Source organism: Molossus molossus, unplaced genomic scaffold, assembly GCF_014108415.1.
Source record: "Molossus molossus isolate mMolMol1 unplaced genomic scaffold, mMolMol1.p scaffold_m16_p_19, whole genome shotgun sequence".
Taxonomy (NCBI): Eukaryota; Metazoa; Chordata; class Mammalia; order Chiroptera; family Molossidae; genus Molossus; species Molossus molossus.
The window spans coordinates 19,810,323-19,882,241 of record NW_023425354.1 but is presented as its reverse complement, the minus strand read 5'-3'; the positions used below and the strand labels follow the sequence as shown (position 1 = coordinate 19,882,241).

Here is a 71,919-nt window from a genome sequence, read left to right as displayed (position 1 = left end):
GAGCCTTTTAGGTAATATAAATGAGCAAAATGATTATGTGAGAATTGTGACCACTGGAGAGCACAGTTGCTGCCCAGGACTGATCCTGCTTGCCTGCTGTTCCAGGGAAATAAGAATTTTTTACATTTTTTTCCAGAGACATCTAAAAATCAGAATTTTTATATGAAATTTGGGATTTTTAAATATGAGTAATGAATTTAAATTTTGAAGAAACCCTGCAGTCATAAATATGCTAAAACAAATCTGCACGACTTTAAGGATTATTTTCTTACCACAATCCCTCTCCCCAGGGATGTGAGGCAGTTTGCAGAGATACCATAAAACACTATTAAAACTGAATGAAGAAATCTGGAGGAAGGGAAAATAAAGAGGGCGGATTAACATAAAGTCATGGATAAGGTTAGTACACAAAATATCTGTAGTAATAGCCTGGTGAATTCCTAGAGATGGACTGTAAATTTGATTCTGGTCATCCCAGAAGTCACAGTAAAGAAGGGAACACAAGTATATTCAAAATCCAAAGTGCCTTTGGATTATATTGTCATAAAAATAGATTGTTTAGGAGAAGGACATTATTTTTCAGTCCTAAAAGTTTATTGAATGTATTTTACAAATGTTTGGTAGTCCTTGAACTCTCTGTGATGGTTTCCAAAATTATGTGTATATGTGCATGCACTTTCTTCTGCAAAGAGGATTTGAAATTTTAATCAGCTTCTTAAAGGGACCTGTAGATCCCAAAAGGGAAAAGAACCTCTGAAAATTTTAAAGGGAAGGACAGATGGTCTATTCTTCAATGATATTTTTTGAAACTGAGCTTTCAATTAAAAAAGACAAGAACCTGATAATTTTTTAAATAAGAAGCTGACCAAAAAGGGCACTATTTTAACAAATGTATTCAGTTTCTAATATTCAGTTAGTAGCAGAAGAGATGAGAAAAATTTTTTAAATTGTGGGCATTTCATGTAAGGTATTGATTATTTTCATTGAATAGCTGTTTACTGAGCACATTTACTTTCTGTTCAAACTTTCATCCATCAATTTAGATTTATTTACTTTCATCTTCTGTTGATTAATGTTAAGTCAGTGATAAGTGATTTAAACATAGGTGCTTTTATTTTCAGGACATTTTCTTTCCAGAAAAATAAGAAAACTGAATTTGCTTTGATTTATTCTTGTCTGTTTGAGTTAATGTAGTTATTTCTGATTTTGTTCAGTTCAGAGGAATACAAGGTAGACTTTAATATAGGGTGAATAGGACATTCTTGTTTCTCTATTGGCTCCCTTTATTGTATTTGAACAGAACCTATGTTCTGGGGCCCATGATAAAGCCAGGATGTAGTGGGAAAAGTCTAGATGGCTGTTTCAAGATCTCCCAGGTTGGCATTGGCCTGGTGATTATTACAGTTAAGGGTGTGATCTTAATACTATCAGTATACCCGAGTTTATTAACAGATTTTAATCCACAAAAAATAAATTAAACCAACTGTTCATTTGTTGGGTGGTAGGGGAGATACATTTTTTATGACCAGGATGCTCAAATTGTACATGCCAAGATAATTGTTTTGCTGGGTCTGGAAAGAATATCAAGCATTTGCTTAGTAAATGAATTAAAAGAAAATGAGGTGAGTCATTTTGAGAGATATTTCATTCAGATCATGAGACTTGATAAATAATCCCTGCCCCACAACAGAGTATACCTCTTCAATGACAGGAAAATTCATACCCCTTAAATTTTGTGTCTCTGTTCCTGGATAGAGTTGGGTAAAGTTTGGCAATTCTGTTTCCGTAGGCTAATCTTCACACAAACTTTCTCTAAATAGCCTCCTAGACAATTGATTAGATTTCTCCTGACTGAATTACAACCACTTGCCTCCTGGGATTACACCCATACCTTAATTAGGGGTTTAGAGTGTTTTTAAACTCATCAGTTACACATTCACAGGCAGTTTTATGGATTGCTGCCACAATTACCAGTTTAATTCTCAGAAGCTGCTTTATTTTCAACACTGTTGGTGTTTCTCAAAAAGAAACTTTCTAAATGCTTTTGATTCAATTCAGTGAGTGTACACTTGGAGAAATTAAAAAAGTTAATTACTGTTAGGGTTGAAATGAGAAGACAGTTTTTCAGTGATTTGCTGAACACTTAAAAATCTATACCTGTGATGGTAGTTGTACAGCTTTGTAAATAATACTAAAAACCATTGAATTGTGTATACTTATAGTGAGTGAATTGTATATTATGTAAATTATAACTCAAAAGTTTTTTTTTTACTGGAAAAAAATATCTCCACAATCAGCAAAATCACTCTGTAGTACCATTGCTCTAAAAGCATTACTGGGGATGGGGGTGTTCTAGAGCAATGTGCATTGAAATATGGCTTCTCTAATTTGGAAATACTGTTTTTAATATTCATGTGTCAATGCCTACTGTCTTCCCTGAGGATAACATTTACTAGGTAAAGAGACACTTACCAAAATTAGAAATATTTTATTGTACTATGTACAGGAATTATCTCCAGGAACAGTTGACTTGCATAATTCTCTATTCCAGCAATTTTCGACCGGTGTGCCACAAAAATTTTTAAAACATGCAATACCTAATTATTTAGTCAGGGGCACTGACCTCTTTTCCCTTAGATTGTCAAATAAAAAAATGACAACAACCAACACAACAATATTGTCCAGGATAGATGAATCAAAATTATACCTAATTTTTTTGGTCAGATTGGCAAAAAATACATTTTCTGGTATGCTGCAGAATATTAGTAATTAGTTTATGTATGCCATGAGATGAAAAAGGTTGAAAATCACTGCTTTATTCCATTGTTCCACTTGTTTTAGTTGTAGATATTCTCTGAAAAAGGAAGAAATAGTATATAATTTTTAACTTAATTTATATTTGTCTCATCTTCCCTAGTAAATTATGTTGAGGGCAGATTTCTGCTGTACCTCCCTTTATTACTAGTAAATTCTCTGTTCAAACAAATATTGACGATTTACTGACTGCTCTTTTAAAGAGGTGGGATGTTAAATGAGCAGAATGTTGTTTCTATGGAAACTTCATCATGTTGCTGTCAGTGGATAGACACAGTGGGTACAAGGATTGTTTTTTATTTCACAGTATAATGAGGATGCCACTTTTCAAGCCCAAAGATGTCATCTAATATATTCTTAGTAATCTTATTTTAGGCCTGGCCTCCCTCACTTTTGTTTTTGGCTAATGCTTCTCATCTTTATTGTTGTATTATTGATGACAATAGGATATTATTTTGCCAAGAAAACAGCTCTTAAAATGATCTATTACAAAGCGATATTTTTCCCATGTCTTCTTCTTTTTTAAATCCTCACCCGAGGATATTTTTCCATTGATCTTCAGATAGAGTGGGAAGGTGGGGCGGGGGGTGGGGAGGACACACATCAGTGAGAGAGACACATTGAGATATCGAGAGATGCAGGACCCCGACCAGGGCCGGGGACTGAACCACAGCTGAAGTACATGTCCTTGACCAGAATTAAACCTGAGACTCTTTGGTCCTTGGGCTGATGCTCCAACCACTGAGCCAAACCAGCCAGGGCAAGTGTTTTTCTCGTCTTAATTGTTATTTCCTCTTGCTGCTCAGTTCTTTCTCTTAAAAATTAAAACTTCACTTCATATTGTATATTTCTTATTGGAATGAGTAATGGCTCTTTAAGGAATTACATTAAATATATGGCAGATATATTTTATTTGCTAAAAATGCTACCTGTTTTGGCAATTTAATCTTATAGTCTGTGTACTTTATAAATATTAGTTATTTTATTATAAGTAGTAGTTAAATGTTAATACTGCTGCCAAGTGTGTTAGAAATAATTTCAATAAAATTGTTTAACTTGAAATTTTGAGTGTGATTTATTTTTTATCTTTATTGTTTTAGAAGATACCCCAGATTAGCTGAAAACTCTCAGAATTACTTTTCAAAATTTGCTTGCAGAGTTGCCACATAGACTAACACAAGCCTAAAATACAGGGTGTGGTAAAAGTAGGTTTATAGTTGTTCGTATGGAATACAATACAATAATTAATTAATAATACAAGAATGAACTCTATTTAGAAAATTAACCAAATTCTTTCCACTTTTCCGATTAAAATCACAAATATCAATCAAACCTTTCCAAACAGAAGCATACTTCTAGTAGACTTCTGGTTTTAAGGTGGTAGAATTTTTGTTCCATTCTCATCTAAAAAACACAGGAACAAAAATCAGAAATACAACCTCAATCTTTAATGAAACCAGAAAAGGCTTTAAATCATATGGGAAAGTAGAAAGTGGAAGTAGAACTAGATGGGTGACTTGGCAGATTAGTGGAGTCGCAGAAGGGCAAACCTATGTACCCTAAATAACAAGCTGAATTCTCACAAAACGCATGAAAGGATCAGAAATGGGTTGCAGGTACCTGGGTGGGTGACATAGGAGAAAGAATATCTGGAACAGTTCAATTTGACTAAAAGCAAAAGAATAGTAGCCAGATCTTTCTGCAGTGAAGTCCCCACTCATGTACATGGTTCTTTCAATCAACTTTTTAGTTCCTTACTCATAAATATGAATAGCTAGTCAAGGACTCCCAGATGTTTAAGGAAACTGTCCAACAAGAAAGAGACTAAAGCAAGTAAATAGGAACAAAAGAGATCAGATATGTGCACGTGGTGTACATGTTAAACAACCAGAAAAAAGAAAGAAGCAAATGGCCAGTGTGGCTTTGTTGGTTAAGCATCGTTTCATGCACCTAAATATTGCCAATTCCAGCCCTGGACAGTTGTTCAGTGGTTAGAGCTTCGGCCCACGGACCAACGAGTTGCAAGTTCGATTCCAGCCAGCAGCCAGCACCTTGGTTGCAGTTCATCCTCGGCCCTGGTTCGGGTCGCCAGGGAGGCAGCCAGTCAATGTGTCTCTCACGTTGATATTTCTCTTCCCCGCCCCCGACTCCATCCGAAGATAAAAGGAAAAAATATCCTTGGGTGAGGATTAAAAAATAATAATAATAAATAAATAAAGGTCGCCAGTTTCATTCCCAGTCAGGGCACATGCTCAGGTTGCGGGTTTGATCCCACGTCGGGGTGCGTGCAGGAGGCAACTGATTGATATTTCTCTTTCTCTCTCCCTTTCCCTTCTTCTCTCTCTAAAATCAATAAAAACATACTTTAAAAAAAGAAAATATCATGCTAAGTGAAAAGCCAGTCACAAAAGGCCACATGTTACATAATTCCATTTATATAAAATGTCCAGAATAGACAAAAGAGACAAAGTAGATTAGTGGTTGCCTAGGGTGAGGTTTGGGAGAAAATGGTGGTGGGGGTGTGTGACTACCAGTGGGAAGGAGTTTCTTTTTGGTGTAATGAAAATGTTCTGGAATTAGTGGTAATGGTTGCACAACTCTAATGTACTAAAAATCCTTGAATTGTACATTTTAAATGGGTGAATTGTATGGCATGTGAATTAAATCTCATTAAAATTGCTATTTTTTTTAAATGTTATTTATCACTGTGCCTAGTCCATGGTAAAGGCTGAAATAAAAGTTCTTATTCCTCTTTCCCAAACTTCCGTACTCAGGACACCCCTGAAGGACTTCCTGGATTTTTTTCATCTCTGACAGGATTTTTACCTACCACTGTCTTAGCAATCAGGGTTTTCTCTCTCCACACAAATACCTCACCCTTTAGCCCTTCCCCTCCCCTTTCCCTGCCTGCTGGTCACCCTCAAAGTAACTTCCTAAGACAGGACAGCCTTAACTAACACTCATTTGATTGCTGAGGGGGCAGCACCATAGGCTGGCTTGAAACAGCTTTATCACCCAGGCTCCAACAAGCTGTCTCTGTGGGCCCTGGTCCTCAGTGGTCCCTTCACAGCTTTCGCTGGTGCCTTCCATGACCTGTGCCTGCCTCACCTGGCCCCCTCTTCCTTCTCTGGTCCACGCCAGACCATTTCTCCCCCCAGCTCTCAGTGAAAACCAAAGTTCTTTCTGTCTGGGCATCAGATCTACTCTTTAGTAAAAACTTCCAATTAAAAACTAACAACCAAAAAACTAACAACAACCAGAAAATATTAGGTTCTTAACAACTCCCCAAAACTTGATTGAGCAATATTTCCTTCCCTGAGTCTCCAATTTACCAAAATCTCCCTGAATTAGTCCTACTGTTGGCTTGGTGTTACCCTTTGGGTAAAGAGAGAGTTCAAGGTGAATGAAGTCCAGAGTCTCTGGGGCTCCTCCAGCGCTTACATTTTGCTTTCACCTACTCGTAAGCCTTTTCTAATGGCCACTTATAATAACTGATCATACTGCTACCTGTATATTGCTTCTGATTTTTATAGCAGTGGTGCTGGAGGCAGGTCTTTGCAACTCGTGTTGAAAGCAAGGATATGAGAAAAAGGATTAGAACCTGTGCCTCTGTGTCCTCTCATTACCCAAATTCACTCTCCAGAGAATAGTCAGGTGACCCTGAACCTTTGGTAAAGTGAACCACTACAGCCAAACAGAGTGCTCAAAACTTCACATGCATAATTTTATATAATTCTCATGACAACCCCATTGTTACTTCCCATTTTATAAATAATAAACTTTTATAGGCACAGAGAGGTTAGGAATCCAGCTCAAGGTCAACCAGTTAGTAAAACAGCTATTTAGGGTTGGTACCCAGAGATGCCCAGTCCTTAATGCAAATGTTTGCATTTCTGAGGATTAATGTCTGCTCCGAGGAACCTATGTTCATCCAAATGGGTTTATGACTAGGAAGGAGGATAGGCACTGTGACCCTCGATACCAGAGTGGGACTATAGCTGTTGCCCAGTAGCCGATCAGCAGGTAATCCTTACAGCTCTTGGCCAAGTTCTTGGAATGCAGGAGTCTCCAGTCTTTCCTGAGTGATAAAATTTCAGTCTGATTTGCATTGTGAAAATATCATTGCAACTAACCCTTAGCCTCTACTCTCCTTTAGAAACGTGTTCCTTTGGCCCCAAATGAACGCAGAGTCTTTTGTATCCAGTTCAAGCTTGGACAGTAGCACCTTTAAAATACTCGAACCATTTGAAGCAGGGCCTTAAGTCAAGTTGTTGCCATAAAAACACAAATTCTGGGACTCAGAAGATACTAAGAGGGAAAAAAAAAAAAGGATAACATTTCTTTTGCTGGTAGAGATGCTCATAAAAGCCAAGCAATCCATCTCTGTCTAGGTCCAAAGGAGAGAAAATGTATATAAGGGTAACAGAAGAGATGTAGTAATATGTTATCAAATTTAGGTCACTTAGCCCTGGGAATTACCTGAGAGACAGAGGTTTTGCTTAAAAACAGAGCTAATGGGAGAATCACTGAACTTTGAACTAGAAAAAAAAAAATCAAAATAATTCAGTCTAATAACTTTATGACATAAGACAAGAGAGTGAGACAGCTTCCTGAAGGTCACTGGGCTGAAAAGTGGCCCGGCCTCAGTTTCACGCCACCGCTCACAGCTCTGCCCCACCTGGCTAAGACTGGGGGAAGCGTAAACAGGAAAGGAGGAAAGCGCAGAGCATCTTCAGGAGTGCCAGGAAACAGAGCAGCGTAGCTACAGAACAGAAAAAGGTTGTTGGAAGAAAGGCACCGCAGAAGTTTGGAGAGAGCCCAAAGGTAACCAAAGGGAGTCCAGTAGATCCGTGCTTGAGGAAGGGGTGAGGTGAACACAGGGATTGAGGGATATTAGCCTGGTGGTGGTGTGTAGGCTGCATTGGAAGAGGGATAGTTCAAGGCAGGGAGACCAGTTAGGACACTATTGGGGAAGGCATGTGCTAGAGTCCTAGGTTTTTATATTTTAGCTCCTAATGCTCTGTGTGTGTGAGAGAGAGAGAGAGAGAGAGAGAGAGAGATCTCAGCCTGTTGCTCAGTTAGAATTTAGCCTTGTTGGGACCTGTCTGATGAACAGGTTGGGCTGCCTTCCAGAAGCATGACCTCTAAACTTCTTGAGTAATTTCCAGAAGGTCCATTTCTATTTTCTCTTGCCCACCTGTGTGCCTCAGCTGAAATGGGCCAGCTTTACCCCAGGCGCTCTTGTATGAAGAAGCCTATAGATGGTAAACGGAACAAAGAAGCAAGTGGCACCAACTGCTCAACACCTCTTCCACCGAACCCAGAGTGGAATTCCTCCCATCTGGACAAATAAAGCAGATTCTGTGCCCATGGTTGCTCCAGCACCAAGGCCCAGCTGCATAGTTCTCCATCTCTCCTGTCCGAGGAGAGCTGGCACAGTCTGGAGACCCAGGGCCTCCTAAGAATAGGCTGGTGGCAATTCACCAGCTGCAGGCTGTGACCAGGGCTCCGCCCTGCAGAGGCAGGCCTGCTCCTGATTGGATGCTCTCCTTAAGCCCATCAAGGGAGAGTGAGGCCTATCTCTCATTGGCTTGTCTCTTCCCAATAGTCTAATACCAGTCTGAGGGGTGGGGTCTATTTATAATGGCGTAACTATTTCTAGCTATCTCAAGAAGCAATTTAGCAAATCAGTCCATTTTTTGAACAACTGTTTCATTAAGCAGCACAACTCATGGGATGTAATTGTAAAGAAACTTAAGTTTTCTCTGTCATTAACCCTTTAAATTCAATGGGGCTGCTGTGTCTGCTGTCCCCAGATAAAAATTCAGGCAGGCCCATGACTTTCTTGGTCTTTCTCCGTCTGTATTCATCCTAAGCCTGAAAACAGACACATCCTAAGCCTGAAAACAGACACAATTCAGGGAGTAAAATGTTTATCATTAAAATTCCAAATGTGGTGTAAAATTAAGTCTTTTCCCCCTCCTTCGGCTCAGGCTGAACATTAGTTGGCAACATTTCCGTTCCCCCTCTCCCATCGTTTCAAGGGAGGTTTTGTTGCTTCCGGTGTGGGAGTGGGAAGAAGCACGTAATTGGCCCTGGCCTGGGGATCTGACATTGGTGTGCTGGACTTAGCGGGTGTTTAAAGCTGACTTTCATGGTACTTTATACCATCACTATCTTAATCAGTTCAGACTTTGATAACAAAGTAACACAGACGGGGTGGTTTATAATCCACAGGAATGTATTTCTCACAGTTCTGAGGCCAGAGTGCCGGCATGGGCGGGTTGGTGAGAGCTCTCTTCTGGGTGGCAGACTGCCCACTAGTCTCGTTGTCTCTTCACAGGCCAGAAAGACATCCAGCAAGCTCTCTGGCCTCTTCTCAGGAGGACACTAACCTCATTCATGAGGGTTCCACCTTCATAACCTAATCACCCCCTAGAGGCCCCACCTGCTAATGCCATCACATTGGGGTTAGGATTTCACCATGAATTTTGGGGTACACACTCAGTCCATAACACCTCCATTGCTGGGGACCCCTCACCTGCATTTCTCTCAATGTGGGTAAGGTACTTTCCTCTAGCTCATGACTTATTTCTTCCTCGCTACCTCCGGCTTCTCTTGGCTGAGATTTTTCTTACCCCTGTAGGCTACCCTCTTGGCTGGGATCTTTGACTATCCAAGGCCAAACCTTTCACCCGTGGCTCTCACCTTTGCCCCGACGACTCCCAGTATAGTTACTTCCCAAGTGTAACCCTCTATTTTGCTGTGCCTCTTGCCATTTTGGATTCTCAGGCTTTACGCCTCTGAGGTAGGGGTGGAGTAGAACTCCTAGCACAGCGTTCTCCAAAGATTTCTCTTCTAAAATCTTACCTTCAGCTCTTCTGTACCTTAAATATTCTTTGCCACTTGCTTTGTAAATCCTGGCCTAGCACTTCACTTTGAAATTTGATATTTAGTGTGATTCAGCTGAAACGTCTATTTTAACATTGATTTCATTTGATTTAGAACACCTCATGAACCAAAATGCTCCTATTTGAATCCTGATCATTAATATGACATTTACTTCTATTTTTTAAACATAGGAGACTGGATTTATTTCCCAGGCCCCACACCTTATAGATCCAAATCTTCATTCTAGTGAGCGGGGGCTCTAACTTAAAAAAAAGAGAGAGGCAGGGTTTCAATCAAAATCTCTAAGACCTTGAGGCATCCCTGTATGGCTCTCTCACTCCAGGGGGCAGGTGCTGCCCCTCCCTGCTTTCTGGTGTCTCCAGGGTGTGGTGTGAGGTGGGGGAGCAGTGGCAGGGGCAGACTTCTTCAAGAGCAGACTGAGACATGTGGGGACATCCTGCAAGAAGAGGCAAGAGCCAAAGGAATTCAGGAACTTGGGCTGTATGTGACATTGAGCAAGTTACTTCTCAGAGACTTGCTTTCCACATCTGTGGAATGATAATAATAATCTCTCTGTTCCTCACAGCCAAGATCCCATGAAGTACTTTCTAAATTGAGAAGTGGGTCATGAGTCTCAGGAATAGGCACTTATAGTTAGACTTTATTTTAGTCTCCCATCTTTTTTTAAAAAATATGTTTGTATTGATTTTTTTTTTAGAGAGAGATAGAAACATCGATGTGAGAGAGAAACATCAATGGCTGCCTCCTGCATGCCCCCCACTGGGGATTGAGCCCACAACCCGGGCGTGTCCCCTGACCCGGAATTAAACTGGGACCTCTCAGTCCTTGGGATGATGTTTAATCCACTGAGCTACACGGGCCAGTCTAGTCTCCCATCTTGAACTGTGTGGACCTCGAGGTCAAGGCCACATCATGTTGTTTTTCTTCTATCCCAATGTGAGTACAATTTATGGGATGGAATTGTGGTGCTGCTGGCCTGTGTCTGTTTGGATGTTTGTGGTGTGGATTTTCTCTGTCTGCAGAGCCTCATGTTTATGTCACGCGTGCTCTTTATCAGGCTCAACCTGGAGAAAGTGAGTGAAAGACCAGTACTCCCAACCTCATCATATCCCAGAAAGCCCAAGTGAAAGCCCCTTTAATACATTATATAATTACTTAGTTTCATTTTCCAAGATAGCTTATGAAATAGTGAACCCAGTTCTCTCTGCTTCTTCCTTTGCTGTGACTCAGATACTAATTCCTGAGTTTTCTTGCTTTGCCCCTAATTCATTAACATTATTTTCATCTTCTCTTGCCCCTGGGTTTTTAGTGTGCCCTGTGAACTGTATCCACTCGCTCAGACGGGTGTGGATGAAGAGTAGACCAGGAAACCCGAGCAAGCCCCAGCTAATGCACGGGAGCCTTTAGCTGGGTGATTACTACAATTGTTGCCTAGTGGAACAGGAACAGTGAGCCATTAGCTAGTTCTCACTCCCCTATTAGTAGTACCCTATAATTTAATCACAATTAGACTCTCAGAAACATAGATAAAGGAAACAAGGAAGCAAAGGAGGCAGATGGCACAAAGAAACAGCAGCCGGGGGTTTTAATCAAAGGCACTGTTTTCAGAAGGATAGGGCCAAGGAAGGGTGCGGTCAGAGCATAGAATGAGATACTTGGGAAAATGATGAAAAGTTTTACTTTCTGGCATTGAGGTTGGGGTCTGCTGAACAGTGACCTCATGAGCCGAGCTGAGCTGGGCTTGTTTAATAGCAATAGGGATCGAAGGAAGTCTTGAGAGGTGATCCCATGTGCCCTTCACGTTCTCTCCTTGGAATCTGTAGGAGGATGGTCTCAGAGGAGTTTTTCCTCATCTCACTTGGCTTTCTCCCTGAGGGCCCAAAGTGAGCCCGTGACTGTATGTATGTGGGAATCAACCTCTTTTCTGAGGGCTCTCAGAAGGCTCCGGCCTGGGGATGGCCATTCCCATTGGCGATGTATCCTAGTGAGAAGCGTAGACATAGGCAGTGTATATAACCAGGGCTAGAAGTAGAAGACATTGTGAGGTAGAGGACAGTTGAGGAGGATGTCGTAGACCCTTACACAGGACTGTTGTCCTACCCAAGCTTCGGAAACCTGGGTGGCAGTGTAGAGGAGAGGAACCCCAGCACCTGAGCCCTCACACGACAAGGAAACTGTTACATATCACACTCTTGCATGGAACTGATCCACGAAGAAAAGAGCCAAGTGTGAAATTTCAGCCCAGCCAGTCCAGTCCCCCTTCATTCTTCAATGACAACAGCCACCTTTGGCCGAAGCCAAAGTTGTTAACAGCAGAGTTGGCTGAGGGTGCCGTGGGGATATGGTGCGGAGTCGTGGGAGAGGGTGGTTGGAGCAAGGCACGGTGAGGAAGAAGTTGGGAGCCCGAACAGCTGTAAGCAAAACGAGGAAATACTTTGGAAGCCTCCCATGTCTCTTTACTCTCTCGACTTCTCTTACCAATAAAGATCCAGTCCTCCTACAAACCCACTAATGTATTTAATAACTGAACACCCTCAAGGGTATGAGAAGTTTTTGGTATTCCAGAAGGTTCTCGAAACCCAAGGCTCCTCTCCTCAAATCAGAAGGCAAGACCTGGGTGCATGGGGAAAAGAGGACATCTCCCTCCTTCTGATTCTGTTGGCATCAGACTTTCCACTTCTCATGGTAACTTTGAGATCCCAAATTGGGGGCTTTCCAGGGCACTTCCAGTTTTAGATGTTTTACCCTATTGTCCTCGTAAGTACTTGTGAGGACACACGTCCTGATTTTGTTATGGAAAATAACAAACAAACAAAAAAAAAACACACCAGTACAATTCTAGCTCAGAGTCTTCCTGTCCAGCTGAATCTACATAAACCTTGCCCTTCCTGGGCACCTAGGCGGAGCGCCACTTGGAAGACTTGCTGAAATCCCAGCTAAGGAAAAGTTCCGTTGCAGGTTAGTGTAGGAGCAAAAGGTAGGTGACCTGTTTATTGAAGCTTGATTCTGAAGCCCCGCAAAACAGGCAAAAATCCACCCTCATGATGGACAGAGATTTAGACTTATTTTTTATCTTTAAGCCTCAGATGAGGCTATGTGGCTTCATCTTTTTTTCTTTTCTTTTTCATCCTCACCCAAGGACATTTTTCCATTTTTTGTTCAGACAGAGTGGGAGTGGGAGGGAGAGGGGGGGGGAGAGAGAAACATTGACGTGAAAGGGACACATCGAGTGGCTGCCACCCGCATGACCCAACCAGGGCTGGGGACAAACCGCAACCAAGGTACGCATCCTTAGAGGGAACCGAACCCGGGTCTCTCTGGACCGCAGGCCGACACTCTGACCGCTGAGCAAAACCAGCCAGGGCGTGGCTTCATCTTTTAAAAAGTCTCTCCCCAGGCCTGGCCAGTTTGGCTCAGTGGTTGGAGCGTTGGCCTGCGGACCAGAGAGTCTAGGGTTCAGTTTTCGATAGGGGTAGGTACCAAAAAAAAAAAAAATTTCTCTCCCCCACCAGCTCCCTGATAAAAAATCCCTTTAACAGGGAACAGAACCTTTTCCTCTATGGTGAGAGATGAGAGTTAACTGGCCTCTTCCTCCTGGGGCACTATTTTCACACTGAAGAGTTCAACCCACTGTTAGGTCATGAAATCAATTTAGTGAGTTCAAAACTATAACCTAGGCTAGGTAGCTCCATTAGTTGGAGTATCGTCCTGGTGTGCCAAGGTTGCTGGTTTAATCCCTGGTCAGGGTACATATAAGAGTCAACCAATGGCTCTGGCCAGTTTGGCTCAGCGGTTAGAGCGTCGGCCCGTGGACCAGAGGGACCCAGGTTCGGTTCCCGCTAAGGGCACATACCTTGGTTGCACATACCCCGGTTGGGGTCATGTGGGTGGCAACCCCTCGATATGTCCCTCTCACATCGATGTTTCTCTCTCTCTCTCTTTCCCCCTTTCTCCCTCCTGCTCTATCTGAAGATAAATGCAAAAATGTCCTTGGGTGAAGATAAAAAAAAGAGTCAACCAATGAATGCATAAATAAGTGGAACAACAAGTCGATGTTTCTCTCTCTCTTCCTCTCTCCCTAAAACCAATGAAAAAAAGTTTCAAAAATGTTCAAAACTATATAGATAGATATGAATATAAACACTGAAGAGAAAAGGGATGAAGACAGAACATCAGAATACATCAATCACTTGATTCAGATAAGTATTGTTTCATGAAACTTTTGTTTCTGTTGTATCTACCTATATGTATGTGGGTCTTGGGCCACTATGTAAAGTGTATTTTTAGCCTGTGGGTCACGGTAAGGAAGTTCAAGACTGCTGTCCCAGGAGAGGTCACACAGTTGCATATGTTCACACGGACGCTGAAACTGCGGAGGCAGAGGAGGCAGACCCTCCCCTGGAGCCGGTGGCACCAGGAAGGGAAAGAGTAGCAGGTTGTTGAGCACCTGCGGGGCGAGGACAAACACGCAGAAAGGAGAGGAAGCCCACTTCCCATCGCCTCCACAACAGCAGCCACGAGGCGCTGAGTGCCAGCAGCATGCCAGGCTCTCTGCCAAGTGCCTTCAGTGAGCTATCCCTTTCAAGTCTCACCACACCCCATAAGGAAGATGAGTACTCTTATTACTGTCTCTGTTTTATAGGTGAGGAACCCGAGGCTCAGAAGGTTAAATAACTTACCTGAGGTCACACAGCTTATTCGTTGCAGACAGAACTTGGTCTCGCACCCAGGTGTGCCTGATTTTTCAGCACATGCTCTCATGCAAACACAGTAAGCAGCTCCTCTTTGTAGGCTTAAGAACGGGGTTTGGTGTTGGCTCAGTATCAGTGATGGAGGTTGGCCAGCCAGGGACCTTGCCTGGGAGCACAGGGCAGGCAGAGCCAGGAAACAGCATATCCTAGGGCAGTGGTTCTCAACCTGTGGGTTGCAACCCCTTTGGGGGTTGAACGACCCTTTCACAGGGGTCGCCTAAGACATAACAGTAGCAAAATTACAGTTATGAAGTAGCAACGAAAATAATTTTATGGTTGGGGGTCACCACAACATGAGGAACTGTATGAAAGGGTCATGGCATTAGGAAAGTTGAGAATCACTGTCCTAGGGTTTGGAGCCCAGGGCCCTGGGCTGGTGACTGCAAGGGTGGCAGCCCTCCCCCACCCTCCCCTAACCCGCTTCTGTTTGCTGCAGGCTGTGGCTTTGCCACCACAGAACACGCTGCTAATTATAACCAAACAATGAGCAATCACAGCTGCACTGGCGGTTTAGCTCTGGTTAGAGGTCTGGCAGGCTTTTCATTAGAACTTCCCTGGCCCCTGAAGGCACAAGCAGCTCTGGGCTCCAGCTCCCTCCTCCCCTTCCTGCTCCCTCTCCTCCAAGTCTGGTCCACCCAGTTCAGTCACTGCTTACTTAGCTCCTATGGTGTGCAGGCTCTGTGTTCAGTACTGCAGGGGGTGTGGGAGACAGAACTTTGTTCTTGCCTTCAGTGAGCTCCCTGTCCTCCCAGCAGTCTCTTGAGCAGAATAAAAAAGCCAGGCCCCATTGAGCCTGGAGGAGAAGGGAGAGGTTTTGGACAGCGTTGTGTCCCTGGCTGCTTCTCTGTAAGGTCCTTTCTTAGATGCTGTGAACATCTATTTTCTGCCATTCAATAATGTGGGGCACAGAAGTGCTTGCTCTCTATTGATGATCTCTAGTGGTGCTCATTTCTACAGGATGTCCCGGGGAGAGAAACTCTTTCAAAAACTTGGGAAATAGAAACGTGGGCCAATGAAAGAGAGGTATAGAATCATTACAGACCTTGGAACCTGGAGAAGGAGTTTCTCAAGTGCCTATTTTGAGGGCTCAGGACTTTGGCAAGGAAGTGAGAGAATAGGTAGCCTCAGATGGTGGGACATCGCTCTGGCTCTGGAGAAGTGGACACTGTTAACTGTTCCTAGGTTGAACTGTGGACAAGTTGATCCTTGGCCAAATTTCAAAGTACATCAAGTTTATCTTTTACCCCTTCATCCCTCACTCACCCTTCCTGGCATCTAACTCCCCTCAGGTGTACCCTGGCTACCATTCTACCTGCTCCCATATTATGACTTCTTTATCTGCTATCAGTCAGTCACATTAAGGTCTTAGTTGAAAATCCATCAAGATATTATCCCTCTGGGGAACCATCATGGGTGTTAGGGATACTTGGGTCCTGTTCACAGAGGAATCGCTGAACCTCCCTGGCAGGACGCCTGCTCGGAGCAGTAGAGCGTGGTGTGCCTCTGTGGGGTGAATAAAGAAGAGCTGGGAGGGGCACGAGAGGGCCTCTGGCCCTCATTTTCCAGATGAGGATCTAAGGCCCAGGGGTAGGGTGATCAATTGTCTTGGTTTGCCCAGGACCAAGGGGATTTCTAGGGCATGGGGCTTCCAGTTTTAAAACCAGACAAGTTGGTCACCCTACGAGTGGCTGTGATGAGTAGACAGATGTGGGCAGAGTAAGCAGGCGAGAGGAGTTGGTCGGATTTTGTTCACCAGAAAGAGGGGAACCACCAGTCACTGGTTGGTAGGAAGACAATTCTTTTCTTTCTTCTTTTTTTTTTATCCTCACCCAAGGACATTTTTCCATTTTTTGTTCAGACAGAGTGGGAGGGAGAGAGAGAGAGAGGAACATCGTTGTAAAAGGGACACATCGAGTGGCTGCCACCCGCACGACCAACCAGGGCCGGGGATCAAACTGCAACCAAGGTACATGCCCTTAGCAGGAACCGAACCTGGGTCTCTCTGGACCGCAGGCCAACGCTCTAACTGCCGAGCCAAACCGGCCAGGGCGGAAGACAATTCTTAAAAGAAGGAATAGGCCAATAAACATTTAAAAAGTCCAAACTTACTGGTAATATCAAAATACACACAGAAATTTTGCCTATTTGTCAAAGGTTTAAACATATATGAACAGCCTGGCAAAACCAGCACTTTCATTCACTGCTGGTGGAAATATAAACTGTTTTGATCTTTCTGGAGGGCAATTTGGTATCAGCTAAAAAAATGTCTTTAAGATATCTATGCCCTGTCCTGGCCGGGTATCTCAGCAGGTTAGAGCTACACCCCGATATTCCAAGGTTTCAGGTTTGATCCCTGGTCAGGGCACATACAAGAACCAACCAATGAATGTATAAATAAGTGGAACAAATCAATGTTTTTCTCTCTCTCTCAAATCAGTAAATGAAAATTTTAATCAAAGATATCCATGCCCTTTGCCCTGGCCAGTTTGGCTCAGTGGTTAGAGGGTCGGTCCGCGGACCAGAGAGTTCCAGGTTCGGTTCCCGGTAAGGGCACACACCTCGGTTGCAGCTTGTCCCCGGCCCCAGTTGGGGTCATGAGGGTGGCAACCCCTCCATGTGTCTCTCTCACATTGATGATTCTCTTTCTCTCTTCCTCCTTCTCTCCCTCCTGCTCTATGAAGATAAATGCAAAAAAAAAAAAAATGTCCTTGGGTGAGGATAAAAAAAAAAAAAAGATATCCATGCCCTTTGATCAAATGATTTCATTTCTTAGAATCTGGTCTTAAAGAAAGAAATATGATCAAAGTTTTGGCTATAAGGATGCTTATTTGTTCACGACAGTTTCATAATAAAGTCAAGTTGGAGGCAACCTAAACTTTCCTCTTAGGAGGCCAAATAAAATAAAACAAATTCCTCTTGATTTTTTTTCTTTTATTAATTTCTTTTTTTTTTATCCTCACCCGAGGATATGTTTTTCATTTTTTTGTTCATATAGAGTGGGAGGGAGAGTGAGGAAGAGAGAGAGAGAGAGAGAAACATCGATGTGAAAGGGACACATTGAGTGGTTGCCACCCACACGACCCAACCAGGGCCGGGGACAAACTGCAACCGAGGCACATGCCCTTAGCCGGAACCAAACCCGGGTCTCTCTGGACCGCAGGCTGACGCTCTAACTGCTGAGCCAAACCGGCCAGGGCTCTTATATTAATTTCTTAGAGAGAGAGGAAGGGAGAGGGAGAGAGAGAGAGAGAGAAACACCAGCCTCCTCTGCATGCCCACCACTAGGGATCGGGCCCACAATTTGGGCACATGCCCTGACTGGGAATTGAACCAGCGACCTCTTGGTGCATGGGTCGATGCTCAACCACTGAGCCACACTGGCTGGGCAATTCCTCTTGATTTTTAAGCAAAGCAATTCAACTTTCTTTTTGTTCTGCCCTCAACTTCCAACTTATGCCTGAAAGCCTATATTTTACATGCAACTTTCTCTCAAAGAGGAATTTTGACACTGGCCCTTAAAAATATTTTTTCCGCCCTGGCCGGTTTGGCTCAGCGGTTGGAGCGTCGGCCTGCGGTACCGAGAGACCCGGGTTCAGTTCCCGCTAAGGGCACGTACCTCGGTTGTAGTTTGTCCCCGGCCCTGGTTGGTCATGCGGGTGGCAGCCACTCGATGTGTCCCTTCACATTGATGTTTCTCTCTCTCTCTCTCTCCCTCCCACTCTATCTGAACAAAAAATGGAAAAAAAAAAAATGTCCTCGGGTGAGGATAAAAAAAAAAATTTTTTTTCCAACTGCTTATAGCTTGCACCACCTACACTGACTGTTCAGTCCTTTGGTGTTGTTACTCTGATCAAAACGTTTTTGGTTGTACATAAAGGAAAGCAACTTAAACTATCTCAAGAAGAAGAAGAAGAACAAGAATGGTAGCAGAGTCCGGCCAGTGTGGCTCAGTGGTTGAGCATCAACCCATGCACCAAGAGGTTGCCAGTTCGATTCCTGGTCAGGGCACATGCCCAGGTTGTGGGCCCGATCCCCAGTGGGGGGCATGCAGGAGGCGACCAGTCGATGTTCTCTCTCATCAATGTTTTTATCTCTCCCTCTCACTTTCATTCTCTCTCAAATCAATAAAGGAGGGAAAAAAGAATGGTAGCAGGGAGGGTTTGCCTAAAGAGAGAGGAAGGAAGTGGCAGAGAGAGAGAAACACTGATTTGTTGCTCCCGTTTTATGCATTCATTAGTAGATTCTTGTATGTGCCCTGACCAAGGATTGAACCAAAAACCTTATTGTATCTCATATCGGGACGATGCTCTAACCAACGGAACTACCTGGCCAGGGTTAGATGGGCTCTTTCATTTGACACAGTTCTGAGTTTGGGTCTCTAACTTTGGCCCTTATTAAGTTACTTAAACTTTCTGCACCTCAGCGGCTTAATCTGTAACAAGAGATTGTAAATCATGTATGTAGCACTTACTACGTGGCAGGCTGTGGTATAATAAAACATGTTTTGGGGGAACACTTTGTCAATTATATAATTGTCTAACCACTATGCTGTAGACCTGAAACTAATACAAAATAATATTAAATGTAAACTACAATTGAAAAATATAATTTAAAATATATGTATTTGGCCTTCGTGCCTGGTTCTGGCACAAATTTAAAAAGCTACGAAATTTCCTGAATGATACTGTGGTAGTGTGTTTTGTTATTCAGAATGAGCACTTTTGGCCCTGGCCAGTTTGGCTCAGTGGTAGAGCATCGGTCCGTGTACCTATGAGTCGCAGGTTTGATTCTGGTCAAGGGCCCGTATCAGAGTTCGTCCTGGTCCTGGTTGGGGTCATGCGGGAGGCAGTCAGTCAATGTGTCCCTCTCACGTCGATGTTTCTCTCTCTCTCTCTCCCTCCCACTCTATCTGAAGATAAAATAGAAAAATATCCTCAGGTGAGGATTAAACAATAAAATAAAATTTCAAAAGAGCACTTTTGGACCACATCTGAGTTTATGCTAATGAGATGATTCAGGGTAGGGCCCCTAGACGGCCCATGATGGAGGCTGGCCATCAGAAAGATCAAACAGACCCTGGCAGGTTTGGCTCAGTGGTTAGATAGGCCTGTGGTCCAGGGAGACTCGAGTTTGGTTCCCGCTAAGGGTGCGTGCCTCGGTTGCGGTTTGTCCCTGGCCCTGGTTGGGTCGGGCGGGTGGCAACAACTCGATGTGTTCCTTTCACATCAATGTTTCTCTCTCTCTCTCTCCCTCCCACTCTATCTGAACAAAATATCAAAAAAATGTTCTCGGGTGAGGATAAAAAAAAAAAAAGATCAAACAGGTAAGATTAGAGGTAAGATTAAGTCAGCCCCAACCATCCCTTGATTTCCTGAGAGCGAGGGAGGGCTGGAGATCGTTCAAGATAAAAACTCTTGAACAGCAAGACCCACAAGAGCTTCTCGGTTGGTGAGAGCATCCACATGCAGGAAGGGTGGTGCACCTGAACTCCGTGCGGACAGAGGCTCCTGTGTTTGGACCCACTCGATGTACCTCTTCATCTGGCTGTTCATTCATCTTTATAATGAACCCATAAGTGTAAATAAAGTGTTATTGTGAGTTCTGCTAGTCATTCTAGTAAATTACTGAACCTGAGGGGCTTGTAGGAACCCTCAAATTTGTAGTTCTCTGGACAGAAATGTGGGAAGTCTGGGCATTCGCAGTTGGCAGCCAAAGTGGGAGCAGAGTCTTGGGACTGAGTCTCTCAGCTATGGAGTCTGATGTTAACTACAGAAAGGTAGTGTTTGAATTGAATTGAATTGAATTGAATTGAATTGAATTGAATTGAATTGAATTGAATTGAATTGAATTGAATTGAATTGTTGGACACTCAGGTGCTGTCAGATAATTGCTTTGTTTTATAAAACACTCCTACTCTCCCCTGCCCCCCCCCCAACCAGGCACTATGTAAACATTAAGTATTAATTCAATTAGTCCTTTTAACTTTATGAGATACATACTATGATCATCTGGCTGTGTGTGTGTGTGCATGTGTGTGATCCTCTGCTTCTCCTCATCCTCTTCTAACAAGCTTTCTCAGAACCTTTACTCCCTCCTAATCTCCTAACTTGTCTGTACATGTGGCTCATTAATGGCCACTCCACTAGAACCTGGAATGTCCCTTTGTGATCCACCTGCTGTCAAGTTCTGCTCCCTGTGATGTTCCTCTCTTCTCTTCCCCATCATTTCCCCATTCATTGAAGATCTTACACCTGGTTCACGCCTTTCTCTCCATCACTATAATTGGCATTGTTCCTGGTCCCTTCAATGTCTCTTAGATGACCTTTCCAACACTCTACCTCCCAGTAATTACTCTTCTAGCTACCTTTCCCTTCCCTCCCACCTCAGTCACCTACTCCCATCATTTTATCCTAGGTCATGTCACCAGCATCAGCTGTGCCATGTTTAAAAGTCTCCATTTTGAGTATCCCTCTCTGACCACTACCTCATATCTATTCGATTTGCTTTCTACTCCTACATTTGTTCATCCCCTCAGAGACCTCACTTCCATTCAGTTCATTTATTCATTTCTCTAGATCATCACATTCCTCCCTTCTCAGTTTAGAGCCAATAGTCCATCTCAATAAACATACCTCTCAATAAGCATATACTCTTGTCCTTTGTAATGACATTAAAATGTGTCAGTACATTCTTTGACATTTGTATTAGTCCTTTTGGGGGCTGTCATAAAATATCACAGACTAGGTGATTTGAACAACAGAAATTTATTTTCTTGATGTTCTAGAGGCTAGAAGACTAAGATCAAAATTCTGGCCACGCCCAGCTGGTGTGGCTCAGTGGTTGAGCGTCAACCCACCACCAAGAGGTCACCAGTTTGATTCCCAGTCAGGGCACATGCCCAGGTTGTGAGCCCGATCCCCAGTGGGGGGCATGCAGGAGGCAGCCAATAGATGTTCTCTCTCATCGATGTCTCTCTCTCTCTCTCCCTCTCCCTTCCTCTCTCTCTAAAATCAATAAAGGGAAAAAAAAATTAAAAAAAAAAAATTCTGGCCAATTCAGTTTCTGGTAGGGGCTTTCTTCTTGGCTTGAGATGCTCATCTTTTTGCTGTTCCTTCTTGTATATGCATGGTGAGGGAGCGAGCAAGCTAGCTCTGGGTCTCTCCTTATAAAGCAACTGATCCTATTGGATCAGGGCCACACTTTCATGAACTCATTTAACTTTGATCTTCCTTAGAAGCTCCATCTCCAAATACAGCCACACAAGGGGAGTTTAATTACCTTCCCATTGAATGTGGACTGGACTTGGCAACTTGCTTCTAATGAATAGAATGTGGCAAAAGCAATGCAGTGTGATCCAAGTCTAGGTCATGAAAGGATTGCTCCTGCTAGGTTCTCCCTCTTAGATCACTACCTCTGTGAGAGGCCATCTGTCATGCTGCGAGGACATTAAAGCAGCCCGTGTAGAGGTTCACAGAGAGGAATCGAGTCTATTTGCCAACAGCCACCTCTGGTTTGCCAGACATGAAGTGCACCATCTTGGAAGCAGATTCTCCAGCCTAGTCAAGCTTTCAGATGGCTGCAGCCCAGCTAACATCTTAACTATAACCCCAAGACAGATGCCAAACCAGAACTGCTCAGCTGAGCTGCTTACAAATTACAAGTCCTGTCTCAAAGTGACTATGAGGTAATAAATGTCTATTGTTTTAAGCCACTAAGTATTGGGATAATTTGTTTAACAGCAACAGATAATACAACCATCTTGACCTTCATTCCTTCCAACCTATGGGCCTAGCAAAACCCCAACACTGGTCAAATCTAACTTTGACCTGTTCCATGACTGCACTTCAGCTTCTGGTTGTGGCTAGAGGAAAACACATGATTGCGCTGAAAGATCTCCCTGTAAGCCATGGCCTTTGGTCTCAGGAGGACCATATTGCTGCCCAGCAATCCTACAATCTCACCTCCATGCAATTCACTCTCCTACTCCTCTGATAACGATATCACTCTTCTCTTTTCTCAGGCCTTCACACAACTCTCCCTGCTTCTCACTTTCAGCCAATGATATATATATTTTTTCCCAATGAGAAAATAGAAATGAGGAAAAAAAGTTCTTATCCTCCCACCGCCAAAAATGTCATCCTCCAGTATTCAAGCTCTCATACTCTGCCTTCCCTCCTCTTGTGATGATTGGAGCATCCATATGTCTCTCTGAGGCCATGCCCTACCCTTGTGCACTGGGTCCCTTTCTTGCAGGTTTATTAAAAGGCACGACTCCAGCCTGGCTGTTGTGGCTCAGTGGTTGAGCACTGATTCATGCATCAAGAGGTTGCTGGTTCGATTCCCAGTCAGGGCACATGCCCAGGTTGTGGGTCCAATCCCCAGTGGGGGGCATGCAAGAGGCGGCCAATCGATGTTTCTATCTCTCTCTCCCTCTCCCTTACTCTTTCTCTAAAAATCAATTTAAAAATTTTTTTTAAATTAAGCCATGACTCCAGCAATTATCTGCTCTCTCCTCACCCACATGGTCAGTTTTCTCTCTATTGGACCATTCCCTTCAGCATACTAATGCAATATAACTCTAATTCTTTCTATCTATCTATCTATCTGTCTGTCTGTCTGTCTGTCTGTCTGTCTGTCTATCTATCTATCTATCTATCTCAATATCAATCCTACTTTCCCCTCCAGTTACTTCACCATTTGTCTGCTAACCATTCATAGCAGAACTTGAAAAAATTGTCTGTACTTTTTCTATGTCCTCACTCCTAGTCTCTGTTATACACTCCAGACATCTTGTGCCCCTCCCAGGACAGTGAAACCACATTTATCAAGGTTCCCAATGATTTCTGTGCTGACAAATTCAGTGGTCGATTCTATGTTCTTATCTGGCCCATCAGCAGCAATTAAAGTCACTTGATCACTCTTCTTGAAACACTTTCTTCAGTTGCTTCCAGACATCAAAGTCTACCAATCTTCCTCCTACCACACCAGCTGTTCCTTTTCCATTTCCATTTTCACTGGCTGGAAGATTGGAATGCCCTGGGGCTTAGTTCTTGAATAGTCTCTCCTCTCCTCTCTTTCCTGCCCTTCCTCTCTCCTAATATCCTTCTGGGGTGACCTTATCTAGTCACATTGCTTTAAACACCATCCATCCATATGTTGCAAAAACCCTTACTTATATCTCTAATCCAGAGCTTCTCCCAGAATGAATAAAGGCAAAGTGTCTTCAGTTTCCTCTCTTTTGACACATTTCTCCCCACCTCTCTGTTGTTTCCTTATCTCCTGATATTCAGGTTTTTCATATTTAAGGGTAACTGATAGGATTATCAGCTAGTACTCAGCACAGTGCATTGCACATAATGGAAATATTAATCAAATGTAACTAAATTATTCCTTTCAGGGAACAATATTTACATTTGGCCTAAAGGCAAAGTTAATGCTTCTCTATGAATGAACTTTCAGATATGGGCAGATAGGATTTCATTCTAATTAGGCTTCGGATGAAAAGGGGGATGTGTGTGGATCTGAGGGTAGAGGCCTTTCCAGAATCCCTCAAATGTTGTAGAATGCTGTAGAATGTACCTGGTGTTTATCTTTCTTGGTCTTGTTGTAGTCAAGATCAGCAGAGCCCCAGACTGAATTGGTAGTTCCTGCCTTGTTGTGGTAGTCCCATAGTTAGGTCATGGTAGTGGCAAGCTGAGGGTTCATTTTCACTTAGCTTTTCAGATACACTATTCTTCAGCCACTGACTAACCCTTTACTTGGCCAAAATGGTAGATATTTCTGTCTAAAGATGCAAGTTAGACCTTGACATTTAACTGAATTATTTTCAGAAGTTTCACATGTCAGAACCACTATAAATAAGAATGTAATTTTACTTCCTCCCCTCTCTACAATGATAAGATGAGACTCAGTGAAGCGACAACACTGTGGAAGTCGGGGGCACTGAATCAGTCTGGGTTCTATCACTCCAGGTAGTGAGACAGGTGGATGAAAGGTGTTTACAGACTTCAGGTAAGCAACAAGGGTGAGGAAGCAAGGGAAGGTAGTAACAAGTTCAAGGGACCAGCAACAACAGGGACTTGTTATCACTTATAGGCTCAAGGGGTAAATAGGGAGTAGTGACCAGATCCCAGGGGCAGCTACATTTAGGAGAGGGTTTGAGACAGGAGCGTTAACCATCAGCCCAGCAGGGTGGGAGATGGCAGAATACACATTCTGACCTCTTTCTCCTTCTATCTCTTAAATGCCTTCTATTGGCCAAACCCAATCGGAAACCAGGGGACAAGGGAGCCTCCTGGTATATAGACCACACAGGTCAGCCTCCTGGATATCAGAGCAGGGTGGAGATGGCTGGAAAGTAGACCTGGGGAGCCAATACTGGGAGCCCTCACCAGTACTGGAGAATATCCTGCAGACTTGTTCTGAGCAACAGCTTCAGGAGTCGAAGCTATTAGAAGGCAGTATTCTCAAGGTGGATGTTTCATGACCCCTGTTCGTACCAGCAAAAACAACTACAGCTGATGTTCTACTTCAAGATGGGGTATGTGATGGTTAAATTTATGTGTCAACTTGACTGGGCTAAGGGATGCCCAGACAGCTGGTAAAACATTATTTCTGGTGTGTCTGTGAGGATGTTTCTGGAAGAGATTAGCCTTTGAATCAGTAGACTGAATAAAGAAGATCGCCCTCACCAGTACCGGTGGCATCGATCATCCAACCTGCTGAGAGTCCGCCAAATGGAACAAAAAGGTGGAGGAAGGGCAAAGTCTTCTTCTCTCTTCTTCAGCTGGGCTGGCCATCTTCTGTTGCCCTCAGCTGTAGAAACTCCTGGCTCTAGGGCCTTCAGACTCTGACTTATACCACTGGCTTTCCTGGTTCTCCAGCTTGCAGATAGATGACAGCTCATGGGACTTCGTGGCTTTTATAACCATGTGAGCCAATTCCTAAAATAAAAATCATATATACATATGACACATAGATATAGATATAGATTCTATTGGTTCTGTTTCTCTAGGGAACCCTGATTAACTTACAGTATGGGAATCATCTATATGTATATGAGACTGGAAGTCTGTCCCCCAGCCATGCTTATGTGACAGGGACAAGATTTATTGAAGTATAAGTATTCTAGGGAGAGTTCTGGCTTAATAACTGTGATATCCAGATCTTTCGGGATATAGAATTGGGAGAGTAAGTGGGAAGAGAAACTGGAGGGAACTGGAAAGGACTGGACACAAGAGGCTAAACCACCCTCCATAATAAAGAGCTCAGAAAGAGGGGAGAAGACATTTGGGTGCTGGAGTATAGGAGCTTTGGACTTGTAAAAGGCCCTTGCGTAGCTATGGATGTGAGAGAGTTAGGAGAAAGGGGAGCTTTAGAAAAACCTTGAAAAATGTTCCTACCTCTTCAAAAGATATAAATATTGGAATGTCTTTTGAAATGACGTTCAGTTGCCACACTGTATTTCTTCATGTGACCTCCAAGTGAGCCAAGGCCACATGGGACCCATACTTCTATTGGAGTTACACTACAAGACCTCTGGACAGTTTGGGCAGTCGAGGACTGGCCAGAAACCACTCCACACATCAGCTCTTTATCCTCTGCACAGAACACAAGAACAGAATCTTCTGAGGGAGGACTCGGCTGCCTTCCAAGCTGTGGTAGCTGCCACAGGATGGCTGTAAAGTGGAAGGGATGACCATTTCACAGAGACCAGAGAGGATGAACAAGTTGGGCATGATCTCTCACCAGGCTGCCTAAAGGAGAAAGGAAGCATCTATTCTGACTCCCTGTGTGGCCTGCATTCTGCCCAGCTGACTGGCTGCAGACTGTTTCCTTCCTTTCTAGAAAGTGAAAATCCATCTCCCCCTTTCTTCCTGAGAAGGCTCAGGCTTTTACCAAGGGCTTGTGGGAGATAAGACCAGAGCCTGAGCATTCACAAAACCATTTCTTTTGAGTTTTTACTTTCTTTCCTGAAAGCAGTTTAAACTGTACAGAGGTGAGAGGCTGAGCCTAAGGACCGGGACTTGGGGGTCTGAGCATGAAGGCATGCCATCTATACCACATTCTGAATTTCCCAACTGGGCAACTGTCCAGTGTCAGAGGCTCTGATCAGGATGGGGTGTTTCCCAATGTGGGCTAATGAAATGTGGGGAGACACACCTGGCTGGTGTGGCTCAGTGATTGAGCGTTGACCTATGCACCAACAGGTTGCCAGTTCGATTCTGGGTCAGGGCACATGCCCAGGTTGTGGGCCGGGTCCCCAGTTGGGGGCATGCAGGAGGCCAGTCGATGTTCTCTCTCATCGATGTTTCTATTTCTCTCTCCCTCTCCCTTCCTCTCTCTCTAAAAGTCAATAAAGAAAAAAAATTAAAGGAAATGTGGGGAGACACTGACTGATGGGGTCTGGAAAGAGGCTCCCACATTTTTTCCTGGGAACTATGGGAAAGGCAGCTTGCATTCTCTCCCCTGAGAGAGAGTGAAAGTGCATCCAGCTTTGGTTGCTGCTGGTGACCAGGTTGCAACCTTGAAGACTGAAGTTGACACCATGGAGGAATATGGAGAGACAAAAAGAAACAACATAGAGCGGATGGATCAGACCTCACAGAAAGCCCACCTACCCCAAACTTTTATTGTCATGGACCAATACATTCCCGTGATTATTTAAGCCAGTTTGAGCTGTTTTCTGTTATTGCAATGAAGATCATCCGTCTTCCTGATACCTTATAGGAGCTCAGACTCTCAGTGCTACAGGCTTGGAAACAGGAGGGCACCGTCTGGTCTGAGAATATTCTGTCCTGACGTAGGTGATATGTTATGGCGTCTCTGGGTTTTAACCTTCTTGGGGAGGGAGGGAAGGTCAGGCAAGTCATCTCAAAGCTTGAGGGGAGGGAGGGAGGAGTCGCTCATTCAGCAGAAGAGTTGATCATTCAGCAAAGGTAGCTGAAGGGATGCCTCCTGTGCTCGACTGTGACCCTCTGGGAGCTCAGAGGGCTTGGGCTGCTAGAGCCAGGTAGGGCATGTGTTCTTTGCCTGGGGTTCCTGGACTCCTAGGGGGGCATGGAAAGGTATCAGGAAGCCCATGAAACCCCACACTGTATGAGGAATTTTGGGTGTGTACATTTTTGTTTCAATGGTATAAAGTCCTCTAAACCCACCTGCCTGGGTTCCCCCTTGTCATAAAACAAGCAACTACTTCTCTTCCTTCTCACTCCCTGGGAGGAATGAACATCTGAGAGGTCATAGATGGTAGATAAACCCATTAAATAGAACAATCTTTTTTTAAGTTACCAGGGACTGTGCCAAGCTATTGGAAGAGGAGAGCAGGGGGCATGTTCTGAAGTGAAAAAAGTCCACCTGGAAGTGGAAACAGCCACAAGCTTAGGTGAAAGAGAATGATGATCAGACCTGCCCTCTCTAGAAAACCCAGGTACATGGATGCACACAGACACGTACCCACATACGCCATGTGCCCTGTGTGTGTGCAATAACAATGAACATTTGCATTGTCTGATGGTTTTCAATGGGCATTTCCATAACACTGCCTCTTGCGGACCATGGTCACTAGGTCTCACATTTCCCCCAGGTTCAGAGAGTGCAGTGCTCAGGGTCCCTCAGTAAGTGGTGCTGCTACGACCCAAGTTCAGGTATTCTGTTTCCTCCCTTGGTGCTCTGTCCTCTAGATCAGTGGATTGTAAACTTGATTAATCATCAGTATCACCTATGCCCTGGCCAGTTTGGCTCAGCGGTTAGAGCGTCGGCCTGCGGTCCAGAGAGACCCGGGTTCGGTTCCCGCTAAGGGCACGTGCTTCGGTTGCAGTTTGTCCCGGCCCTGGTTGGTCGTGTAGGTGGCAGCCACTCGATGTGTCCCTTCACGTCGATGTTTCTCACTCTCTCTCCCTTCCTCTCTCTCCCTCCCACTCTACCTGTACAAAAAATGGGTGAGGATAAAAAAAAAAAAAAAAAAAAAAAAAATCATCAGTATCACCTAGATGTTTCCCTACAATGCAGAGTCCTGGGCTCAGCTCCAACCCTGGAAACTGATTCAGTATGTCTGGAGCAGGGCCTGCATATCTGCATTTTTGGAAGCATCCCAGGTGAATCTGAACACCACTTAGTTTTTTGGAACAACTACCCTATGTAAAGAGCACTGTGTGTGTGTGTGTGTGTGTGTGTGTGTGTGTGCATGGGCACGTGTCTTCCCACAGGCAGGCCTAGCAAACCTGTAAAACAGGTAATCCATCTTGGATGCTTCTCATTCCTCTTTTAGGGCTCTTTTACCCTTTGTCCATCCTTCCTGATGCCTCACAATTCTTTTCCTAACCCCTCATCAGATGATAGCTTAGTCCCTCTTAGGGGGTGATACAGTGTCACGGTGGAATCTTAGGAATGGATACTCATTCAAGCTCAAAAGTAGTATATCTCCGATGGCAGAGTTTTAGGCTTTGGGGCAGGCAAATGGATGTGGGCGATGTTTTAGGGAGGGAGACGTCTCACCACGCTGTGTAGCAGCTGTGATTTGCCATGACAGCTCTGCACCACAGTACTCCCAGGTGTATATCATATGCTTGCGTGCATGCCAAACAAATATAATACCCACAAAACTCTCAGAATGGAAAGTAAACACGTTTAACGAGCAGGTGGGTTTTTAGAGCATGCAACCTTTATTTAGGGGAAAAAAAATTATAAAGCATTTTAGTGTCAAGTCTCACCACAAGGCATGCTCTTGAAGCTGGAAGAGAGGCCTCCAGAAATACGAGTTTGTCATGGAAACGCTGACAGGGCTGCAGTCAAGAGATGCTCACAGGTGCAGCCTGGAATGGCACAGCCTCCTGTGGCTTATTTACATCCTGGCCCATTGAATGTATTCCCTTTTCCTGTTTTCTGGCCCATGGAAAGTTAACTGGCCTTCCAGGGACCTAAGGATTCTTACCAGGAAGGTGGCTGTCTCTCTTGGTAGTGGTTTTGACTTCTGAAGCAGGAAATAGAGGGGGGGGGGTCCCTAGGATCAGTTTCATATCTGGAAAGAGGGCTTCTGGAGGGAGTAGAGAAAGGAAAGAGGGAAGGAGGAAAGAAGGGAAGAGAGAAGGGAGAGAGGGAGGGAGGGAGGGAAGAAGAAGGAAGGAAGGAAGGAAGGAAGGAAGGAAGGAAGGAAGGAAGGAAGGAAGGAAGGAAGGAAGGAAAACATATCGACTCTAAGTGCCAGTACAACCCTAGAAGCACATAGGCATCATCTTCATGTCTTTATCACCATTGCTGTAAGCCAGTGAGTTCTAAAAGGTCATTCCTACATTAAAGAGAGGGAAACAGGCTGGCAGCACCCAGAGTGGGAGCTTACAACCACATCCTCAGGTAGACCAGGTGGCTGGGTGGTGGCAGGATTAGGAAGCTTCCCCTAAACCCACCACTTTTGTTGATGCCAAAGGTCTCGAGCAGGGCCCAAAGGCCTTCCTTTGACAAGCCATGAGAAATCTGGGAAGGCAGTTCCTTCTGGAAGAGGTTGCATAGTGACCACTCTTAGTCCTGTCAATGAATAGACGACTGACCATAGACCCTGTCCCATGGGCAAGCCTTGTTCAAGGGTGGACATCGGGTCCCTGCAGATATGGTTTCTCTCTTCTTCCAAACTGGACCCCAGGAGTCCTGGCAGGAGCCAGAGAAGGAAGGGCATCAGCTACTTTGTGGAGCAAATGGGCAGGACCCAGGAGGTCTGGGAAAAGGAAAAGGTGGTTTCTGTGTGTGGGAAGTTTCCATTTGGTGGGGAAAGTGTGGTTAGATAGGGGCTCCCGATCTAATCTGAAAAGGGAGGCAAGAGCTCTGCACATGAGTCCAAGAAAGACAGAAGACAGAAGGCACAGCCCATGCACTCCAGGTCTCCGCCTGCAGAAAGATAGAAGACAGAAGGCACAGCCCATGCACTCCAGGCCTCCGTCTGCAGAAAGACCTGCTTCTTCAACCCTGGCCACAGGCTGCCCCACCCTTCACCAACCATCTCAGAAATTAAAGCCACCAACCCTGCCCTGGACCATGGCAAGACCTGGGATGAGCCAGACCCCAGGGCCTTCTCCTGTGCACTGGCCTGGTCTCAAAGCCGCCTCCTGCAGCCCTTTCTTTCAGAGCTGTCCGCTGCTGGAGACCTGCAGCTTTGGCCAGGTCCAGTGGCTCTGCTGGGAGGCTGGCCTGCAGGCAGGGCCGCCGTGATCGGGCCCACCTTTCCTTTCCCACCAGGAGCCTTGGGAGCCTGAGAGACATCCCAGGGTTGGCTCTGACATGAATTTGTGCTCAGTGCGCCAGGCGATCAGAGCTGACTCCTCTCCCTTCTCCCTTGGAGGTGTTGATAGTAACAGCAGAGACGAGCTGCCAAGTTGGCAGGAGAACAGAAAACAACAGAGCGACTATGCACTGCAGATTGAGGGGGTTGGGGAGCAGCAAGCCAGCAGAGGGCTGGGCTGGAGCGGCAGTTTGTTTTTCCTGAGATCTGACATCAAAAGTGTCCCTCCAGTCTGGGCAGCCAGCATCTTGCACACGGAGGGGAGACAATCTGGGAAGGCGATGTCTCCAGGGGAGGCCAGGGGCTGTGGTGCAGGGTGAGACATCCAGGAGGCTCCTGGATCTGGGTGCTGCAGGAGCTGGTGGGAGGGACCTCTGGCTGGGCCTGAAGCACCAGCCGACTGGCCCTTAGAGGCATGCCAGGCCTCGGCAGCAGGACAGAGATCCACCTTTGTTCCTGCTGTTGATGAAGTAGCGGTGGAGTTTCCAAACACAAATGGACCTGGGGTGCAGAGCTGGTGAGTCTGAAGCTGCTTCCCCCCAAAGAGGACCTTAAGAGGGCACCCATGCTGTCAATCACTTAACCTCATTGAGCCTCCGAGATTAATATATACTTCAGGGCTTTGTGTAAGGATTTAACAAAGCAGTGACAGCTTACTACCTGCAGACACTGTTTGAAGAGCTTTTGTACATAAATGCACTTAACCTTCAAATGACTTTATCAGGTGGGTACTATTATTATTGCCATTTTATTAACAAAGTAACTGAGGCACAGAGAGGTTAAATAACTTATCCAAGGTCACAGAGCTCTCACCACGACTCCCCCAGAATGGTTCCAACCCAGGCTCCCCACATCCTCCTCCAGGACTCCATGGGGCCCTAGGGTTGTCTTCCCTGCTATCTTCGGTCTGGTCCGCACTACCTCACTTATCTTAGGAGCTGGTACAGTTCCTCCTTTGAGAGCCTCTGGCTGTCCCCTCCTCCCTGCTCCCCCTCCTCCTGCCTGAGGAATTCTCAGCTTCCTCTAGTTACCCTCAGCCTGCAAAGAAAACATAGTCTGCTGTGCCTGCTGCCAGCTCCTCTCTGGTGACAGCCGCAACCCATTTGCTCAGTGCCATCCCCAGCCTGAGCTATAGGGAGAGCTGGGAGCCTAGGGCTGGACCCCAGAGTCCTGCATGAGACCCTCCTGGGCCAGTCACTTCAAGGCTGAGCCCTGGTGGCCACTCAGAGGGAGAGGCCTGGACCAAATAACTTCCTGAAGCCCTTTTCATCTCTAAGAGCCATGACGGAAGGCCGATGCGCTGCATTCACAACCTCCTCCTAGGGTAGGAAGGCCAGGGGATAGACATGTTCCCCACATTCCTTAATGCAGCCTTACAAATTAGTAACCAGCTTGGAGTCCACTGAACTGTGCTGCTGGCCACCCTTGCCTCTTGCGAGGTACCTTTGCCACTTTCTGGGCAGCCAGCCAGAACTACCTCCTGTCAGCTGGGAGACAGCCAACCCAGAGCCTGGAGCCCGGATTAGTGACTGCTTCCTGAGCCTCAGTTCCTCCCTGGGACGAGGACACCCCGTGACCAGTGCCGGGGAAGGTACACCGTAGATGTCTCAGAACAACACTGTTGCATTCAGGGTGCTGGGGTGCACTGGGGGTATGCTGGCTACAGACCCACCCTCCTGGTTGTTCCTTTAGGTCATGAACGATGACAGGAGGAGACCAGGAGGGGTTAGGAAGCTGAGCTAGAAACTCTGCCATGGATAACTCAGAAAGAAATGGAATATTCTAAATTTCACACTCAGAGAACAGAGAAAACAGGGATAGGGCACCTTATAGTCAGGAACCTGCAGTTAAAGGAATGGTCAGTCCCCAGGAATCAGGCTGGAGCACGATGGTCACTAATTACGAACAAAGGGGACTGTCACAGCCCAACAACTCCTTTCTCCGTGCTCACTGCCCAAGCAACCCTGGGAGTCCTTGGGCACAGGGGAGTTCTCTGTGCGGGCCAGGGAGCTGAGGGGACACCGAGGCACCCAAGCAAGGCGCACCCAGAAGGCGGTTGCCCATCACCGCACAGGGCTTACCACCATCTTGGTCTTTGGGGTCCAAAATATTGAACCTGCTTTATCGGAGATTTGCTTTTCCCTGTGAGAAGAACATCTCATCTCGCTGCACACAGCTGTTCTGTGACTTTACAAGGGTCGTTATCCATCGCTTCCAGAAATGCTTTTACTCTGCCAGACCCCGAGGGACTCATTGACGACTGGTGACGAGGCGTCTGAGGGGGTGGGTATAGAGGGAGACTGCAGAGGTTGGGGAGCAGCTCCCTTCCTCCTGCTGCTGATTCCGCTTGAAGCCAAGCTGTGGTCAGAAGAAAGGCATGGAATCAGGAGAGGTGAGGATCTAGGAGCCAGAGCTGAAAGGACAGGGAGAGTTTACCAGGGTAAGAAGATGAAGGTAAGAGCGGGAGCTCCCAGTGAGAGAGCCCCAGGGGCCTGGGGGAAGGGGGACTGCAGAAGGGGGAGGGCCTTCCTGGGGGGAGAGAGGGGACAGGCAGAAGGCAAACTCTCCAGCCCTTGACCTTCTTGGATGGGGTGCGTGGCAGGCCAGCCCAGAGGGAGGGGGACGCCTACAATGCCTAAGAGTTCCTTCCCTCTGGAGGCCTCTGTCAGAATCCAGAATGGGTGAGCAGAAGTGGGTCGAGGTTCAGTTTTCCTAAAGAAGGCCTGAGCTGCAGACAGGATGCGTTGACTCTTTATTTATTTACGAGGCTATCGATTATAATGCAGCTTTTCCACAGGATCCTGAGGTAGTTGGAGTTGGGAGAAGATACTTCTTACCAGTTAGCTTCCTTTATCTTGGAGATGTCAGGCGCTGTCCCCCTCCCTCCCCTCGCCCTCTCTCCTCTCCCCACCCCTTCCACAGCCCTCCCCCTGTGCACCCTGATGACTGGGGGCTCAGAACAGCCCCTCTAGATTCCTCTTTGCTCAGGCCTGGGTTCCTTCCAACATTTAGGACACACTCCAGCACTCCAAATCCTAATAGGAGGTCATTGCTTAACTTGAATACAGAGCTGTAAAAGCATCCGAGATCCTCCTGGCAAAACCCTTTTGTTTTACTGAGAAGAAACAGAGGCCAAGGGGAAGTGATTTTGCTGAAGTCTGCAAGGAGGGAGACAATCCACGCAAGAATGGAGGCCTTCTGATTCCTCCCAGTGAGGACCCTGTGCGTTCTACCACCTTGCCTTCCAATCTGGCCCCTCAACCCAGAGTTGGGGTGCCCCTGAGCTAGGAACCACTCTCTGGGACCCTGGCCCCCTTTTGCAGTCTCCCAGCAGGGCCTCTCCTTAGTTCCTTTTGCATTTGATGAAATCTTTGCTCTCAGTCGGCCCCACTTGGAAAGAGGATTGAGGAGGTTCTGTAGAACCCCAGAGGAAAATGGCTAGTGATAAATTCTGAAGCTGATCAGCCTCACCCGGCCTTATCCACCTCCCTCCCCATCTGCCACCATTCCTGAGGCCTCTCCCAGCCTTGGTGAACCAACACCAGCCTTCTGGTGGGCAGAGAGGCCCACAGCCACTCGTCCCGGTGAAAGAAAGTGGCCCTTCTCCCTCCTCAGTCCCAATTCCAGTGCGTGAGCTGCTGGGGAGTCAGGGCTCAGCCTTTCCAGGTGGGCAGAACCAGGACACCGGCTGACACACTGCACCAAGCCCCAAAGGCGGGCCCTCGTCCTCAGAGGCCCTGAAGTTTAGTTCAACAGGATGTGGCTCTAAAGATGAGGACCGTTGCTTGCAGCCAGTGGGCAGTCTGCCCCTCGAGGTCATCTGTGTCACTGTACTCCTCCTTAGGTCCATTTGGGCAGTCAGTGTTCCAAAGTTGAACCCCAAACCAATTCACTGGCCTCACCGCCTTCCTTTCTAACAGGCTATGCTGTATCCAGCGGGAATTCCATAAACACACCCCATTTTCTTCTGTGCCCCTATCCTGCTGCTCCGCACATGCAAAACCCCATGTTCTACATGACAGTCCCTGATTGCACCAGCTGACATCCATTGAACTCCACTATGTCCTGGACACTACACTTTTTCTTCATAACCTCAAAATTCTCCCCATTTCTCCACTGGGTCACATAGTTATTAAGTGGCCAAGTCAGAATCTGAACCCAGGCCTCTGTCTCCAGTCTATATTCTCAGCCACTATACTCTATTACCTCTCAAGAAACAGCCACCCTTTCCAAAATGATCTTTCTCTTATCTAGGATTTTATCTTCACTTTCTTCATTACATATCACTTTTTTATTTTTTCCCCTGTAACAACTTACATACCTTAACTTCCTTACTAGACTGTGAGCTCTTCAAAAGTAGGGCAGGGGTCACACGTGGTGTGTCCCCAGCACCAGGCCCGGTGCTCGCACGTGGCAGGGCGCCATTAGGTGTGTTCTGGCTGAAGGAATGAATACACGACTGAGTGGATTTGAATCGTGGTGAGCTCTACTGTCAGAACTCACTTTTTTGAAGGGCTCAGCTTCACATTTTGTTTTTTAAGGCACCATGGGACATGAAGGGAATGGAGGCATTTCACAGATGAGTAAGAAAAGGAAGGCAAACCCCTGTGTCTGTAATCACAGAGCCTCCTCGAGCCGGCGGCTGCTGGAAGCATGCTGGGGATGTGTTATCGATTCTCCAGGTGGGGAACTGCGGGTACTACGACTGCTTAGTGAGATCTGACCCGGCTGTGAAAGGGAGAGAGGCGAGGACAATCAAACCTGTGAGCAATGGTTTTGCCAGGTGTGGGGTCTGCCCTGAGACCCAGGGCCTGCATCGCACCTTCAGGAGCCACTGGGGTAGGGCAGAGGGGAATCTAGCCACCCTTTCTGTGCTGGACTCTTTTGGGATCAGGAACTCTACATGGAGCAGCCCATGGCAGGGTAGTCCCTAGCTGGGTTAAGGGCAGAGTCAATCCACCTGGAGTCCTTGCAAGTTGAGACAGGGTGACAGGAGGCTGTAAGGTGCAGGGACCTGGTGTGTGGGCATCAGGCTCAAAGGATGTGTGTTTGTGTGTGCGAGTGTGCTCATGCTCAGCTGAGTGTGTCGGAAGCAGTGAGAGGGCCCAAATGGGACTGTGCTTCTTTCAGGACCTTGAGGTTCCCAGCGGGGTTCACTTTCTCCAAAGCTTTATTCAAAAGCTTTTCTGGTTCCAGTTTAAACAGGAAGATGAGGCTACGGGGCCATGGCTGGGAGAATAGTTTCCAGCTCTGCCACTTTTGTTGAGAGAAGGCGAGCTGCCACCCACCACTCCCAGCCTCATTCCCACAGCTGCATGTTTATCTCTAGCTCACACAGAACAACAGCCCCCAAACCTTGCCTTTGCATGGTGCTTTCACTCTGCTACTTGTATTTTCAAAGCCCATTTGCATCCACTCCTGCCTTCCATAGCCCCTCTAGAGGTGCAGACAGCTGATTCTTTTGACTATTAATGAGGAACTGAAGCTCAGAGAGGCTGTGTGACTTGGGTTCTCACATCAAGTTAGCAATGGAGCCCCAGGGCACTCCTCTCTGTCCTCTTGACTCCAAGTTCTTTCCTGTCTTCAGCTCCGGGTCTCCATGTCCCCTTCTCCTTCACCTCCTGTCTCCTAAAGGGAATCTCCATAGAGAGGCTCAAGCTCCATTAGCAACATGTACATCAGTTCTCCTGGTGCTGGGTAAACAGCAACCCACAACGGGCACCATCCTTCCCTCCTTTCTCCCTTCCTGCCCACTGCGCCCCACCCTCAACCAGGAGGAAGCTCATCTCAATACAGCTTTTTCTGGAAATGCTGGGGCGCGTGCCAGGGAGCTTTCCTGGGAGGACAGTCAGTGCCGTGTATACTTCCTGGGGAGGAGGAAGAGACAGTGGTGGCCTGAGTCTCCACAAATGGGCCTTTGAGGCCTGGAGCAGGACTGAAGACTGGGCAACATGTTGAGAGTTTCCCTCTGTCTCATCTCCCAAACTGGGAACCTAAAGGTCACTGGGTGGCTATTTCTTTGAGACTTAGAAGTCATATAGTCTGGCTTTACCCTCCATCTGAAACTTTGTTTATCTGGCTTTAGGGTCAGTCATTCATTGATTCAATCATTGATTCAGCAAATACTTGTTGACTACTGCCCATGTACCAGTCTTTGCTCAGTGAACAGGACAGGCAAGATTCCGGTCAATCTGGAGAAGGACACAGTTGGCACGCTGTTGTTTGCGGGTGGAGTGGGGTGAGGTCAGGAGAGAGAAGTAACGGCGGTTCAGAAAAGCATAGTGGCTGGGAAGGCTTCCTAGGGGAGAGACACGTCTAAGCAGAGGCTGAAAGGATGAGTGAAGCATTAAGCCACCGAAGAGAGGAGAGTGTTCCAGGTACAGGGAATAGCATGTGTGAAGGCTCAGAGGCTAGAGAGCATCTGGCACCTGTAAGAAACGGAAAGAAGTGTGTAGGGCTGGAGCATAGTGCGCAAGGGGCAGGTGGAGGGAGGAAGTTGTGAGATACAGCTGGGGGGCGAGGCTGGGTCTGGGTCATGGAGGGCTTGAAAACCATATGCAGTAGAATGAGCTTTATCCTAAAGACGATGATAAGCCACTGAAGGTTTTTGGTTTTTTTTTTTTTTTTTTTTTATCCTCACCCGAGGCTATTTTTCCATTTTTTGTACAGATAGAGTGGGAGGGAAAGAGAGGAAGGGAGAGAGAGAGAGAGAGAGAGAGAGAAACATCGACGTGAAGGGACACATTGAGTGGCTGCCACCCGCACGACCAACCAGGGCCAGGGACAAGCTGCAACCGAGGTACGTGCCCTTAGCGGGAACCGAACCCGGGTCTCTCTGTACCGCAGGCCGACGCTCTAACCGCTGAGCCAAACCGGCCAGGGCAGCCACTGAAGGTTTTTAAGAAGACGTGTGACATGTTCAGATTTGTGTTTTAGAAACATCCTCTTTGCTTTTGTTGGGAGCAGTGCTATTCAACAGAAATTGAATGAGGACCACAGATGTGAGCCTCATGTGTAATCTGAATTTTTCCAGCAGCCATGTTAAAAATGTAAAAAGAGACCTGGCTGGTTGGCTCAGCAGTTCGAGTGTGGGCCCGAGGACTGAAGGGTGCTGAGTTCAATTCCTGGTCAAGGGCACGTACCTGGGTTGCAGGTTTGATCCCTGGCCCCAGTCAGGTCGTGTGGGAGGCAACCAATCAATGTGTCTCTCTCACATAGATGTTTTTCTCTCTCTTGCTCTCCCTCCCTCCCTCCCTTCAATTCTATCTAAAAATCAGTGGAAAAATATCCTTGGGTGAGGATTAATAACAACAACAAAAGATAAAAAGATACAAGTGAAATTAATTTTAAATAATATATTTCATTTAATTCAATATATCAAAAATATTATCATTTAATAAATAATCATGAAGAAATATGAATAAGATATTTTACTTTTTCATATTAGGACTTTGAAATCCTAGTCATATTAGGACTATAAAATATAAAAATATTTTATATTTTCAGCACACCTCAACTTGAACTAGCCACCTTTTTTTTTAAATATGTTTTTTTTTGCCCTGGCCAGTTTGGTTCAGCAGTTAGAGCGACGGCCTGCGGTCCAGAGAGACCCAGGTTCAGTTTCCGCTAAGGGCACGTACCTTGGTTGCAGTTTGTCCCCGGCCCTGGTTGGGGCATGCGGGTGGCAGCCACTTGATGTGTCCCTTTCATGTCAATGTTTCTCTCTCTCTCTCTCTCTTCCTTTCTCTCCCTCCTGCTCTATCTGAACAAAAAATGGAAAAAAAAAAGTCCTCAGGTGAGGATAAAAAAAAATTAAAATATATTTTTATTGATTTTAGAGAGGGAGGATGAGATAGAAACATCGATGAGAGAGGAATATCAATCGGCTGCCTCCTGTACGTTCCCTACTGGGGATCGAGCCCGCAACCCCAGCATGTGCCCTGACCGAGAATCAAACCAGTGACCTCTTGGTCCATGGGATGACGCTCAACCAACAGAGCCACACCCGCTGGGCACTAGCCACCTTTTTAGTGCTCAGTAGTCATATGTGTTTAGTGGCTCCCATGTTGGAGTGTAGATGTAGAGAATTCATTTGAGAGGAACAAGAATGACTAATCTGTTGCAGTTGACCTGGAGGATGGTGGCTTGGGGATGGAGACAAAGGGGCAGATTTCAGAGATATGACTCCCAGGTTGTCATCCCAGGCCTGGAATTAATACCTCTGAACTCCTTATATCTAAAAGAGAAATAAACTCCTATCTTGTTTGGGTCATTTTACTTGGGGTTTTCCTTTCTACTCACAGCCGAACCTAATTTTAATAAAAATAGTACTTAAATGGAGATGTCTAATGGACAGTTAGATCTGATGGGTCCACGTAAGGAGAGAGAGATCTGAGAAAGCTACCTATACATATGGGAGTTCCCAATCCATAGCTGGTCATTGAAGCCATGGCAACACGTGAGATTGCCAAGGAAGAACTGTTTGGTGAGAAAAGTATCTAGAAGAGAACTCCGAGGAACACCAACACTTAGGATGGGCAGAGGAGGAGTCAGAGAGGTAGGGAGGAAATCAGGGAAGTGTCCCATGGAAGCTAAGGGAGGGAAGTCCCAAGGAGGGGTGATCAACAACGATAAAGGCAGCTGTCTCTGCTTTTTCATGGGTGTTTGAATGGCACCATAGAACCTGAATAAACCAACCTAGGTTTCTGTTACAGCCCCACATTCCTACAGAAGCTGGTCATGTCATCTTCCTGCTCAGGGCCTTTCAGTGGGCCCCAAGTTTCTTAAGGATAACGTTCTAGCTCCTTAGCACATCCTTTAGGCCTGTCCAAAGTCTGGCCCTAGCTTTTCTGTCCAGCCTGTTCCCTTCCCCAGCACACTCTGTCCCTGCCAGGCCTGGCTTCCTACCATTCCCAGCCTTGGCTTGTGTGCTTCCCTCTGACTGAAGAACCTTCCCTCCCTCCATTTTCTCTACCCCCACCCTGAATCCTACCATGCATTAAGACTTACTTCAAATGTCAACTCTCCTGTTCTCTAATTCTTCCAGAAAAATTGCCTCCCAACCCTATGCCCACCATGAGCATTTTGCTCACAATTGCAGCCCTCACTGTAGTTTGACCTGAATTAAAGTTGGTTGTGTACATGTGTGTCTCCTCAACTAGACTGTGAGCTTGGAAAAGTCTGAGGCAGATTCTGGCTACTTATCCCTGTCCCCCTTGGTGTCTTCCTCACAGCTTGATAATGTCTAAGAAGTGTTTATGGATTTAATGAAATAGTTGTCCCTCACAGCCCCCAAGTAATAGTGTGGTCTCTATCTTCATGTCACTCCAGGAGTCTTGAAGATGAGGGAGACACTAAAATAAAACCCTATTTTGAGTTAAATAAAAAAGGAGTTGAGTTTGAATCCAGCGCTCAAAGAAATAGTCCCAGTCTGAGCTTCCCCTGACCCAAGCAGCTTATATCATTTGAATGCCCCAAAGCACCCTGTTAATAGAAAAACAATAAAAAATTTGTGAAATTAAATGTTGGTTCTTGGAAGAGATGAGCAAAGATGACAAATCTTCAGCTAGACTGACCAAGAAAAAAAGAGAAGACTTGGGTTACTAAATGAGTAATGACAGAAGGGACAGAAGGGACCTCAGAGAAATGAAAAGGAATACCAGGAACAAGAATACTGGTTAATGCTATCAAATTAGATAACTAAGATAACATGGACAAATCATTAGAGACACAAACTCCTGAAACTACTTCAAGAAATAGGTAATCTGAATAGACCTAAAAGAAGTAGAGATTGTGTTAGTCTTTTAAAAACTTTCTGCAAAGAAAATTCCAGGCCTAGATGGCTTCACTGCTGAATTCTACCAAATCTTTAAAGAATTAATACCAATATTTCACACTCTTCCAAAAAATACAGTAGGAGGGAGCACTTTCCAACTCATTCCATGAGTCAATATTACCCAGATACCAAAACCAGATAAGACACCACAAGAAAAATATGTATCAACATTGTGTATGAATATAGATGCAAAAATCCTCAACTAAATCTCTCACATCAATGTTTCTCTCTCACTCTCTCCCCCTCCCTCTCTTTAAAAAAATGGAAAAAATATCTTTGGGTGAGGATTAACAAAAAAAAAAAAAAAAAGAGAGAGAGAGAGAGAGAGAAAATTCTAAAGAATACACACACACAAAGTATTAGGAATTAATTAATGAGATCATCAAGGTTTCAAAATACAAACTACATTGTATTTCCATATACTAGCAATGAACAATCTGCATATGAAATTAATAAAATAATTCTATTTATAATAACATCCAAAAGAATAGAATATTTAGAAATATATTTATCAAAAGAAGTATAAGACATGTACACTGAAAACTGTAACACATTATTGAAAGAAATTAAAGAAGACCTAAATAAAAGGGAAGAAATGTTCATAGATCAGAAAACTTAATATTGTTAAGATAGCAGTACTCCTCATATTGATCTATGATTCAACATAATCTCCTTTAAAATACCAGATGGATTTTTTATAGAAATTAGTAAATGGTCTTAAAGTCATACGAAAATAAAATGGACTGAGATTAGACAAAGAATCCTGAAAAAGAAGAGCAAAGTTGAAGGATTCACACTTCCAGATTTCACCACTTACTACTAAGCTCTGAAGAGAGTGGCATGAGAATATATAGATCAATGGAATAGAATGAGGATTCCAGAAATAAACTTCTATATTTATGGTCAATAGAGCTTTGATAAGGATGCCAAGACAATTTAGTGGTAAAAGAATAATAGTGTTTTCAACTAAAGATGTGGGACAATTGAATATTCACATGTAAAACAATTAAGTTAAATTGCACTTCACACCATACATAACAGTTACCTCAAAATGGATCATTTAGCAAGAGCTAAAACTCTTAGAAGAAAACACAGGAGTAACTCTTCATGATCTTGTGTTAGGCAGTGATTTCTTGGGTATGACAGCAAAAGCACAGGGAACAAAAAGAAAAATAGACAAATTGGTCTTCATCAAAATTAAAAACTTTTATATACTTACCTGGTAGGGGAGATGCCATGATCACAAAGGTGGTCTCCCCAGGGTGAGGCTCACTTGTTGGGGACCCCTGCCATTTCCCCAAATGTGGGAAACTCGACCACATAATTTGTGGTAGTGGGGGACTGTGTTCACACTCTCCCCTTAAAAGAAAAATGGAAAACTTTTGTACTTCTAAGTTTCACTCTCAAGAAAGTGAAAATACAATCTGCAGAATGGGAGAAAGTATTTGTAAACTGTATTTCTAATGAGGGTCTATAACTCATTACAACTCAATCATAAAAAGACAAATAACCTAATTAAAAAATGAACAAAGGATCTGAATAAATATTTCTCTAAAGAAAATATACAAATTGCCAATAGACACGTGAAAAGCTGTTCAAAATTAGCCACCAAGGAATTGCAAATCAAAACCACAATGAGATATCATTTCACACCCACTAGGATGGCTATAACCAAAAAGACAGGCAATGACAGTGTATTGCTGGTAGGAGTGTAAAAAGGTACAGCTGCTTTGGAAAACAGTCTGACTTTTCTTCAAAAGGTTAAGCGTAGAGTTACCATAAAACCCATCAACTCCAAACCTAGGTGTACACTGTATATCTAAGAGGACTGGAAGCACATAGCCACACAAAAACTTTTACATTAATGTTTATAGAGGCATTAATCATCACAGCTAAAAGGTAGAAACAATCCAAATGATTAATGGATAAACAAAATGTGGTATGCTCACACAATAGAATATGAACCGGCCATTATAAGGAATAAAGTACAGATTCATGGATAACATAGATGAATCTTGAAAACTAAGTGAAATAAGACAAGTACAAAAGACCACATATTTTTATGATTCCAGCACAGGCAAATCCATGGAGTCAGAAAGTAAATTAGTGGAGATTAGGAGGAAACAGGGGAATGACTACCAATAAGTATGGGGTTTCTTTTTGGGGTGGTGAAAATGTTCTAAAATTAGATGGTGGTGCTGGTTGTGTAGCTCTGTGAATATACTAAAAACTACTGAATTGTGCACTTTAAAAAGGTAAATTTTATGGGATGTGAACTATTTCTCAATAAAGCTGTTATATATGGTTACCTTATTATGTGAAATATAAGGTGGGCCTCCATTTCCTAGTGAGAAGATTAAAAAAAAAAGGTTTTATAAAAAAAATTTTTTTTATCCTTACCCGAGGACATTTTTCGATATTTTTTGTTCAGATAGAGTGGGAGGGGGAGGGGGAGAGAGAGAGAGAAACATCGACGTAAAAGGGACCCACCCACACAACCCAACCAGGGCCGGGGACAAACTGCAACCAAGGTACATGCCCTTAGCGGGAACTGAACCCGGGTCTCTCTGGACTGCAGGCCGTCGCTCTAACCACTGAGCCAAACCGGCTAGGGCTTAAAAAAAAAAAAAAAAAAAAAAAAGCTTTTTGAGAACTGAAATATGCTGCAACATGCCTGACAAGGCAAAATTGTCCTCAAAAAGAAAGGCAAAGCAGTGCAGACCTCAAGAGAACACAGTGTATGTTTTTATGACAGTGGAGGCGAGAGTCTCCCACATAGATAATCTTGCCTCCCACACTTGAGGCTGAGAGCAGCTGATGGCTTCTGCCTGGCCAGTGCCCATTCTCTTGCTTCTTATACCTGCACGTGGATTTTCCTTGTCAGCTATTCCCGCCTCAATCTCAGGTCTATCAGTCAGGCTGCCTTTCACGTCCATAGCCAAAAGGTGGACTTGTGACTTACTCTGTCCAATCAGATGCCCTTCTTTGGGGATCTGAATCAAGAGTGAGGTGACTCAAGGAAAATGCCAGTGACTTGCCCTACTGGAATGCCCCGAGGAAACTGTTCCATGAAGTCAGGGGTGCTATTCTGGTCCTGTTTTTTTTTTTCCTTCAGATGTTTATTGCACTCAAGAACCCTAATTTGGTCTTTTGGATGTTCCAGGGCTGACAAATTCTATATCATTTTCATGGTTCTCTCAAGACAGGGGCAGAGTTCCTGAGAATTGGCCAGATAATGAAGGAGGAAAACTTCTAAATTATGAAGTCGTGACCTAGAAACCACCCCATACATCTATTGGAACATTTTCTCTTTGGTTCCTTCTTGGTGACCCTTCGCTTTAATATTTTAATTAAAGCTCTAAACATTCACTGAATCTTAACTATGTCAAGGTACTTTGTTATGTGAGGGATGAACAAAATGATATCCTGGTTTTGGAGGGTGATGTGGGAGTGTAGAGAAATGCTCTCTGACTTTTGAGTGAATCAGAGAGATGAATCAGAAAAAAGAGGGCATTTGAATTTGGCTAGAGGGAGAGAAATTTCTCTGATCCACAGGGAAGGGACCTTGTGATAGGGTATTGGAATCAGAGAATCATAGACTCTAGGGCTGACAGGGACCTTAGAGATGATCCAATCCTACATTTCCTAGATAAAGAAATGCAGATTCTGAGAGGTGAAATGACTAGAACCACTCAGGGCTTAGGACTTCTCTGACTCCCACTCCAGTGCTCATCTCACTAGCTCCCAGCCACATGGTTGTCCTTGGCTGGCTCTTCCAGGTTTCAGGGAACTTAGGGAAAAGGGGCTATATTTGGGGCTTGGTAAATGATTGCCTAGGGAAGTAAGTCTTTCAAGGCCACCCAAAAAATCAGCAAGGAAATGGGGCAGATTCCAGTTGTTCTAGTCATGCTGCTTTCTTTCTTAGGCCTTCCCAGTAGGGACTGGCACCAGGGTTTGTACTGCACTGGGAGTCTCAGAGTGTGTGTTCCCACCCTTCTCCATCCTCCTGGAGCCCTTGGAGCTAGTCAGCAGCTAAAGGGCTTGGTGAAGTGACTTCTATCACTAGTGACCTCTTTCTTCTTTCTGGGTGACTCAGTCAGCTGGGGCGGGAGAGCCCTTGGTTGTCTTTATCTGTAAGATGTCATGATATCAGCCAAACACCCAACAGAGAGTCGGAGGAGGAAATTAATTCAGAAATCAGGTCTGGAGTTTCCCCGGGGCTCGCAACTTGGCTCTAGGAAGGAAGGGCCCAGTGTAAGTAGCATTCATTGCGGGTCCTACAGAGACAGAAGAGCTTGGTCCTGGTTCTTTGAGTGGAGGAAGAGAGAGTGTCCTCCCAAGCTCTGTATTTCAGCCATAAATGAGCATGATCAGCTTAACCAATACTTACAGAGAACTTCTCATGTTCCAGGAACTGTGCCAGGTTCTGCAGCCCACACATGATCCCTGTCTGCAAGGAACTATAAACAAACATAAGACTGACAAGTTTAATAAAATGTGGTCAGTGATAGCCCTGGATGGACCAGAGCAAAGAAAAAAAATTTGCATCCCACCTGGGATTCAGGGAAGGCTTTGTAGAGGACACTCAAACAAAGGAATTAACCCAGGAAAGAAAGCCTCAGCCTCCCAGGCAAGAGAACCACATGGATAAAGGTGTGGAATTTGGGTGTGGGGGCAGGGGTGGGGAGAACCACAGGCTGTTGATGGTATTACTAGAGATTGAAGAGGGACATGGGGAATGTGGGGAGATAGAGAGGCGCGTGTGTGTGTGTGTGTGTGTGTGTGTGTGTGTGTGTGTGTGTGTAGGTAAAGCATGGGTTTTTTTCCTAGCTGGGGGATGCCTGGGAGATTTGCATTTTAGATAGATCGGGCAGTGTGGATTTGGGGAGGAGGTACAATGGGGTTAGGGAACCAACTGGAAGAGATGATGAGTGCCTGATGCAGGGTATTCATAATGAGAATGAAGCACTTATAATGAATCTTAACTATGTCAAGTCTCCTTATAATGAAAGGAGACATGAACTGTAGAAATATCCAGGAAGTGAGTGATGATGGAGATGTGGGGGGAGAGGGAGAGACACAAACCTAGGGGGGGCTCGCAGGTTTCTGACTCTGTGCCAGGGTGGATAAGGGCCATGAACTGACGTAAGAAATACAGGGAAGGAAAACAAGTCTGGAAGAGAGATGTTGACAATGGCTAACATTTATTAATCATTAATATGGACCGGGCATTGTGCCAAGAGTTTTTCATGCATTTTCTCATACCTCTATGAGGTAGATATTATTCTCAATTTATAGATGAGAAAAATGAAACAATGACTAGCTTGGCCAGATCTGCACAACTGGAAGAGTGGTGGAAAGCATTGAGAATCCAGGGCCAATGCTCTCTCTCTCTCTTTTTTTTTTAATGCTCACATTTATGGTTTATTGCAGTGAAAGGACACAGATTAAAATCATCAAAGGCAAGAAGCACATGGGGCAGGGTCCGAGGGACATAAGATGTGAGCTTCCAATAGTCCCTTCTTAGTGGTATTACATGGCTGGCACTTAATTCTGCCACCAACAATGTGTGACAACATATGAAGTATTGCTAGCTGGGGAATCTCACCTGAACCTTGGTGTTCAGGGTTTTTATTGGGAGTTTGTTGTGTAGGCATGGAGTGTCTGCTGACTTTAGTCATTCTTCATTCAAATCAATACAGCATTGCAGGGCCAATGCTCTTAATGACCAGGGTTTATATGTGTGCATGTGAAGAGTCTAAAGAGCCGGTGGGATACCCACAGTGGAGAGGTCTGAGAGTTAGGGGGGCTATCAGGGCCCAGATCATGGTGAAAACAATACTTATGGATAAAACTACTCAAGTTAAACAGTGACTAAAGCACAGTGCCCTGGGAAATCCCTAAGTTAAAGAAGTAGCCAGTCCGGCCAGTGTGGCTCAGTGGTTGTGGCTCAGTGATTGAGTGTTGACCCATGCACTAAGAGGTCGCCAGTTCGATTCCCGGGCAGGACACATGCCCAGGTTGTGGGCCCGACCCCCAGTGGGGGGCATGCAGGAGGCAGCCAATCTATGTTCTCTCTCATCGATGTTTCTATCTCTCTCTTCCTCTCACTTCCTCTCTCTCTAAAATCAATAAAGGAAAAAAAATTAAAAAAAAAAAAAAAAGAAGAAGTAGAAGTAGCCAGAGGGTAAAGGGCCCACAGATGAGACAAAAACAAAAATCCCCTGGTTTTAATATCTGAAGACATGGCTCTGCTATCTGGGCAACAGAAAACTGGGCAATCATGAACGTGTAGTGGCATCAAATAAAAATGTGCACCAAGTTAAGCCGACATTAATTATAACAGTTACTATGTTGCATAGTAATTATCCTAAACAGGAAGCATTTTACATAAATGGCAGTGATTAGTATAGTACAAGTTTCCCAAACGGTGTCCTGTGGAATAGTAGTAGTTCCTGGAGATGTTAATAAATGTTTGGATAAAAAAAAGGGCTTTGAAGTCAGGTAAGTTTAGGAAATGTTGGTATGATTTAGATAGAGCACCAAACCCCTGGTTTACATTTTTTTCTCTGTTAGGAGGCAGGAGAGTAGAATAGTTGAGTGTAGATACTGGGAGCAGACATCCTGGGGTTGAATCCTGCTGCTGACAAGCTGGGTAATCTTGGGCAAGTTCCTGAACTTCTCTAAGCGACAGTTTCCTCTGTATAGAGGAATAGTAATATACTCACCATGACTGTTCCAGAGATTAAGTATAATAATACATGCATTTAAAACATTTAGAATAGTTGCCCTTGCCGGTTTGGCTCAGCGGTTAGAGCGTCGGCCTGCGGACAGAGAGTCCCAGGTCCGGTTCCTGCTAAGGGCACGTACCCCAGCCTGGTTGGGGTCGTGTAGGTGGCAACCACTCGATGTGTCTCTCACGTCGATGTTTCTCTCTCTCTTCCTCCCTTTCTCCCTCCTGCTCTATCTGAAGATAAATGCAAAAATGTCTTCTAGTGAGGATAAACAAACAAACAAAAAACATTTAGAATAGAGCCTGGCACAGAGTGAGGGCTCTACAAATATTAATTCTTATCTGTAAATCATACTGTCATTAACAAACCTCCCTGATATTCTAGAGTTTAGTCATCATCACACACACTTCACACATATATGGTGACATCCATATTTCTTAAAAGTCAAAAGTCTGAGCCCTGTTAGTTTAAGTTCTCTACCTCCACCCCACCACAGCCCGGGACTGGGAATGACCAAATTCTTGCCCTACTTTAAACTAGGGAAGGGAGCCAGAGAGAGGGAGGATTTATACCTTGGCTGCATGGCCCTGCAAGGGCCACGGCTAGTTCATAATCACCTTAATGCCCAGTTGAAAAAGGTATGCATCTTTTGGGTGGACACTGGCCTGTGCCAGGGCACACAGCTTAGCAAGTGGAGCACAGGCTGTATTTTAGCCCCCATTTACTTCTTAGGTTGAATGCCATTGTACTGTGAACACCCTACACAACCATACATGTTGGTTCTGACCTTCAGGCCATAGAAGAGGCTAGAAGCTCATGATCATTGGAGAAAGAGGGTACAAGTTCTCCTTGCAATAGTCCATGAGATTAACTTTCCACAAACCCTAAGTGGATAAAGCCTCCTTCTTCTCCTCCCTCTCTCCCCACATATGCCCTATCCCCCATTCACTCACATGGAGGCTGACATCAGAATGCCCTTGGTGTGAGGAGATATCTCAGGCCTTGCCAATTTCTCTGAAATCCTGATTGAGTTTGGTAGATGACAGAGCTGTGTAAAGCAGAAGTGGGAGGGGATGACTTTTCATGTTTCCCTTGACACACAATGGGCGATACATAATGATGTTCCAAACCATAGCAGGCCAGCACCAGAGCAGGTCTGACTTCCTGACTGGTTTGGGACAGTGAAGGGAAAATGATGGGAATGGGAGCTTCTTAACCCTCACCGTGTGATCTAAATGCTCGCCTCCCAATAAACTCTCGCCACTGTCAGGTAAACACTTCCACTATGAAACAGGGGAGGAGAAACGCAGGGGTTTCCTGTTCTTCTCTAGAGGGGGATGGGGTGGAGTGCAGGGCAGGCCCTCTCCCAACGTGTACGTGCATTTACACACACTCCCACAAACAGCCCTCCAGCTACCCCAGGGGCTCCTGCATAGAATCACCCCTTTTCAGCCTAGAATTCGCGTCCAGGCGTGACCTGTGGTGATCTGGCGAGGGATGGGCCCCTCTCTGTACCTTGGTTCTCTTCTTTATAAAGTGAGGAATACGGAGGGGATGAATTAAGGTTCTGACATGCTGTGGTTCCCACCTCCAGGGGATTCTGTTCACTCCCCCTCTGGCCCTGTCTCACCAAGACAGGTAGGGACCGACTGACCAAAAAGGCTTCCTCTCGCAGGGCCCTGTGTACCAAAGACCAACCTCCCTTCTCACAAGTGTGCTTAGGGTCTCCCTCCACTGCTCTCGAAGACACACAGCAGCTGGGGCCCGGGCTGGCAGTGTAGGTGCGGTGGCCTAGAACAAAGGCTGCGGTGCACGGGGAGGGACCTTCCCTGAATGTGAGGGGAAGGGACCCCTGGGGCTGTTCATGACTACCTCTCCGTAGAGCTGGTTATTGGTCTCCTTTGGGCGAAAGGAGATATTTGGGGGGAAGGAAGGGGTCCTGTCTTTTCCTCTGAAGCTGATGACTTCACCCCCTTCCCCTTACTCTCCCTAAGGTTAGGATCTCTACCTCTTCCCCATCTATCCCTGGGTCTGAAATCTCCATCATCCTCCCTTCCTTTATTCTTTTTGGGATTGGGATCTTTAGCCCCCCACCCCCCCACGCTCTCTCTGCGACTCGCCCCTGTTTCCTTCCTAGGCCTGGTCTTTCCAGCCCTGGGCGAAGGGGTCTGCATGTTTCTTTTTTCCCTTAGGGCCACATCGCCCTCCCCCACCGTTTCCAGCTCCCCCTCCGCACCTCCTCCCTCGGCCCCGGGGCATTATGGGAGGAAACAAGATGTGGGGCGAGAGCAGCGCGGGGAGAAGCCCGCAGTGCGGGGCCGGCCTGGCGCAGCCAATGGGGAGCGCGGACGGCGGCGCGCGCGGCGGGGGGGCGGGGGCGGGGCGCTATTTCAGCGGGGGCCGCGCACTGGTCGCTCTCAGCGGCGGAGCGGAGCGGAGCTGCGAGGCGCCAGTGCGGTGCAGGCAGGCGGGCCGGCGGGCGTGAGGGGGAGTGAGTGCGGCCGGGGAAGCTCGAAGGGCGGACGGCGGCGGCGGCGAGCACTGGGCCCGGGGCTGCGGGAGCCGGAGACCGCGGCGGCGGCGGCGGCTGCTGCAGGAGGAGCCGAGGGGACACCGCCCCTGCCCGCGCCCTGCCTCAGGCCATCGCTGCTCCTCCGAGGCCACGCACGAAGTCGCCTGCGTGAAGGTGAGCGGTGGGTGGGGGCGTCCCCGGGGCGGTGGCCCACGCGGGGTGCCTCTGCGGCCTCCTCTCCCCACGCGGGGCCCGGAGCAGGGTTGGCTTCGGCGTGACGCCCCCGGCGTCCCTCCTTTCCGGAGCTGCGCCACCCTCTGCCCTCGCGACCCTCGGGGCGCGGCTGGAGGCCCCGGGCCGCGGAGGGGCGGCTCTCGTCCCCCGCCCCCCTCGGGAGTCTCCCTGTGCTGCGTGGAGGCTTCTGGTGTTTGGGGCCGAGGGGGTGGGGTGGAGAGGGTTCGGGCGTGACGCGGCTGCTCCTGCCGTTGCCGCCGCCGCCACCACCGCCACTCTCTGGGGCGTCCTTCCTGCGGCGAGGACGCCCAGTCACTCCAGCGTGCTGCCGGCCAGGCGGGTGGGGTGGCCGGCCCGCCGGGCGGAGGTGGGGACGAGGGTGCATGCTCCTTCCCCAGGTGCTGGCCTGCGGGGGGATGGGATGGTGCAGGGGCAGGGCCCCTTCGGAGATCTGAAGCGTCTGTGTGCATTGGGAGCGCGGTTCGGGTCTGTCCGAGGCTTGGCCTTTCTGTCGCAAACCGAGGCTAGATGGCGAGCTGTGCTGGAGTGCCCTCTTCGCCTGCACAGGAGCTCCTGGCTCGTGACGGAGGCAGCTGGCCTGGGGCCCTCTGGGCAGCCTTCTGTTCGGAGGCCCAGGTGCCTTGCATTTTTCCCAGGAAGGAGGGGCTAGGCAGGCACCTCCCTACCCCTTTCTCACTGGCACCTTGGACAGGGGAGATTGGGGCTAGGCCTCACCTCTCAGACGCCTGGGGGGCCAGGGGTGAAGAATCGTGGCATTGTAGTCACAAGACCAGCGTTATGTAACTGCAGGCTCCCTCCTGGAGAGTAAGGTGGCTTTAATTACTGTGATAAAGAGTTGTTCCTTTGCACTTTGGGGATGAGGCAGTGGAGCAAGGTGAGCTTGCTGGGAAAGGGTGCTAATTTCATACTTTAACTTCCCATCTGCAACCTAGCCCCACCCCCACCCGGGGTTTATAACCGTGTCCCCTTCTGAGTGGTGAGCTGGAATAGGACGCCAGGTGACACTAGTTTTTTTTCCACATATAAAGAGCCTTATAATTCTATCACATTTTCCCTGTGCTGCTCTTGTGCTTTTGCTCAAACTCACGAAGTTGCCTCATTTATCTTATTTAAAAATCATAGGTTTTTAAAAAGATGTTGATGTGCCCAAGGTCATATAGGTAGTCAGGCCTTGAACAAGGTTCTCCTGACCTTTCCTCAGCACCAGGCAGTGCTCACAAACTCCTCTTGAGGCTCTGACTTTTCCTCTTGGGATACAGGGACAGAGGGTGCTGGTCCACTAACCCTTAGCTCTGCCAGCCTCTGCTGAAGTAGAACCAGCCCTGCTTTGGTTGATAGTGTCAGACAAAGGTGCTTTGGATTCAATCAAGGGCTGTCTAACTGGCAGCTGGCTTGCATGCATTTTTTTTCCCTTCTGGTACAGGCTAAAGGAGTAGTTACAAGTTCTCTTTCCCTTTCAGCCTATCCAGTCCACAGGCTAGTGTAGATTCAGAGATCAGGATGGCCTGAAACGATACCAGGGACCTCCTTAAGCATGCAGTATTCTGTGTAGTCTTGTATCAGACAGGGCTGGAATGACAGCATTTTCTGTCCACTGGACTGGGCCACAGAGTGATATTTTGGTGGTGGTGGGGATTGTTACTGCTCAATGTAACGGAACTGTGGTCAAGGACAGAGGATAGGATTTTGCAGCTCATCTCTTCTATTCCTGCAAAGCACCCTCACATACTACAGACTGCCAGGCAGGTTCTGGCCAGCCCTCCTAGGATTCCTGTCATCCTAGGAAGGGACCATACAACATCTACTCCAGAACTCTTTAGATTGCTGTAGGATGAATACCTGGTTTAGATAACAGAGCTTTGAAAAAGGGGTGTTAAAATAATAATTCACCTTTTGTTATCTCTGTCACCACTGGGCATTGGTAGCCTAGCACTGGCAACATTTTTTATGAAGGGCTAGATAGTAAATATTGTAGGCTTTATAGACCATACAGTCTCTTGCAACTACTCAACTCTTTCATTGTAGTGTGTTCCTCTAAAACTTTATTTACTAAAACAGGTGGCAGGCTGAATCTAGCCAGTGGACAGACCCCTGTGTGTAGACTGTTTCTATTAGTAGATATTCTCGTATAATTTTAATTCTTGTAAAAACCCATGATAGAGAGCTACCCTCATTGCTAAAATGGAAGTAATCAAATGCAGAAAAGCTAACTGACTTGTCCAAAATCACGAGTTCATAGTTAGGCCTGCTGATACCTAGTCTGTCTTCTTTCTATTGTGATACCAATGATGTAATAATGGTCATTAAATCAAGGGCTTATTGTCTTCAGGTGTTATGCCACCTGGTTTATCCTCAGGATAACCCCACTGTCCTCATTTTAAAGTAATGGCATGAAAATATAAAAGTTAAGTAATTTTCCCAAGGACACAGCTAGCAAATGATACATTGTAGTATTTTGGGTGTTGGTGTTATTCAGAAGTTCAGAAACGGATAAATTTAGAGTTGGAAAATCCTCATTTTATATATGATTTAAAAAAAACAACGATAATTTATTATATCTTTGTGACTATTTAGCTTGTATTTCTCAGGTTTGGGGACCATGCCTCAGTTAAAAGCTTAGGAGCTCCTTCTCCTATTGCCTCTTCTTGTCTGTGTTTTCTGTTGTCCTCACCTGTACACCCCTTTCCCACTGAGGCCCCACACTCAGTTGCTAATGTTTATTATCCAGAGTCATGGGGTTGTCAGCCTTACCTCTTTGCTTCTTCTGCAGTGTCACGATGTCTGACCGGAAGGCCGTGATCAAGAACGCAGACATGTCTGAGGACATGCAACAGGATGCCGTTGACTGCGCCACACAGGCTATGGAGAAGTACAACATAGAGAAGGACATTGCTGCCTATATCAAGAAGGTGCATTGAGAGAGCTGTGGCGGGTGGCCAGGGGTGGGGATAGGCAGCTGAGCTTCTACCCCAGGGGGTGCTGGAGCTGGGAACATAGAAAAGTAGCTATACCCCGTGCAAACAAAACACTAGGATCTTGCAAAATAGACAAACTAGGGAGTGATTATTAATTGCCAAAGAATTTACCTTAGACATTCTTAATAGGAGCTCTGCTGGTGTGTATGTGTATTTACAGATAATTATGTGACTGCAAGGAATCAGGGAGAGAAGCTTCAGGATTAAATATAACTGGCCCAATTCAGAACTATTCAAAATGAACACCAAGGATATTTGAATGGGTAAATACAAGATCATTAAACACATTTTCAGGGAATTTAATAATTTAAAGTGGTATATTCCTATAATAATCCTCATCATGTAAGAGGTTTCCTTTTCTTTCTCTTATAAAGGACTCAGGGAAAACACACACACACACATACACACAAACAATTAAAAGGACTCAGGTACTACATCATGCTCTTCTCCCCTACCTTTTTAAGAAAAGGGTGGGCTTGAATACATACTTTGGAAAAATGGATGAGCAATATTGGGACAATGGGTTTAGTCCCTAAAGAGTTCCTGAGTGAATGGGTGAATGGATATGGTTAACATGGTGAGGAATCAGCTGAGCTAGAAGTGAGAAGTGGTACACCGGGCCCCTGATTCCCAGTCAGGATCCATATCCATTGGTGGCATAGTCCTAAGTCTTTGATATTCTCAGCTCTGGTATCACAAGGATGCCTAAGAGTAGTGGCATTCCGGTCTGTAGAGGTGGTAGGGTGTCCTTGAGTTTTATAGAACTCTGCTTTCTTTCCCAGATGCATGGGATACTGTCCTGTCTAGGGAGAGAATCCAGAATCATGGGCTCTCAGAGCCAGAAGAATCCTTGGATCATATCTGGTCCCGCTTTCTTATTTTGCTGATGAGGAAAATGAGACCTAGGGAAGTGACTGTGGCTCTCCTATGTTACAGAGTCTTGAGTCAGGATTAAAGTTGGGTTTGGTGATGCATGCCCTTTCCACTGTTCCTGTGGTATGGGAGCTGTGAGGAGGCCAAATAAGTTGTATACTGAGTCCCAGGGTTGGCAGCATTGCTAGGCCAATGGTGGAGGGCTGTTCCCTTTTCACAGCTATGGCAGGATGCATCTAGAACTGAGCCATTAGTTTCCTACTGAACCCACAAGGTAACAGGGAGCTGCCTTTGATTTGGTCATAAGGATTTCCTAGGCGGCTTTGATGCTGAACTTTTGTCCTTGAGAGAAATGAGGGAATTGCCTTGATCTCATGGCTGAGGTCTCTGTTCTTTTGCTTACAGCACACACAGTGCGTGGCACACTGGAATGCCTTTAATGTTGACTTACACAGAACTGCTCCTGGTACTCCTGGTCCCCATTTTGCTCTGGTGTCTTGGTTTTGGCATTTGGAAATACTGGTTTAGTAACATGGGAAGCTGTGGGTGGCGAGTTGGCGAATCACTGTTTTATTCATGCTGTGTGACACTGGAGTGGTCCTTTGTGCCACTGGCTTCTCTGATTCCCTTGCTGAAGAGTCACAGGGTGGGCTATAGAACAGGGTAGCTAGAGGGAGGAGAGATGATCGGGGTGTAAAGTGCTAGAGAGAAATAATGGAGCCTTTGTGGTGTTACACTATTAATGAGGGAAGGAGTGTCCTAGCCAACCTTAGAACCTGAGCTCCTGAGGTTCAGGGACCTGAGGCCATGGGCTGGGGGTGATAACTAAACTCACCAGGCTCCCATTCTGATTTCTCATCCTCCAGCTGTCCTAATCACCCTTCTCTACTTTTTCTTTTTCTTTTAGGAATTTGACAAGAAATACAACCCTACCTGGCATTGTATTGTGGGCCGAAATTTTGGCAGCTACGTTACACACGAGACAAAGCACTTCATCTATTTTTACTTGGGTCAAGTTGCAATCCTCCTCTTCAAGTCGGGCTAGGTGGCTGCAGGGAAGGTGTCAGTGGCGGCGGCAGTGATGGCAAGCAGACGGCGTTGCTGGGACTATTTTGCACTGGGGCCAGCATCAGGATGTCCTCTCCAATGGCTGTGCTACTGCATGGACTGTATACTCGATTTCATGTGTATGTCGCAGTAAACAAAACCAAACTTCTTTCTGTTTAGTTGCCTGGGGAAGAAGGCTGCTTTACATTTATTTTCAAGACTTAAAAAAAATTTTTTTTTGGTTGTATTGCACTAGGAAATCTCTCCCACCCCTCCTTTTTCTCTTTCTCTCTCTATATAAACTAAGCCCTCAGAAAAGCCTATAAGACTAGGAGGGCTGGGGAAAAGAAGTCATTTTCTGGAGGTGGAACTAAAACTTTGTAGCTGCCTCTTCCTGGTAGTGAATGCTGCTTTGGGAGGGCCAGGGAAGCAGTGCAGGTGGGCAGTGTTAGGATCAGCAAGGAGAGAGGAATAGGAAGGAGGGTAGGGGGATTGATCTAGTACCAGGGAGACTATTCCACTGAACTGTGATTCCACGGCTTGGGGCAGAGTGTGGGGTTTGGGGGGGGAGGGTAGATTCTTTAAGGGGCCCTGAGACGTGTTTGTCTGTGGTGTGTGGGAGTGGGGAGCAGATTTGTCTTGCTGTCTTTGTCAGAAGAGTTTCTAAGTAAGGGCTGTGTCTTTGTGGATTACCTTTTATTCTTCCTGCCAGAGCTCATACTAGGAGGATGTTGGAGGTAGGATTAGCTTGATTTTTTTCTTTCTTTTTATTCTTCTCTACTTCTGTCTGCTCCCTGCTTAGCTCTCAGTTTTCTCACTCCTCTGGAGTTCTCTTAGAGCAGCCCACATTAGTTGGCTGGAAAGGGAATTTCTGGTGACTAGTTCCTTAGTTAGGTCTTAGCAATCAAACCAAATCAGTGTCTCCCTTGATTCTCCTGTGTGTGTGTGTGTGTGTGTGTGTGTGTGTGTGTGTGTGTGTGTCTTGGTTTGGGGTAGAGGGGAGGGAAGGGCAGAACAGTGTATGGAATCTCTAGGGTAGTCGGTAGATAGGGTGCACAGTTAGTTCTAAATGGGCCTTTATGTTAAAAACCTTTAGGGGTGAAGACAGATATCACCCCTACCCCCCCCTTTAGCCATCTTGCCCAGACACTCTGCTTGCCCTATTGCTGTCTGCTCCCAGGAAGGTTTTAGGATAGCCCACAATGAGTTGGCCATGTTGCCATCTGCCCTGGAGTTGGCTGTCAGTGGAGAGGGAAAGTGATTTTGGATGGTTGCAGCCTCTTATGAGAGGTAGGGATGGAAGTGATAAAGGGCTGTGAGGAGCTTGGGAGGAAATGTTGCAGTGACGAAGCCAAGTATCAGGAGTTGGAGCAGGGCTTCTAGTGAGAGGAGATTCCAAGGAGAGTGCTGTTGAAATCTTATCTGTTGATCAAATAGGGATGGGGTGGGGGGAGTCATTGCTGATTGAGCTGCTGATTCTTGTAAATTACATTTAAAACTCATGTACGGTTGACACTGTTGGGGGGGATTGGGTCTAGCTCATTGTTTATTTTATTTTTTTCCAGCTCCATCCTTGGGGCTGGTGGGGAGGCAGGAGAATGTCCCCCCTCCAAGCCTTTAGTGTGTGCCGATTTTTTTTTCTGATGCTGACGGGAGGGTGGGGACTGGGATGATGATTGAGTTCCCTGTATCAAACCCTTATTGAATGTCTACATTTGTGTTTTCCCCTGCCCTCCCAGACTTGTGTGGCCAGTTGGAAATGTCTGGTTTGTGTTCATGTCTCCCTCATTTCTGGAGCTGGGGCTGAGACCCCACCACATCTCTTATGCTCTGCATCCATGCCTCTTTTGGACATTAAAGGTTGATTGATGCACTTCTGAGCTGTTTGGGTTTCTTTGGGGCTTAAGGGTTTGGTCAGGTGGCAGTGGTGCCACATATAGGCGGAGTGGAAGAGTATCTAGGGCGGAGTAGAGTGGGGGTTGAAGAGATAAGACCAGGCAGAAAGATACTGATTGGCCTGAATCAGGTTTTAGTTGTAGAGCCTAGGGTTGGGCCCCTTAAGTGGCAGAAAACTAACCCGCAGCACTCACCCACAAGGTTTCTTGGGTCCCTTGGTAGAGATGATCAGGTGAGCCGCATTTTGGATCCTCAGTATAATAGATGTTGCCTTCCCAATTTCTAGCTCCAGGTCCAGGATGTCAGTTTGCAGCTGTTGTACTGGACCTAGAGGAGCTTGGCTTAGAACTTTTGGACAAAGCTCGCAGCCCTCATACTCCTCACTCTAGGGTTCCCTGAGACCTGGAGACTGCCTACTCAGAAGTGGAAAAGCTGGGGATTTACAGAAAGATGGAAACTCTTGGTGGAACCTGAGTGGTTCTCTGACTCCTGGGTTATCCTGGTTGTCCCACCTGGAGAAATCAGTAGTATTAAGACACTTTTGAGAGTGTCTGCTCATCCCTGACCCTAAGCTATTGGTGTCTGGGCTTATGGCTATGTCTTTGTGGAGGTGTTAGAGAGCAGAGGTGCTTTGTACTCATTTCTGTTGTCAGTTGTTCACTCAAAAATATTTTCCTGAACAGCCTAGGATGCTGTTCACACAGAACAAGATAGGCAAGTTCTATGCTTCAGTGGCATGCATGTTCTAATGGGTAGAGCAGACATATACATTGATAAGCTTAAAAAAAAGTTATTGAGTTTTAGAGAGGAAGGGAGAGGGAGAGAGAAACATTGGTGGGCTGCCTCCTGCATGCCCCCCACTGGGCATCGAATCCACAACCTGGGCATGTGCCCAGACAGGGACTCGAACCAGGGACCTCTCTGTGCATGGGACAGTGCTCAACCAACTGAGCCACACTGACCAGGGCTACATTAATAAGCTTTTTCCAATATTGGTAAATATCAAGGAAATAAACTGGGCAATGAGCTTTTGATTGTTGGAAGTAGGTCTATAGAATTTCTTCACACAGGAAGTTGGTGGGCTGGATCTTGGGGAGAAGGCTCTATTTCTGGGGCAGTAAGGTCCTAAGGGAGTAAGACAAGGGGCTCTAGAACCTCATCTTTTGTTCATGCCTTTGCTGGTATGAATAATTTGAGAGCTGGAGCCTTGGACAAGGGTGGGGCCACAGTCTACATTTTATCAGTGAAGGGTATCTCTAGGGCTAAAACTCATCCTTTTCTGCCCTCATGGGAGAGGCAGTCTAGGAGGCATCTATGGACAATACATTTCTGCATAAGTAGGTGTGTGGTGCTCATCTGAAAGGCCAATTCTGCAAGGCTTGCTGGAGAGGACAAGCCCTGACCCCATGGGCCCCAGGATGAGCAGGATGGGAGCATGGGTTACAGATGGGAATTATGGTATAGGGTAATGCAGCCACTGTCAGAACTGTGGCCAGGCAGAAAGAATGGGAGTGTCAATATTCCACCTCCCTTTTATCCTGTTCTCCAATCTTTTGGGGGCTCCTTTTGGCTGAACCTAACTGACAGGTAGATAACAAGGCTGACCCAGGGATGCAGTCTGTACAGGTCAGCTCCGCTATTTCAGGGAACAGCAGGAAAGAAGGGTGGAGAATGAATCTAAGGGAGGCAAACCAAACCAGCATGATTACGGTGGGCAACATATCTGTCTCTCCCCAGAAGTCGTGTCCTCCAGCCTAGACCTAAGTTGTGGCTGTCCCCTAAATTATCCCCTTTCTTCCTGCAGGTCTTCTTAGCTCAAATGTCCTCTTTATCAGAGAGGCCTGCTGACAGTCTATATGAAATAGTACCAGTCGTCATCACTCTTAGCCTTACTCAGCTTAATTCAGCACAGCGCCTGCCAACACTTGACATATTTGTTGGTTTACTTACTGATCTCTCACACTAGAATATAACCTCTGTGGAAGAGCCATTTTCCTTTTTCTTCACTGCTTTATCTTCAAGCACAGAGAACAGCACCTGTCCTGTAGGACATGCTTGATAAATGTCAATTGGTCAAATAAAAAAAGGAGTGGAAGCAAGCATGGATAGCTCCTCAGCCCCAGGGCAGCTTGGCCTTTCCTGAATAACTTCTGCCTTTGGCCTCACTCCCCTTTGCTGCCCCAAGCCCTGTGTATTTTCTGCTGCCTGGAAAGGAATGAGTGGGTCACTCCCCAAGTGTGTGCAAGCCTCAGTCCTTGCTTGCGAGCTATGTAAGAACAAAAGAGTGTTCATAAAGTGTATTTTATTTTTAAAGCATTTCAGCTTGCTTATGTCTCTGAAGCCTCTGAGCACCCCTTTGAGCTAGACCTAGCAGTCATTAGCCACATTTTTAGATAAACAGAGGGTAGGTGACTTGCCAAAGCCCACAAGTCACCCACATAGCTGGTGGCACTATTAGAGCCAGGCGCCGTGACTCATAAGGACTGAGCTGGGTTTGACAGCAGTGGTCTCACTGACATCCTTGAGATTTAGGCCCAGCTCTCTGAGCTTAAGTGAATCCTCGTTCCACTGATACCCCTTTTCCTGGGCTCTGCTTCAGCAAGGGCAAGGAGGATAATTCCCTGTCCCTCTCTTCTCCGCACTCTTCCCATCTCTTAAGGATTGAGGAGCTGCCCTTTCCTCCTTGAGGTCTCATGAGAGGGGTAATGAGTCTTCTGGACTTTGGAGAGAGCAGACTCCCAGAGTTTGACCCTTTAGGCTTCCCCATAACTAAAGCATAGACTCCTTACCACCTTAGTAACAGAAGTGGCATCACCTGTTGAAGAGGTCAAGTGTATCTGTACATGTATCTTTGGGATGTGATGGGCTTGGTGTCCACACCAATGTACATGTATACGCCTATGCACAGGCTGCCGCTGTGCCAATATAGAGAGATTTGGAAGAGCAAAGAGAACCCCAGGTCCCTGTGCCTCTCCTCCCTTGCTTTGTCAAAACAAAGGTGTATAATGGTGAGGCTGCTGGACATTGCTGTCTTGGGCTTTCTTGAGAGAGGCCAACCATGCAAAAACAGTGTGGTGGTATGGGTAGAACACAAGATCTAGAATCAGAAGCCCTGGGGTTGAGTGTCAGCTCTAACACTTACCCACTGTATGAATTTAGACAAGTCATTTGACCTCTCTGAGGCTCAATTTTCTTCATTTGTAGAATGGGGTCAATACCTATCTACCCTAAAGGGTGGTTATGAGTATCAAATGACATCATGTATGTGAAAGAGTTTTGAAATTGGAAAACAATGGTGATGATGAAGACACTGCAAGAATGAAGAATTCTGGGAAGTCAGGCTCCCTAAATTACCCCATTTTATATAGAAGGAAATTAAGGATTATACGGGAAAAGAAACATACTTAACGTCACATGAATGTTTGAGACAACTGGCATGTAGAACTTGGTCTCCAGACTCCCACGCCAGGTCTGATCCTGGTTTGAGGTGATGGAGAGGACTAATTCATGACTAGGCACTGAGCCCCTGCTGAACTGTGGAATGCCCTATACTTGGTGTGGTGTACAATTCAGTGGTTTTTAGTATACTCAAAGAATTGTGCAACCCTAACCACTAATTCCAGAACATTTTCACTCCCAAAAGAAACCTTGTACCCATTTGCAGCCATTCTCCATTCCTCCTTCCCTCTAGCCCCTGAAACCGTTAATCTACTCTCTGTCTCTATGAATTTGCGCATTCTGGTCATTTCATATAAATGTAATCATACAATATGTGGCCTTTTGTGTCTGGCTCCTTTCAATTAGCATTATGTTTTCAAGTTTCACCTGTGTTGTGGCATTTATCAGTACTTCCTTCCTTTTTTTGGCCAAATAATATTCCATTATATATATCTAACATTTTTGTTTATTCATCAGTTGAGTGACCTTTGGGTTGGGTGGTTTCTACTTTTTAGCTATTGTGAATAGTGCTTCTGTGTACATCCATGCATAAGTTTTTGTGTGGACATATGTTCTCAGTTCTCTTGGGGCATATTTTTTAAAAGTCAGTTTTCTATTTTTAAAAATCTGGATGAAATGGGCAATTTTCTTTTTTTTTGTAAAGGGTCAAATAGTAAATATTTTAGGCTTTGTTGACCATATGACATAGCAACTACTGAACTGCCATTGTAACATGGGGAGCTCCCCTATGACCAGTTGGCCGAGGAAGAGGAAACTCAGGACTAGGTGCTTCTACACAATGTGCAGGCACCACTCAAAAGGGGACTGCTGCAGCGATGACAGCCCATCCAGGACACCCCTGAAGGGCAGTGGTGAAGGCAAATCTTCTGGTGGGCAGAACTTTTGTTGTTTATTTTGCTTGGAAAAGACATGGCCACAAGCATAAATCTATGCTTGATTTATGAACTAAGGTCAGTGGTTTGGCGGGATAGCCAGGGACTTGATAGGAACATGATTGGAAAATGTGATAAGGAATGTAGGGCATAGGTCTCTGGATTAGTGTTTGACTGAATAGCTAGGTATTAGAGCCTAGTCAAATGAACACCAAGCTGATTACAGTTCACATCTGGTCAACCTGACACCCATATACATCCTCTTTTAACAATGCATCTTGGGAGGGTTTGACTTTCACATGGTATGAGTGCATCATTTAGGTATCAGGTCTATCTCTCTCTCTCTTCTTTTTTCTTTATTGGTTTTGAATAATTAAAGTAGTTAAAGCAACCAGTAGGCACAAAAAGGGACACTGAAATTGGGAGGCAGCTCTTGGTTTTAAAGTGGCCATTCCAAGTTTATTTTTTAAAAAAAGCTATCATGACAACATTGGTAGCCTTGAGAACATTATGCTAAGTGAAATAAGTCAGAGAAAGAAAAATACTATATGATCTCACATGTGGAATTTAAAAACACTGAACTCATAAAACAGAGAGTAGAATGGTGGTTGCTAGGGGCTAGGGGGTGGGAGAAATGAAGAGATATGGTCAAAGGATCAAACATCTAGTTAAAGATGAGTAAGTTTCAAGAATGTAATGTAACGTACAGCATGGGGACTATCGTTAACAATATTGTATTGTATATTTGAAAATTGCTATGATGGTCAAGCTTTATTAACATTCTCTCCATAACAGCAACAACAAAATGGTAACTATATGAGATGAAGGATATGTTAATGAACCTTTTCTGTGACAAACATTTCAAAATATATACATGTATCAAATCATCACATTGTGAATCTTAAACTTACAGAATGTCATGTGTTAATTATATCTCATTAAATGTGGGGAAAAGTTATCAGATGAGAACACAAAGTAAAAAATTATTCTAGTGAATTCTTATATTCCCAAGAACACTTGAGCTAAAAGAATAAATGGATGTTGGGGAAGGGGAGCAGATTCCAAGGCTGTGGGCCTCATCTTTCAATCTGCCCCTTAATAGTTATGTGTACTTGGGCAGACAATCTTGCTAAGCCTCTGTTTTCTCATCTGCAAAATATGAATAATAATACCCCTCAGGGTTCTTATGTTAATTAAAATAAATGAAAACATCTATATGAAAGTGCTTGACAACCTATCAAGAACCATAGAAATGTAAACTATTATTCTTAGGGGCAGGGCACAACGTTTTTCAAAGTCACCCTGTGACTTGGCCAGGTCCCCTGTGGCACCCTCAGCTTCCTCTTCTGTAAAGTGGGGATAAAAACTTTTACCTAGTAGAGCAAATGATGATGTAGGCAAAAGCACCTCATTAATTCAGCAGATGTTTGGGAGCACCTGCTCAGTGCTCAGGCACATACTTTACCTTTTCATCTCTCTCTGAGCCTCGTTTTTCATCTAGAAATTGTAACATTTGGACTGAATGCTCTCTTTGGTCCCACTACTCTGGCTTAGCCTTTGCAATTATAACTAAATCAATCAATCAATCAATCAATCAATCAATCAATATAATCCTTAATTATTAACCAAGTGCCCTGTGCTGTGAGGCTACAAAGAAGTGGACATCAAATTAGCTTTTACCAAGCACCTACTTTGTACTGTTATCATCTCTGAGCATTACAGCACCCAGTTTTTAAAAGAAGTGTTATAAAGCACCTGGCATAGTGCTTAGCACTTTCTGATAATGTTTAGTTTCTTTCCAGAAAAGTCCCAATACCTTTCTTTCTTTAAATCTTTATTGTTGAAAGTATTACAGAGCCCCCCTTTCTTTTCTCCACTGACCCCCCTCCCCACTCCCACCCTCCCAATTCCTAATTTGTGGTTGCTTGTGACTCGACTTTAAGGTCCCACAAAGGAAGGCCCATATTGTAACCCCCTTGGAATTCATCCCGTGCCTACGTTTTGTGCAAAGAAATGAATATAGTTAAACGCACACAGAGAAGCAGCACCATCTTCTGGCCAAAGTGGGTAATGCTGCACTGAGGCGGGAGAGAGGCGATCTCTTAGGTGTAAGAAATGGGTGGAGAGAGCTCAATAAGAGGTTCCCTGAGTGTGTGTATGTGGCGGGGGTGAGATGTGCATACACCCCTATAAGTGGTAGATACCATTTATTTTTCCAACATTGCCATCCTCCACCATCAGAATTTTAGCCTGAGAATGGATGAGACATCCTGGCCTCTGGAAGAAAAGGGTTGCTTTGAGGAAATCAGATGGAAACCTCCCCCTTCCCCCACACCACAGATGGGTGAAGACTGGCTCAAGGTCAACTCTGCAAGGTAGTGGCAGTGCCACAACTGGAACTAGCACTCCTGACTCTTCATTCAGGACTTTCTCCAGGGCCCCAGCCAGAGAACACTTTCCTCCTGAAGGCTGAAGTTTTTGGCTTTTTAAAGCTGTCATCTCTTTGGAGTGGATGTGCAATTTGGTGAAAGTCATCTGGTTGTTGATGGTTGCACGCAGGGAACTATGATGGGGAGGTGAGGGAAATATCATTTATTGAACAAGTTATATGTTGGGCACTTGATATGTATTCTCTTAGACTTTATCATCTATACAGTAGAAATAATAATTGCAGTTATTTCAAAGGGTTATTATAAATAAAGTAACATACATAGTCATATGTGTAAATGCCAACCTATATGTAAAGTTTTTAGAATATAGTTAGTAAACACTCCATGAGTTTTAGGTTTTGTGTCAGATTTTTGGGGGATTCAGTAAGGTACTTAGAAACAATCTGATCATTTCAGAGCTTGCTTTTATTAGGCAGGTTTGGAGGTGTGATCTGTCTGGAACTAAGTAGTTCCCACTACGAAGGCATGACCTTTCTGAGTATTCTACTCAGTGCCCCATGAATTATGAAGTTTTACAGTCTGGCTGGTGGTAGCAGGTACCATTTCTGGCTCTGTGCAAATGCTGGGCACTGTTCTCTCTTCTGTTCCAATGGTTTTTCCTGGCCTCAGGGCATCTCATTACACATGTGCCCTGGTCAGTACACTGCTGAATACTTGAGGGGGACCTTCTGCAGGTCTCTCGGTTCTCTCCTCTCCAGCTCTGTCCTGAGAACTCTCCCCACCTTGGTCTCCCAAGACTCAGTTAGGTCTCTTCAACTCAGGAGTTGCCCAGGATCCATTTGGGTCTCCCCATCTGCACTGCAGCCTAGAAACTTTCCGTAGGCAGTAAGCGGGGTAATCTCAGGGCTCACATCATTTCTTATCTTGTCTCTTGGGAATCACCATCCTTTATTACCAACCCAAAGTCCAGAATCTTGCTTGGTTATTTTGGTTGTTTCAGGCAGGAAGATAAATCTGATCCCTGTTACTTTATCTTTGGCAGGAGCACATCCATCCATTAGATTTTGCTGCACAACAAAACCACCCTAAAAGTGGTGGCTTATAGCAACCATTTATTTGCTCATGATTGGGCATGTTGGCAATTTGGGCCAGGCAGTTCTGCTGGTCTTAGCTGGGCTAACTCCTGGGTCTGCAGTCAGCCTTAGCCAGCTAGATGGTTCTGCTTCCTGGGCATTTGCTGGCTGTTGACTGGAGTGAGGAGGGCAACTGGCAATGTGTCTCATCATCTAGCAGGCTAGCCTGGCCTTGTTCACACAGTGACTGGGTTCTATGAGCACAAGAGAAGAGGCCCCATGTTGAACAATATTCAAATCAAGCATCACTTTTGCTATTGTCCCTTTGGCCAAAGCAAGTCATGAACTCAGATTCAAGGGGTTGATAAATAGACTCCACCTCTTGATGAGAGGAAGTTCAAGGACACTGAATATAGGAGGGCAAGAATGTGTAGCCATTTTTTAAAGACTAGTCTAGCCCTGGCCAGTTTGGCTCAGCGGTTAGAGCGTCGGCCTGCGGTCCGGAGAGACCCAGGTTCGGTTCCCGCTAAGGGCGCGTACTTCGGTTGCAGTTTTTCCCCGGCCCTGGTCGGTCGTGCGGGTGGCAGACCGACCACCCTGGTCGGTCGTGCGGGTGGCAGCCACTCGATGTGTCCCTTCACATCGATGTTTCTCTCTCTCTCTCCCTTCCTCTCTCTCCCTCCCACTCTATCTGTACAAAAAATGGAAAAATATCCTCGGGTGAGGATAAAAAAAAAAAAAAAGACTAGTCTATTATAGCTATTATTATTTCACTTCAATCCCCACAACTAACCAGGAGGTAGATCTTATCATTGACCTTTTCCAGATGAGAAAACTGAGGCTCAGAGAGGTTGAGAGGGTTACATAAGATCTCACAGCTAAAAAGGCAGAGCCAGGACTTGGCCCAGGGTCTGCCTGACTCTGAGATCTTGCTGTTGTCACTTCATTGTGTGATTGGTCTGGCGTGTGCACACCAGATTCTGATTAGGTACATCTGTATTCACCACCATCAACTGTTCATCCCCACCCAGGTCCCTGCTGCCCCCTAGAACTGCTTATTTTCTGGATCCTTCCAGACACTCGGCCACCATCCCTCTTCCAGACAGAGGCCCCTGCCTGGGGCCCCTCCTCTCAGGCCCTGTGGGGCTGGTGAATGCTTATCTGGAGTGTCAGGGTCCATGTGTAGGGGTGCTCACAGGTGCTGATGGCCTCTGTCTGCACCCAGCTTGTTTCTCCTTTGGTCGATCAGTGCCTTCTCTCATGCTGCTCTGAAAGCCTCCCTGCCCCCATGTCTTTCTTGCCCCCCTTTCTCCCTCAGCCGAAGACAGATGGGCCCTTGAGGGGCTCGTGTTGGGCTGTACCACTCCACTGTCTCAGTCCTTCAGGGGCTTCTGATTCTTTTTTTTTCTAGATACAAGCTAAGTTTATTTTCCTGACACCCAAGCCCTCAATGATCTCATCCTAAACTACTTTCCAATCTTATTTCTCACCACCCATGTTTACCGTCTCCATAATTTTGCACAAGGGCATCATGGTTTTGCCTTCTCTGGGCCCAGTCCCCAGAATTGTCCTTTTCTATGTCCTGTTCCTGTGTAGCTCCTCCCACCTTTGATCCAGTTTGTGTATTATGTCTGATCATTCCATTCAGGCAGTAACTTTCTGAGAAAGCATTTGTGTTTGACCAATCACAGAGCCTGCTGTGGTGTCTGGTACCCAACTGGTGTTCAGTGAGGTGCCCAGAGGAGGACAGACTGAGAGGCACACCACCTCTCCAGGAGGCTCCTCTGTTGAGTTCTGTGATATACACTTGTGTCCTCACAGTAACTTTCCCTTTTCTACCCAAGGTAGCTTAGATGAGTTCCTGTTCATGGGAATCAAGAGAATCTTGGTTAGGATAGGAGGAATGTGTGGTGTCTTAGCTTTCCTGGATAACAGTATTTATTGGAATCTAGGATTTATTGGAATCAAGGATGATCTATAATGGTGGGAACCTCAGGGAGCAGAGGCAGTCAAGAGGACAAGGTACTGTTTGGGGATCAGAAGCGTGTGCTTTGCTGCTCAGATCCTGGAGGAACCTGCAGGGTGAGGGTTGGAAGCCTGTATGGCTTTCAGGGTTACTGTCCGTGGTCCTGAACGGTCTTCTTGCTCTTCAGGATAAGACTGTTTCTTCTAACTGAGGGACACAGTGACTCCTGTGGAACGTCTCTCCGAGACCTTGAAATAGGTAAGGAATAAAGAGGTGAAGTAAAATAGAAGGATACGAAGGAGGAGAAAATACAGGGAGAAAGAGAAAGAAAGAGAGAGCGAGAGATACTGTTAGAAAGGCAAAAGAGCCCTTTGGTTTTAAAATATTTGTTTTCACCATAAAAGAAACCACCCTTAGACCTAGACTATGGCCCAAATGCTGAAAAGCTAAAGGATATGGAGGAATTTGAACACTAAGCTAAGCAAATGTGGGTGAGTATAAATATGACTGGGAAAACAATATTGAGATGGTTCAAGTGAAATGATTATCAGTCATACTAGAGAGCCCATACTTATCACATATTTATTATAAAATCATACCACATGAAAAATTTACATAGTAGTTATGTAATATGTATACTTATAATACAACATATGATATTATTAATGTTTTTTGTATAATATATATTATACCTGTATAATATTCTGTAAAATATACATATATTAGGTATAATATATGTAATATGTATAATGTATTGTGCTGTAAAATATATTATACATAATTATAATCATAATATATAATATTACATGTAATAGCTATAATATTTATTATTGTATATTCACTATAAAATTAAGCCATATGGAAACTTCAAAGAAGAAAGCAGTGAACCATCCTGTTCTGTCACTTGGAAATGCCATATTTCATAAAATATAGGTTTTGATTCTAAGACAAATAATTTCTTGTATCACTAAGAAAAAATGTTGCCAATTAAACATGACACAGTGGTTTTTATCACTTAGAATTCTTATGGAAAGAACTCTTAGATTTACTTAAATATATATTTTATAATATATTCTTCTCATGTAAACATAAAAAAGAAAGTATAAATGAAATAAATTGGGCACTGTATTCCTAAACCATCTTTATATTTAGAGTTCAACTCTTCTGAATCACTTTTTGCCCCCAAGTCGTGTGTGCTTGCGCGTGCGTGTGTGCATGTGTGCGTGTGTGCATGTGTGCGTGTGTGCATGTGTGCGTGTGTGCTTGCGCGTGCGTGTGTGTGTGCGCGCGGGTGATGTAGCGTTTGTTAAAAGAGTGCTCTGGACTTTTCTTCCAAAGTACTGATATGCAGCTGTCAATTTTGACGCTGGTGCTTTATCTTCGAAGGTGTCAGCAGTGACAACTACTTTACCACGGGCATCTAGCCAGCAGCCATCACATGAGCTCACCTGATTTCAAAGTTGTTTATATGTGAAAATAAATCTACACTTTAGAATGGATGGAAACAGAAACTCTGGTGATCATTATTTCCAATATATCTCTATGCTTACTTACAAAAGAATAACAAATGAATAAGAGAAGGTTTTAGATAAGGTTAGATAGAAATCTTGTAGAAGTTTATCCCTACTCTACATTTTATCATAATGTAAGGTTAATTCTCATCAAACTCAACAGCAGGTAATGAAATTTAGGTAGATCTAGAGGAAATGCTGTACTTAAAATATTTTTTTCTTCACAGTATATATTGATTACTAAAAGATCCTCCCCCCACAAAGGTTAAGGAAAAATGATTATGAAAACCATAAACCATAAAGAGGTTAGAGTCACTGATTTTTTAAATCTCATGGTTCAGCGTTAGACAGTATTGATTGATTCCCTGCTACAAAAGGGGCTGTGGTTACCACAGTTACACTTCTTCCTCCCTTTGTCAATTGCCCAATTTTGTTACTTCTGTTGATTTTCCTTTCATTGGGGTTTATATTATATATATATTATTATTATATATTATTATATATATATATTTTTTACACTGGCTTCTCCGTTCTTAAGTTCTTTTGATTTTGTAATTATTTCTTTTTAAAGTATTGGATGGCCCTAGCTGGTTTGGCTCAGCGGTTGGACGTCGGCCTGCGGTACAGAGAGACCCGGGTTCAGTTCCCGCTAAGGGCAAGTACCTCGGTTGCAGTTTGTCCCCGGCCCTGGTTGGTCGTGCGGGTGGCAACCACTCGATGTGTCCCTTCACATCGATGTTTCTCTCTCTCTCTCTCTTCCTCTCTCTCCCTCCCGCTCTGTCTGAACAAAAAATGCAAAGATGTCCTCGGGTGAGGATAAAAAAAATAAAAATAAAAAATAAAGTATTGGATGAACACTGTTTTAAAAGTCAAGTTTTACCACTTGGCTGTAAACGAAAGATTGCATTTCATTGCTCCATGTCCTCACCCATCCAGGCCTCACTGCTATGAGGATGCAAGCCCCAGATCCTGCAGCGATCTCCTTCGCTATCACATTCACACCGCAAAGCCCTGACTTTCTGCTGTGCTAGCTGAGGCTCTAGATAATCTACTAGGCCTTGTTCCTAACGCACACGCATACACTCCTCTCATCCTCCAAAAACAATTAGCACCACTTTCCATTGAATCAGTATCCAGTGCAGGCTGCCGGCATGTGAAACCTGGATGATATCTTTTTTTTTTTTAGCATCACCTCCTCTGTGTGACAACTTTATTTTCAGTAATAATTGCAAAATAAAACAAATAATAATAATGGCCAGAAAAGAAATACAGAGTAAAAATGTTCTTTCATGCCCTGGCTGGTTTGGCTCAGTGGTTGGAGCATCAGCCTGCGGACCAGAGAGTCCCAGGTTCGGTCCCCATGAGGGGCACGTACCAAAAAGAAAAAAAAAAAAAGTTCTTTCATTGAACTTCATATATATAATGCCAGTAAAACATTTTTTAAAAAAATTACAGTACAAAAAAAATTAATCACTGGAATCTTGTGTTGTCTCCAGCATAGGTGCTTTGGGTGCTCCAACTTGAACTGCTTAAGACTTTTCATTAACTTTACGTAATGCTGAAAGTATTATATGTTTCAAAATAGATCCATGCATTGCTTTTTTACATTTTCCTTATTGAACTGCACTGGGTTAATATTGCTTCACGTTAGTATGGGTAGTACATTTCAAGTTTCTTTATGGAACTCAAAATAATTACGAGCTGAATCGGTTGCTGGTTTCACAACCATATTATAAATGCCAACAAATTCTTCCAAGTTTCTGCAGGACAAAGACGTACAACTATTTATCTAACAAGCTTTATAGATACTTAATAAACTTTTTGTCCTTTGGTTAAAGTCTGATAAAATAATATTTTAGGTAAATAATTCTACAATAAGCTACTAAGGATTTTTCTGTTGTGTCAGTGTGCAGTCTTTGTAAAACTGAAATGTCTCCAAAAGTACATATAGGAAATTACTACTAACACCACTAATGCCACATTTAATTTTCTGGATTCATTTTTTTGGGTTTAGAAATGTAATAATTAGAAAGAAAGAATAGATTTAATTATTCAACTAAAGTAAAACATCATGTATAAACTAAAATTTGTATTTACGAACCAAATAATTAAGCCTTGCAGTTTGCACTATGTTTCACTGTTTTATATTTGAAACACAAAAACTCTAAGTGACCGCATGGAATGGCAGGGTTAAAATAGCTCAAGTTCTGCTTCTCGGCCTTACAATCACTGCTTGCCTTGTTCACTTTTAATCTAATGTTTTAAAGCAGGGCTCTGTGGTACCACGGGCTGGAGACATGAACTGGACCTGAAATGAACTTGAACAATGTTTCTGAGCCATTATAAATTTGCAAAACGATTGCTTGTAGTGGAATCCATGCATTGGAGGCCAACTTACAGCATAGAGCTCCTCAAATTAACTTCTCGTAAAACAAAATGTTCATTAAAGGATGAATAATAAAAATGTGTTAATTTGAAGCTTGCAAATATATCTTTAAAGCTTGACAGTAACTTGGAATATTATTTATAAATTCGAACAAACAAAAGATATTTGGGGAGAGGAGTATTTTTTTTAATCACTGACATTATTTAGAATTGCTAGTGCACAGTGACAATGAAAACCAGACTGACTTTCAGTAAATTTTATTATTGCTTTTATCTGCAGACAATGCATTCCCTACTGCTTGCACTAGGGGCAGACCACTCTCACCAGCCTGCCTTACCTACGCCCCTGGTTCACTGTTTACATTACCGAGATAATACAATTAATATTGATAGGTGAGCCCTATATTGCATATAATTACATTTCAACTTTTTTATTTTCTGGAGTTAATAATTGCCTCTTTTTTTTGTTTACTTAGGTGTATATTAATTCATTCTGAAAATTTCCACCAGAACTGAAAATTTTGTATAAGGTGTGAAGTTTAGGGCAAAATTTATTTTTCTGTATAGGAATGTCCAATCGTTGCAACACCATTTGTTGAAAGGATATCCTATTTTTTCCTTCGAATTGTCTTTGCACTTTTGTCCAGGGTCAATTGGCCATATTATGTGGGTCTATTTCTAGACTCTATTCTATTTCACTGATCTGTGTGTTTATCCTTTCTCTAATACCACACTGTCTTGATTACTGTGGCTTTATAGTAACTCTTAAAATCAAGTAGTGTGATTCCTCCAACCTTATTCTTTTCAAAACTGTTTGGCTATTCTAGTTCTTTTGCCTTTTCACATGCATCTTGAAATCATCTCGTTAATATCTACCAAAAAACCTGCTGGGATTTTTATCATGTTTGCATTGAATCTATACATCAGTTGGGGGAGAACTGATATCTTAACAATATTGTGTCTTCCAGCCATGAACATAATATGTCTCACCATTTATTTAGCTCTTCTTTCATTTCTTTGATCATCATTTTGTAATTTTCAGCATACAAATCCTGTGCACATTTTGTTAGATTTATACTTAAGCTCTTTATTTTTAAAGATATTTGAAACATTTTTCTTTACATGTTGTTTTTCAATTGTTTATTGCTAGTGTACTGCCATCTTGCTAAACTTATTAGGAATATTTTTATAGGTTCCTTAGACATTTCCACATAGATAATCATATTTTCTGACAATATGGATAATCAGTATACTTTTTATTTATTTATTTTCATTGCTTTAATGCTGGGACTTCCAGCATGATGTTAAATAGGACTGGCGAGAGTGGGCATCCTTGCAATTTTAAATTCTTACAGCTTTTTACACATGAATGCCTAGGGATGCCTCTTG

The 71,919-nt window shown here is 45.0% G+C and overlaps 1 protein-coding gene and 1 pseudogene across 1 annotated transcript; both read left to right on the top strand.

Annotated features, from left to right (window-relative positions):
- The first annotated feature begins 41,793 nt into the window (after positions 1–41,793).
- LOC118635125 lies at positions 41,794–41,944 on the top strand (annotated as a pseudogene).
- A 7,815-nt stretch (positions 41,945–49,759) lies between these two features.
- DYNLL2 (dynein light chain LC8-type 2) lies at positions 49,760–55,147 on the top strand. The gene is made up of 3 exons (XM_036269404.1): positions 49,760–50,002; positions 52,854–52,992; positions 54,839–55,147. The coding sequence occupies exons 2-3, from the start codon at positions 52,861–52,863 to the stop codon at positions 54,974–54,976; spliced, it is 270 nt and encodes an 89-aa protein (XP_036125297.1). The 5' UTR covers positions 49,760–50,002; positions 52,854–52,860; the 3' UTR covers positions 54,977–55,147.
- Positions 55,148–71,919: the final 16,772 nt, after the last annotated feature.

Coding starts and splice junctions, on each gene's coding strand:
- DYNLL2 (XM_036269404.1), top strand. CDS start 52,861: ATGTCTGACCGGAAGGCCGTGATCAAGAACGCAGACATGTCTGAGGAC. Junction 52,993..54,838: donor TTGCTGCCTATATCAAGAAG/GTGCATTGAGAG, acceptor TTTTTCTTTTAG/GAATTTGACAAGAAATACAA.